General features: G+C 43.7%; 2 long non-coding RNA genes across 2 annotated transcripts; one reads left to right on the plus strand and one right to left on the minus strand.

Moving 5' to 3' along the window:
• Positions 1-18,715: 18,715 nt before the first annotated feature.
• On the minus strand, positions 18,716-26,133 carry LOC117245454. The gene is made up of 3 exons (XR_004500161.1): positions 26,064-26,133; positions 25,579-25,707; positions 18,716-18,883 (listed from the first exon to the last, which is right to left on the minus strand). It is a non-coding gene; the product is annotated as an uncharacterized LOC117245454 (long non-coding RNA).
• Positions 26,134-64,573: 38,440 nt separating this feature from the next.
• On the plus strand, positions 64,574-67,785 carry LOC109022491. Its single transcript, XR_002001409.1, has 2 exons — positions 64,574-65,113; positions 66,230-67,785. It is a non-coding gene; the product is annotated as an uncharacterized LOC109022491 (long non-coding RNA).
• Positions 67,786-72,089: the final 4,304 nt, after the last annotated feature.

Raw genomic sequence — 72,089 nt, forward strand, 5'->3', positions numbered from 1 at the left:
ACTGGACCTGTCAAGTGAGGGAAAATGCTGAAAAGATCAGCTTTCCTTCTATAATACAGCCCTGTCATATAAAACTATTGCTGTGATTATCCTAGAGGCTTGGGACCACGACACGTGGGATTTTCCTCTCTATTTTACCACTTGGATCTTCTTGTGGTTATTCTTTCCATATCTCAACAAATATAAATCCCCAGGAATGAAAAATACTAAGGGACTCATCCCTCTTGAGTTCATGAATGTTTCAGAAATAAAACAACAACCCTGGTGTACAACTTCATAATAAAAAAATATGCTTTCCTTTTGAAGGTTTCTGCATAGAACATGTTAGCAGAAGTACGTTGAGGTAGGCAGGAAACATCGCTTCTGTGATGTGAGACTTCAAAACAGAGAAATATATTCTATTTTTTGAAGTCCTGCTTTGTGTGTGCGTGTGTGTGCTTCCTCCCTCCTCCCCACTAAGCTGTTGCAGTTCAGTGCTGTCAGCTTTGTTTCATTCATGGGTCCTGGCCCAGCTCTAGAGAACAGGGCTCTTTCTGATAATGCTGGATACTTTTTAAGGAGATGTTAAAAGACCTCCATCAGGAACACAGTGGTCTAAAAGCTTGCCAAAACTCTGACTGACTTTATAAGCTCTATTAGTGGTCAGCCTCGCTAGCAGAGTTTGTAAGCATTGCCAAACTGCTCTGGCTGCAGTTTGACATGCTGTGCTGGCTGCAGCTGATGCAGGCTAAAAAGTGAGTCGTGATTACCCCCCTCCCCCCAAGCTTGTCGCTACCTTCCCATCAAAATTTACCCTGCCTCATATCTGACAGTGTGGCTTCACAGGCAATCACCCTCTTGGCCAGCTGCGCTCATACAGGCCAGGTTGAGAAATACCATGGTTAGAAATGTGACAGCTAGCCAAGGTCCTATGGCCAGGAGTGGGGCAAGGGCAGCTACTAAGCTGGCAGGCTGATGAGGCTGCAATCTGGAGCAAGCTGGGGGATCAGGTAAGGTTTGGGGACAGCAAGGAACTCATCGGTGTCCTGTTTCAGGAAGACCTGAAAGGAGAGGGCTCTCCCCTTGGAGTTTTCCAGCAGCTCCATCCAACAGAACAAGTCTTTGACCTCTGCAAGGGACCCTGCTCTGCTGTTTCCAGCACAATGGCCAAAAATACACAGCCAAAAAGCTTCACACACAAAGGCAAAATCTCTTGTTATGTCCAGGCAATTTTGGACACCAGAAAGCTTACATAAATTTCTATTAATAGCAGTAACAGATTATGTAAAAGGAATAAAAAGCAGCTAACACTAAATTTGGTGCATGGGTCAGTTTGTAGACAAAACATGTTGCTTGCTTGGTGGTAACAGTTCTAGCATAAGCACAAGATATTTAAAGAATGAACCTTAACTATCAGTGCATTTGGGTGGGATTTTTTTTCCTTTTCCCCCCCTAAACATATAGAGCTTCTACACGAATTTTAGCCCTGCTGCTTCCCAAGCAATACAGCTTGAGAGAGAAGGAGAAGCTGTGTATCACCCCACTGGCATGGCCCCAGGCAGCACATGGGTCCTGGGGCACACAGTGCAGACCCCACATCTCTATTTTGACTACAGTATGCACTAGAGTGACCAAAGTTGTCCAAAGGCCTCAAGGATATGTTTCTGCCACTGAGACATCCCTTCCATTCCCTTCTCCCTGAATGGATAGCTTTACAGAATTGGCTCTCAGTCTTAATTGTGACATTGTTTTATTGCCTAGACTGGCCATCTATCTCAACTGTTGGATCCTTAACAAGAAAAAAAAAACAAAACAAAACAAAAAAAATCAAAAAAACCCAACAACAAAAACAAACAAACAAAAAACAAACCCAAGCAATCATAAAACACAAGGAAAACCCTACATTTAGTGGAAGTTTTCTCCAATACATCTTCCACTGCCTTCCTCAATGCTGAAAAATTGAAACAGAATAAAAATCCAGCAATCTCTTGCCACTATGGCTCCCCAGAGGGGCTGATGCCTGCCATTGTCAGCAAAAGGCAAAGATATTATACAGTGAATAAAGATGATTGCTGCATGGAGAAACTCTTCCCCTGAAAGACCCACCTGGGATGTCACCTGGCAGTGAGGCATAACCTGCTTCTATAGGACTCTTCTCAGTGTAGAGCAGCAACAGGAGGTATCACTGGGACTGACATGCCCCAAGGGTACAGCACCCTACCAGCCAACTCACTCTTCCAGGATCAGCAGCCTCCCTGCTGGGCCAGTTTTGAGTGGACCACCTTTCCATGGCAGGGAGATCAGCCAGCCATTAGCCCTCCCAGTTCTTCACCAACAGAACAAGGACAACACCTTCCTGGCACATGGGAGAAAGGCATGTGATTTAAGGAGCTGAAACCATGGCAGTGCTGAGCCCTGTGGTGCCAGAAACCTCACAGATTTGTGCTTCTGGTGCTAGTGATGGTGCCCAAAGTTGGTATGGCATGTATCAGCACACATCAAGTTGTGTCTGGGATGCACTCAGAAACCAAACGTCTGTGAGCTGTGAACTGCTGTCCTCATCTCAAGATGATTCACTCAGATGCTAGAACTTAAAATGTCACTATTGTTAACTCACAGAGAACACACAAGAAAGACTGGGAAGGGATGGATTAAGAAAGTCTGCATGATTAGCATGAGTCACAGCTCATTTTAGCACCACCGGCAAATAGGCCATGCACCCAGCAACTCATTGCCTTTCAGGAATCTGAACCCCAAGGCAGACAGCCTGAACTCATCCACAAAGGGCCTAGGCTTCAATACAAAACCAAAGGAGCCAAGCAGAGCTCATGAGTGTAATTCCAAACCCACAGAAGGAGAACTCAAAGTGCCTGAAAACACTTGCACAAGACAGTTTATCTTAAGAAACACGATTTTCCAGCTGTAGCCATCTTCATGGAGGTTTAAGGAGCCTTTGTTCACAAAAGGCTTCATTTCTGCTCCCCTCCAAGTCAGATACTTTTTACAGCCCTGTTTTTGCCGAGCTGATTTCTAACTGGACCGTTCCCAGTGCAGTTACTGCAGTGTACACCCAACTCGAGTCTTCCTTGAACCAAATTTGCATCTTACATCAAAAAAAGAAGGTACAAGCTCAGTACCCTCAATAATGGATGGAAGCCGAGTTTGCTAAGCTGACAGTGTGCCAAGCATGCATGGTTTTTCTGGGGAGCAGGCAACACAATGCCTGTTACTTTTTGTTGAGTGTGGGTGAAAATGCAGGGTGGAATCTCTATCAAGTACAATAGAAACCAAGGTTTTGTGGCAACGAACAAGGAAGTTATTGCTGTAGGCCAGAGAGCAAAAATTCATACCAGGCAATGGATGTAGAGCAGAGCAAAGTGCATGGTTTGGAGAATATGAACAGAATAAAATAATTTATGTTAACTGCAGGGCATGTCTTAGAGATGGGAGCACGTGAACAGGAAAAGTTCTTCATTCTTTTTCCAATTCTAGGACTGCTGCAAGAACAATACAATTTTGCTTAACACCACAGCTATATTACCAGAGGGACTGAGAACTTGGAAACCTTAGATGCAGCACAGCCATTCTCACATTCTGAAAGAGTTACCATGACCATAGGAGACTGTCAGTAAACAAATTTGGGATGGTATCACTAGGCATGTCAAGGATGGAAGAAAATGAGGCAGGAGATGAATGCATTTATCTCTGATTATGCATCTAAGTTATCAAGGCTTCCAAAGTAAAAAGAGCCAGCTTTTCAACATCCTCACTACCTCTTTGTTCAGAAAAAGTCACAGCACTGTTGTTGGAAGTGCGGTTGCCTTTGGTTACCTTTTATTCTAACTCCATCTTCACAGCTAGAACATCTAGTCCATTCCACCTGCCCTGAAATGGTGTGCAGCATTCCTGAAACGCAACATAATGATGGGACTGAGTCTGCAGGTCCATGGAGACCTGAATCTTTCCTAGACAAGTTTATGGCAGGCTGGCACTCATCCCACTCACACATTTGCCCTTGCTCCTTCACTAGAGCTGGGGTTATCCACTTCAGTGCCAACCTGGCTTTCCACTCACAGCAGCAAACCCTGCTCCCTGAAGCAGCCCACTCTGCAACTAGAGGTGAAACTGTGGGTGTTAAGATAGGAGTTAGCTTCTATTAGGTCAATACTTCGGTTGTGGTTCCAGAAGGAGGTGGTTCTGGAGTCAACACTGTAACTCTAAAAAGATACTTCCTAATGAAAAATAAATCTCATATAATAAACTAATAAATAAATCACACATGCACAGAATCACTGGGTTGGAAGAGACCTTCAAGATCGAGTCCACCCCAGCCTTAATACCTCAACTAAACCATGGCACCAAATGGCACATCCCGTCTTTTTTTAAACACAAATCAAAGCATCTACTCAGAAATGGATTCCCCCAAAGTTTTTCCCCATCACTGAAGCATGATGTTGCATATTGCCCTCTGCTTTTTGATATGCTGGGAAGAAAGAAAATAGAGAACATTTTGAATATGTTTCCTGTAGAAAGTCATGTAAGCACTGTTGATATCTCTTGCAGATGTGCAAGTTATGTTTGGATACAGATTCCAGTGCCTCACAGCTTTCAGTCATACACACACTGACAAAGCCAGAGTCAAAATAGCTTGTTTTAGTTTCCCACAGCTCCAATGTCATTCACCCTAACACAGTTGATCAGCATTTCTCTGATTCCCAGGCATCAGCAACACTCACAGAGCTGAACACTCCATGTGACAACACAACTTAAGAAGACGGGATTTCCCAAAATCCTGCATGAAGTTTGGGGGCTGCGCAGTCTCCATGTGTACCTGTCATCAATTCCTTTATCTTTAGGACAGCATAAATGACCACCAAAAAGTTGCTGTTATCACTCCCTGCGAAGGGCTGTCTTTTTTTCTGCTATGCAGAGCATCAACATGAGATCAGGTGCAGACCAATGTCCCTTGTAAAGAAGATACCACCATCCCCCAGCATCTCTAAAGTTTGTGCACACAATAAGGAGCTGCTGTGCATTGGTAGGGGGTGGGGAAAGGCAGAAGGACATTTATTCCATGTTGTTAAGTCCTATAAAGGCATTGGTTAGGTTTATCAGCAATGGATGGATTTGGGGTAAGGATCATCAGGATAGGAGGATTTAGAGAGTCCCTTATTTCCAGTGTCCTTCCCCCTTTTTATGGTGTCCTTTTCTTTTTTTTTCCACAAGTAAATTAAAAATGTTTCTGCAGTATTGCTGACCTCTTTCACACAGGGCATCAAATCTCCAAAGAATCCCTTAAAGCCCAGTCCTTTCCCAGTGCTGTATCCTATTAGTGCACTGACCCTTTGTGCATCCAGCAGAGCTGCTAACCAAAAACGCCTTTGGAATCTGAAAGCTGTGGCACAAAGGCAGCCCTTAGGTTTGAATAGGGCAGAGTGGAGGATTTATTCCTCCTTGGAGTGAGCTCTTCATGGCATGGGGGTTACAGCAGAGCAGGCAAGGAGAGAGTGAGGGCTCTTCAGCAGACATAATTCTCTTATTATAAAGGAAACAAATTGGAGTCCATGCCAAGGATTTCCTAAAACAGAGTTCTTACCAGCTGACTTTAGTTGAATAAGCAGCCTCAGATGTAGCCAACTTCCCAAGCCTTGATCACCATGGGGGAAAAAGTCTGTTAAAGAAAAAAAATCTGGGTTTGAATATGGATCAGAGGAACAGTAGTCCAGGTGTGCCACAGAAGGGCATCCCATTCAGAATTCAGGAAAGAGAATATTTGAAAAACAAAGCATCTTTCAGGTATCAGAGCTACTGTTTTCTGGAACATTTCTTGAACTTAAAAATGGGAGCAAAGCGCCTAGGAGCTCTGTCAAGCTAACTTTTAAGTAAGTTGGCATGAACTGGTATAGAAAACCCTTCCTTCCTTCATGTCTCCAAAAGTTTTAAAAAGGAGAAGGAGATATCTACGTGTAGAGGGTAAATAGATATGATAGATTATCTGGAACAATCTCAAAATATAGCAACTGCTCTCATGAGCATAGCTAACCCTCAGGAAGAAAAGTAGAGGATGAAATAGCATCCCTCAGTAATAAATTTGCTCTTACACCCTATCACAAGTCAAAGGCCCTGAGCTGACTTATTTCTACTATTACAGGGGAAGACTGATAAGACAGAGGTACTGAACACACCCCCACATCCCTAATGCTTGTTTTTCTCTCTACACCCATCTAACCAATGAATTCTTTATGCAAGATATTTTTTTCCTAAGGAAGAAATTTGGGATTGCCATACTGTCATGAACAAAGGATCACAAAAACATAGCTGCATTTAGCACTTCACTTGAAAGTTTTTGTATCTGTAGTTTTGCCACAATTACATTTCCCCTTTGCTTCCCACCAACCATATTTTGTTCACAGATCATATAAGATAATAAGACTTTTAATTGCTCTTATCCTGCAATTCAGACACTTAAGATAGGAAATAAAGACTTAAAGATTTTATGAATACATGTATTACAATAATTTCCATCATCTGCCTTTCCCACTGTTGTCATCACCTTCCTTCAACAGGTAAGCTAGGAAACTCTGCCAAATCTTCAGCCAAGTTACCAGGAGGCTTACAATGATACATCCATCACTGCCACTGGAGTCAAAACAGAAGCCTGTTTTTCTTCCTTTCTCCACCCCAACATTTATTTATGTATTTGACTAACCTACCTGGTTGACTGACTGTTTGTGCCTCAGAAAACAGAGATTTCAGTGTCTGGTCCCTTCCCTTGGTGAAGCCCAGAGGAATCCTGGCTCACCAAATTCCTGAATCACCTTAGGACAAATACCATGAAGCTAATATTGAAAACACAGCACTCAGAAGAGCACTTCAGGTATGGAGGCCTTGAATTTTCTGTAAAATATTTTTTAGATATTAAAAAAATAATAATAATAAGATTCGTTAATATTTAATTGACTTTGGCAACAGTGTTTCATCTTCAAAATAAAACTTAAACATGAATGTTTGTTGATATTTGCAGCTATTTGCTCCTATGAGTGCAGGGAAAATGAAACAAAAATACATACCGTAGCCCCTATGTGATCTAAAAATTTACTTATTATTGAAAAGTTAACTGCTTTAAGTGGAGACAGGAAAGCTAGGTAAAATAATATTGAAGGTAATAAAGTGAAAATAATTTATGCTTTTCCTCCCTCCCTTCAAAGTATTTCTACTATCACCAAAAAGGGTAATGTAAAAAAACAGACAGAAGGAGAATCAGATATGCCACTACTATTGCAAGCTTAATATCTTCACAGATCAACACAAAAATCTTTCCTTACTGCTTACTTGTTTCTCTCAGCAGCAGACCTTCTGCCTTTACAGGAAAGGCCTGTTTGATCCACAGCTCTGTGCTCACATAAACCTTCTCTTACACAGAAGCACTGTGCTCCCTTAACTATTCTGGAGTGTTTCATGCATCAAAAAAAAAGCATTTGGACCGTAAGAGGAAGCAACATATTTTCAGTCTCCCTTTCTTTTGGACTCCTATTGCCTACATTAGTCAGCCATGCACATGCAGCATGCAACATTCATATCATTAATAAAATAGTTTGCCCACATCCTTGGAGGCAGAAAAATAAACCTGGAGCATCGATTTCAAGCTTCAGCTGGAGCAGGCACCCAACATCGACTGCACAAAATGAAAGATGAAAGTCAAAGCCTTCGGCAACATGCACGCAGCAGTGTCTCTAGCAGACAGCTCCCACCTGGTTACGTTTGTTACCCCAGAACCACAGGACATCACACATCTCTACTGCTCCGGATTGACAGCTCCAGTTCAACAAAATCAGTACCATACCCAGAGCTGACTTTGCTTACAAGCACCAGTGCTGTCACATCCCTCCCTTCCAGCCTCCCCTACTGCTAGCACACCTTCAGCAAACGATACAACTTCACAGCCACTCTGAGGGATCTAAAAAGCTGTAATCACATTCAGCTTGGAGCATAAAGAACTACACCTAACAAAATTGTCATGGAGATGTTTCACTCAGGACCAATACAAGCGGAATATAACCCTCAAAAGTAATTTTTCTTCCATTCTGTCTTCTTATTATGCAGTTAAATAATTGATGACCTAAACAAAGTAGAGAGCAAGCCCATCCCAAACTTACCTGCTCCTGCACCCTCTCTCTAGCAACTCTTCTATTGCAGCTCACCCTATTGCTTGCAGTTAGGTATTTCCTTCATTGCTAGAAAACAGGTGTATGCATTTTTGTTGTCTCAAGGTAAGCAATACACTTGTAGTTAACCTGGTCTGAACATGGAAAGCAGAAAGGCAAAGTGAGGCCTTCACCAACACCCACGTTGGCCTTAGCAGAGGGCTCCCACCTGACTGTATTTGTTACCCCAGAACCACAGGACCCTTTTTGCTTCATTTTCAGTGCAATCAGTTCATTTAGGTCAGCTGCAGAGAGGCAGAACTGACCTCAGGGTAAAACTAGAGAGCTTTGTTGTCCCTGTATCACAAGGCAGGTCATATGCACCAGTTATCTTGGGTTTTAAAAAAAAACATATATATATATATATATGTCCTATGTGTCTTGATTAAGAGCAAAGTGCCTACCTCAGAGCACCCTTTCCTTTCTAGGCTATAGAAAAATAAGGGAAGGAAAAAAGCACAAGCAGAAGCCATCGAAAGGCTGCCAGCAGAGCACCTCAGTGATCAATGCAAGTGAAAAGGATGAGGCAGTTTTCATCACTTTATGGCAGAGCTGGCTGCTGCAATCAGCAGAGCGCTCTTCGGCCCGTCACTGTGAGAGGCCTCATCTTTGACCCCCGTCTGGATAATTATCCCCTCAAACAGCTCACATCAAATGGGACTTATCAGGTGCTCCAGCTGCACTCAGTCACCATCTTGGTGTACATGTCTTGTGACTCCTTCTGAGGACAAGCAGGCAGAAGACAAAAATAGCTTCCTCATCTTATTTACACAACAATCATGAACACTGTAATAAACAAATAAGCTCTGATGAAGCTGCTTTATGAAATTACTTCAAATTTAAATATTTTATCTTCCACCAAGAAGGATAAACAGAAGTGCTAGCACTATCTTTAAAACAACAACCAAAAGAAAATCATAAATGCTCAGTTGTTTATTTCTAATGCATATGTGAATATTGACAATAATCAGAAGCAGGGGAAATATTTTTTCAAGCTTTTTTTTCCCCTTCAGTTCCTACTAAAGTCTCAATCAAACATGTTTCATTCTTTCCCTAGCTGGCAAAACATATGCTTAAGTTTTACTGACGTTAATAAAACTTAGGCAAGGACCTGCTTTATCTTTTGATTGAAATGTTACCCTCAAATCAGAGTGCATAACGAAGAGCAAAATTAAAGCTCAAAGAAGGCAAACTGTAACACAGTTGTGATCCTGAGAGTGAAGTTCACTCTTGGGGGATTTGCTCTATGGTTTGCCCAGTAAGACCAATGAGCTCAAGTTCTGCAAGAGAGGCAGTGTACGCTGGAAAACTTCAATTTGATTCTTATGCTTGATGCAACTTTATCAAGCTTCCACTTCAAGAAACTGATGAGCTTTATGGCCAAGATTTTGGAAACAAGGGATAGAACTTCTGAGCCACCTCTCTGTTCTCATGGGTACCTTGAATTCAGATGACTGACTATGCATGGCAAAGATGATTGGCTGTACTTAATTGGTTAAATCTCTTCTGGTGTTGATGTGTTTGGCACCATGACTGTGGTGAGCAAATTTCTGTAAAAGACAGGGATACTCCTGAGCTGGAGAAACCTCATGCTGCACAGACACAGTGGAAATATCACACCAGCTTGGAAGGAGTATCAATACCTGATTGTTTTCCAGAAGGTAAGCAGACATTAAAGCCATAAAACATCTGAAAGTAGCAGACGAACTTGTGGGAAGATCCTCATTTTATTTGTTGGTGTACTATGAATGTTTTAATAAGCCCTGATTTAAAGGAGATCAACCTGTTTCCCTTCCACAATGTACTCTAAAAATGCAAGTGGACTGGCAGGAGACTGTGGAGACTGTGTCCACAACAGCTTTGAGCTTTATGCCAGAGAGCAGACATGAAAGGTTTATTTTGGAGGAGCTTACATGGAAATCTTCTACAAGAATCAGGTCCTAACAAAGGGTTCAGGTTCACAAATCAGAGAACCATTCATTTCCACTTTGAGTATTTCCTAAAATCTGAAAGACTCAGAAACTGAGCATTGCATTTGCACATTTCTGTGCCAGCACAACACAACATATGCTTGACACATCTAGAAACATTATGGTGCTGCTTCCATTTCCTGCCAACCACTACAACTCTTTCTTCTCTTTCCTGATTTTAGGTTTTGTGAATTGTTTCAGTGAAGGAAGAGGAGGAATAGAAGGGAATTTCAGTACCTGGGAAAAGGAAGTGTTTAGAGGAAAGAGGCAAAGCACGTGTTCTCAGGATCAGCTGGAGGCAGAAAATACCACAGAGCGTGACACAAACTGAGAAAAGATTTTCTACTTGCTTTTCATTTGTTCCCACAACAGATGGGTGCTGGCCTGACTCAAATTCTCCATGAAGTAGCAGTCATTGCATATGCTTCCAGATCCGTGTCAGCCTAGCTGAAAGCAAACGCGCCACTAGCCAAGCACGAGTGGAAGAATCGGTGTAGTGGCTATGGCCACGATGGTTATGTACCCTCGGAGTCCCAAAAGGTCCTCTCCCACTCTCTTAAAGGCTCAAATTGCTTTCAGTTGTCTCTCCTACAAGAAGCACTGGGGTTTAGGTATATAATAGTGCTGATAAACACTTGGTATGCAGTTTTAGGAAGACCACAAATGGAGGATCCACCCTTCAAACATGTTCAGATTCGGGAGACAGTCAAACATCTGAGATTTGATCCTTATCTAGACAATTTGAACCATCTGAGCACCACCCAAGTCTGCACAAATGGACTGAAGCCCCTAGGGAAACCCTCTTCTCATGAAATTTTGAGTATTTCCAAGGCTGGCTTGGCAAGAAATTAACATGATAGCAGACTCCCCCGTGGTATTTTGGTATTTCTGATTCCAAACAGACAAAAAAGCAGAGCAAGAAAAATGATGTTGTATAGATGTACAAAAATGTTGTATTATCTGAATTTTTAGACATATAATTTTTATTTTTTTTCTGGTGAAAACCTCCCTAATACTTTTGAGCACAGGCCCTTTAATCTTGACCTATGTGATGGCTCAGCTTTACTATCTGCTTTAAAGACTAAATTCTAGGCATTGGGTTCTGGCTTGTTTTAAAAATAAGGGCATCATATCACAAAGCACCATCTCTTCCCTTCTTAGGAAGAGTTAGCCCAGAACACTGAGACCACTGCTCAGTGGGAGGTAACTCTAAGACTCTGCTATATTTTTACAAGACATCCTCTGCCTTTTACTCTATTGGCAAAATAGATCCAGCACGGGTTGGTGGAAAACCATGTACTCCCAAAGGCCAAAGAGGGACTGTCATCTATAAATCTCAGAGCCAGTTTAAACAAAGTAATAAAGAGCATAGCATTGCCTACTGAGGAAATAAAAAAAGGGTGATATTTCTCCCCAAAATATAACAAAGGTGCAGGCAACCTCAGAGATTACCACAATCCTCTTGACTGCCTGTTAGGGAAAAGCCACATTTTGGAAAAGAATGAGGGAGGGTGTGTATTTATATCCAGCAGCTACAGGAACAGAAAAATGGTATTTTACCCAGAGTCTGATCCCTGAAGAGGCCCACAGTGGCAAAAATAGGATAATTGTAAAATAATAGCTCACGGTGTTCTCACACTTTTTTTTCCATGCTGCTAAAAGCAATTCACTCAATCAGCAGTTGGCTATCATCAAAATTCCCTCCTTCATCTCTGTATTCCACTTAGGGAGTAGCAAATATAGGGCACTCAGCTCATAACTTTTGTTTTTTTCAAGCAAGGAAATTCTTATAAAAATGAAATAAGCCTCTGGTTTAATGGCCATCAACTGAGCACAATAGCTATGCTGGGAACGAGAGATCTTGAAGAAATTCCCTCCATGACTATAGGGCTGATTCTCTCATATTAAATGATCATGGCATGATTCCAGATGCAGAAGAGCCAACTCCTTCAGGATGGTTTGTTCTTGATTTTAGCTAATCCTCCCAGACTACAGAGTATTCTGTAATAAACCAATCAGCAAAGGGGCTCCCAGGGTGCAACACCCCACTTCTCAAAACTTGGATCTGTACCCAGTCATGCAAACTAGTCTAATCCTACACGAAGGCACATGTCTGCGCACCCACTGCTTATTTCCAGAAAGCCTTTACCAAGGATCTTCTGGGAAAGCAGTTATCTTCCGTCTGCACTTTCTTTTTTCAGCTGGTCTTGATAATCAGTTGGCTTCCCTGGACCCCTGTTGATCACAGTCAGTATTTCTGCACAATCTATAAGACTGCTGTAACCTGGCATGAGTCTAGACATTTCCTACTTTTTCCACAGACTCCTTGACAAAAGGTCATTCTTCCCAAAATATACTAGGGTGACCCAGCCTCAAAATAATTCAGGACCCAACCATCTCATTAAAAACAAACAAGACTAGTTAAAAATAGAAAGAAAAAGTCATTTTTTTTAAGTTTTTTTTTGTTATAAACACATCCAGAAAGCACATCTGCTAAACTGAGGTTAGAGAGATTCAGTTTGGACCCAAATAGCAAAAAACTTCCTGCAATTACAAGGACCAGGTCTAGTATAGAAGTTGTCATCTTTTCAGAGACCCTGTCAATAGGCAGTTTTGTCTTTCTGAAGCTTTATTCTGTCTCATTGAAATAACTTTACTGCTACTACGTTCTCCTGCAGTCTCCATGGGTCAGATATTCCTCCCCTCCTCTCAAACCATTCTATGACATTATTATGCACCATCAGTGTGTTGTGCTCCATCTCAAAGTCAGCTGAGGTCTTTGAGGATTAAGAAAAGGTGCAAAGTAAATGTTAGATATGTTATTATTACTTTAATTACATGTCCATCTGCTAACAGCTCCCCAGTGAAAACTTGAATTTAAAACTGGATCCTACCAACTTCCTGCTCCAAGCTGCCCATCACCTTCCAGATGTATGAGGAAATTAACTGAAGCCTGGGAAATGGGGGACAGGGGAGGAATCTTTGACCACACAGCAAATATTAATGCAAAGAAGAAAGGACTCTTTCCAGAAGTAATACCCTGGTTTTCTGTATCCCATTCTTTAAATGGGATACAGAATTTTTTCTGTATCTCATTCTTTAAAAGCCCCAACAGCTGAAACGTGTTTGAGACAAGGGATTCCTGGAGTCATTCGTCCCCCAACAGCTCCAAATACTGCCAGCACAACACACCAGAGCTGTCAACATTTTACCTTTCTTTCTCTATTCCCTCCATGACAGCCCACCAAAATAGAACTCTTTCCAAAAAGCCACTGAAAAAGACCATGCCAATGGAGCAAAAGCCCTAATTTGAGCACCAGCCAATTACCACCTGACCAAGCTGACGTGAATTTCATTTGAGCTAGCTAAGTTTACCCGTAATTTGCAAACATTCTCAATTCATAAATCAGTAATGATTCAGAAGTGATTATTGCAGCATTACATCATTTTCTAAGAACAGCATCACAATGCAGCTGCTTGCTACATCTGTATTTTATGGATACTATCCACAAGTCAAGGAAAATATTTTCTGCCAGGACCCACCAATTATTAACATGCTGAGAGAGTAAAGGTAAGCGAAACTGAGGCCTGCTTTACCCTTTACCTCTTATGAGTTACATTTCTCTCTTTTACAGCCCTGAGTGAAAGGAGCCTGGCACACCCTTTGAAACAGTTCATTTGAATTTCCATCCCCAAATCCATCCTGTCCAACTTGGCACAGTGCGAAGATTCTCTGTAGAGGTGCAATGCGAGTTGCTGCAAATCAGGACTCAGGTGCTTGGCAGGTATCTGCATCCAAAGTTCAGATAACACCTGGCTGTTTGGTCCTGCCTGTAGACAGAATGATGATCCTCTATCTATCATAAGTTTAAGAGAAGCAAAAATGCAGATGCCTAGATAAGAGGCAAAGATTTACAGATGCCACTGTGTCTTGAAACCTTGTAGGAGGCAGAGAAGCAAGCAAGTCTCATGGTGTAGTGAGGAGGCAATCAGCTAACGTAGCACTATCTCCCTTTTCGTGCTTTTGGATAATTTGGTTTTCCTATCAAACTTCTTGGTAGTCATTGTTAAATGAAACACACGAGGTTTTAAGGATTTTGCTCTAAACCATCATGTGATTTGTATGTCTTTTTGAGGTTTATCTATGTAATCCCCTTTGGCGATATTTCTTTCAGAGGTTCTAATACTTCTGGAATATCAAAATCATGCCTGCACTTACGATTATGTACAAAGCTGGCATTACACAACTGCAAGGCAGTAGCCAAGAGAAGAATGGAAACTCTGTAAGCCAAAGATGATTTTCAAAAAGTAATTCCTTTCAATCACAAGAGATCTGGTGGTATTTCATGTTGCCATTTTTCCACCTGGCCCTTCTGCTTTACGTCTACTCCCTGTGGACTGACACTCATTGTCCACTGCTTGATCCTTGTACCTCTGCCCATATATTTAGGCTGCCATTAACAACACAGAAGAGACTAGCTGGAAGAGACACACTGAGGAAAACAAAGCCAGAACATGCCCCTTCTCTGCAGCCAAGTGCACCTGCTGCCAGCACATCTGCTTTCCACCAAGCCAGCAAGTGTCAAGGTTATTTTGGGACCTGCACCTACATGAGATGGCAGCAAAGAGCACCAGGAGTTTGAAATACAGGGAGGACCACATAGTTGAAACCTGCAACTCGGGGACCAGCTAGCACCAGGACAACTAACCCCTGCAGAAAGAGAAGGTAGAAATGTAGTCAAGGACATGAGCCCCCATGAGGTATTAGTCCCTGATACACTGAGGTGGAGAAACCGGGCACAAAAAAACACCATAAGAAGTATGGGGGGGGTGACACTACAAGGTCCTCCTGTCGGTTTTGGCTGTGCCTTAACTAAGGCAAAGCTTCCAACAAGAAAACATGATTTGCAGGACTTCAGACTGTCCAAGACCAAACATGGAGCCAGGACTGCCAGGTTTTGTCCCTCTCCCCAGCAGAGAGGTTGGAGGCACCTTGAAAGTTGCCTTTTCCTTGGGAGAACAAACAAAGCTTGCCACCAGAAGCTCATTTGATGCTCCATGATGGGTGACAAGGAGAGTTCAGTATGGAACATCCATCCCCCAGGTGTGGGAGGACACCCAGGCTGAGCAGTAGACATCTGCTGCCTTCTGGCAGGCAGAAGGCCTGCTTTAAAACACCCACACTTTTCTTTTGTTACTCTTTCTATCATTTATTTGCCATGAGGGTAGGGAAGGCTGTGGTCAGGTGCAGCTTTCAGGGAGGAGCTCATCCCTGGTGGGCACTCAGCCTTTGCACAGGGAATGATTTACACCCCGTGGTGAGGAAGGGCTGCTGCTTGGATCCCTGTGGCAGCAAGCACTGTTGGGTCCCAGGCACATGCACCCTTCCACAACACTCCCAATTCTCCACCTGAGCACAGAGGTGCTTAGGGGTAGTAGATACCCCCATGCTCTCAAGTGACACAAACTCATTCACAGCCTCACAGGTACAGCTTGAGCTCTGTCTGCCAGCAAGGTTGCCACCTAGTAAAACAGAATGAAATATGGATTTGGAGGTTGGGAGGGGAAATGCAGGGAGGCATGCCAGAATTAACAAACAATACTTAACCACCACTCCAAACAGAAAAATGGGAATTCCAGGGAAAGTCTAGACTGGTTTTTAGGGATGATTTCTTCACCTAGAGGGTTTAGCAAGCACTGGAACAGGTTGCCCAGAATGACCATCCCTGATATTTAAGAGATGTGTAGATGTGGTGTTTAGGGACATGGTTTAGTGGTGGACACTGCTGGGTTAGCTTTTGGACTCAATGATCTTTGAAGTCTTTTCCAACCAAAGTGATTCTATGATTCTATGAATTGTGGTAGCTAAAGCTGCAGGGGGCTTTGCCCCCTTCTTCCTAGAAGTTTGTTTTGTCTCTTCCATGCCCAGAGAAGTGCCCATGGGTTCCAGAGCACACATGGATATCTGCACAGTGACGTAACCTTCACCTGCAAGAACACAGCCCTCCCTTGACCTTGAGAATGAGAAACCTTGCTCATTTATGGTCTAACATCCATTCCAGCAACAATGCTACTACTAGAATTATTTATTTAATGGTGAAATCAGAAGAGACTACACTTAAAGAAACAAAGTAATGCAAATCCTGAAACATGAGTACCTTAAACTTTACTAAAGTTCAAGTCTCAGGCCCTTCTGCAAAACTTCACCAGCACGTCAAGATACATGACCACCAAGAAAAGTAAAAAGAGAAGATACCTAAGGAATAAAAATGCTCCTTTAGGATCCATCACCAACAGCTTTTCACATCCCTCAAATTTCCCCAAGGGCTACAACCCCAGACAAGACCCTCTCTGCTGTGGGTGGCTGGAATGAACAGTGGAGGCAGCACCTGGCCAGGACCCAACCCTTGGATAAGAGTTGGGGCATGCTGGTCTCCAGCCACAGCCTGACTCCTCCAGGAAAAGCTCCAATTTTCCAGCAGGTGATATTTTAACAACACAAGTATTTTAAAAGCAAGTGTTCTGCACTGTCACTTACCCAGACACTAAAAACACAGGTTCCCCCACGCCTCCCAAAAATATGTCAACAACAAAATAGTCCTGTGAAACCAACAAAACTAACGCTCTCCATGAAAATATGAACTGCTTTGGATACTGTTTAAACTGTTTAGTTTATATAATTGCATAATGTTATTGGAGCGATTCTGTACGTCAAGATCAGACCACAGTACCTATCTGCTGCTGGATAGTCTGTAAAAAGCAGATTTATAGGTTACTGTTCATAAAAATAAACACTAAGAAATTACTCAAATAAGATCTGGATTCTAGATATTTAAAATTTAGATGTCAACCTAAATAAAACCTTGATCTAGCAAGAATTTATATCCAGTCTATTGTCTGAATGGTCTTTCTGTTCATCATCTGAGCAGAAGTATGGCTTTGTATTTTTTCTTTTGAGGCATAGTCTGAAAACATACAAGTCACAGTTCTATCATTGCATCTTGGACCATAACAGTATATAAAATAAAATAGTTTCCATTTGTTCACACTGAAGAAAGCATCCTTTCTTCTTTTTTGCCAGTCTTCACACTCAGATATCAAATGGCTTATATAAGCATCACAGCAGCTGATTGACTATGAATTAGGCACTATTTTCCCAAAATACCCTGGCTTTTTTGACACTTCTCATTTTCACTCAGTTGTCTATCAAAGACTTACTTGTGTGGCAAGGAACACCTTTTAATATCCATTTAGAACCAAGACAAACTGACACTCAAGGCAGGTGGATCCACTAGGCTCTACTGCAAGATGAACAGCTAACAGCATAAACCTCTACCAGCTGGCATGTACAAAAAGTAGGTATGTCACACTAACAAGTATCAGTTGAGGTCTTCATCCAGGGAAGCATGCCAGCTATTCACTTATTTATCAAAAAAAAAAAAGTGTTTTATCATAAAGAGTTATTTATTAAAAAAAAACCCACAAGCCTATGTTGTTCAAGAAGTAACTGAAAGAGAAACTTTGAGGAATGGTGCTTAATTGTCACAGAATAAGCCTGTAAAAGAAAACCAGTGAAACCCTGGGAAGTCTTGTAAGGACAGGACACAGAAAAACTACTGCACTTGACATGACAGGAAACGAGAGGACAAAATTACTAATACAGCTCCTGAACTCAGCTCTGATCAACCATCACAGGGGAGGTCAAATCATCCTGTAGCCAATAGTGTGCCAGTAATTTCAATTAAATTCCGGTGGAAAAACTTAACATCCGGGCAAAAAAAAAAGTTTCCTTCAGCTATTGTTTCCTTTCCAAAGATCACTCCTTCAGCAAAAAGCGCAGGGAAAAGGAAAGAAAGAAAGGGACTGGGTGAATAATGCTCCATGACTAATAGCCGTGGTCTGACCAGTCTGAAACAGCTTCAAGTACCCATGACCTTTCGAAGAGACACAAGTTAGATGCCAACAAAAATGCGTAACACAAACCCTCACACCCCCTTCCTTTTATCAACTGGGCGTCGGGGTGAATAAGCTGACAAAAACAACATGGAAGTAATCTGCTGAGTAATTCTTCTAATATTCCTCTGTGGGTTGGCTCTGAGAGTTTGAGGCACACAGCTACGAAGGCGCTGTGCTGACTGTATTTCAGATGACAAATTCTCATTAATCACACACAAATACTACGCATTGTTCCACAGCTTACACAAATGTTCTCCTGAAGCAGCACTCGAGTCATTAAGAAATCGCTGAGCCCTCCCATATATCTCATTACACAATTGCTCCAAGAGGACGTGACAGCTCTCACCCAACTACTCCACGCATCCCACTCCCTGGTGTCATCCTATGGGACTTCAGTCAGTGCATGCACTCCCCACAACATTTTAAAGGTCTTCAGGATAATTCTGCTTCCAGGGGTTGGCACACCACTTAACTGTTCAGGAGCTGTTTTGTGTGTCTCTTATGTCGAGCAACACAAATCTGCCCCTAGCTGCAGCATCATTAGATCAAGCTTGGCAAAAGCAGGTAATTGTAATAACAACATCCAACCTTTAACAGGGTCCAGTACTTAACATTTAGCACTTTTCATCAGCAGACTTTAAAGAAGGTCACCTAAACTGTACAGGGGGTGCAGTATCTTCTGTGTCTCTTCCCTTCAGATTGCCAGCCACGTGGGAAGTCCTTCACATCTTTCATATTGTTGTTCCATGAAGATGTATTCCACTAAAGCAAGTCCTGTGTAAATGGAAATGTAGTAATTCCAGTGAATATAATTTTTCAGTGAACAATAGACCATAATCCATCATAAAATTATAATTGTAAGGAAGGAAATTATTCTTAGGACAGAGCTTGAGTATTCTTCAACTCACAGAATATACAGCAGTCATAGTTATTATTCCAAGACTCATCTGTCTATTATACCAAGTTTCATATGTTTTTATCCCAAAATCACTTTTAATACACTGAGCTTGACTTATTAATACCTACATTAAATGATCACAATTACACAAAACACTGTCTTATTACTTGAGTAGACAAGTACGCAATTCTTGTACAAATACTGAATTTTATGGAAACGTTTCTTGAAACAAATGTCAGAAATCAATATCATGCATACTATAAATAAAAAATACTATGTTGATTGCATTTTGAATCAACAAAATCAAGCTGCCAAATTCTCAAATAACTGCGTGATCAGGAAAATAATGCGTAACATTAACTACAACTAGTTATCAAATGTAACTCAGTAAAATTTGATAAAAAGTGCTCAAAACTCCCAAGTATATAATTTGCTAGATGTAACAACTCACATTTGAATAGATTCCTAAGTATTATTTAACCAGCACTCAAGTTGAGGACATTATCTATCTTGGGGGAAAAGCAGCTTGGGCGAAAGCAAGAGCTGTGATGTGATTGCCACTCAAACCTTTGGGAAAAGTCTGGCAGTGCATCCAAAGTTCACGCCTAGCACGTGCTTATGTAAGTCAGAATCCTAAAATCTGGATGTAACAACTGCAATGTAAGGGAAATTCAGATTTCAGGTCATTCCTATCTAGAGAGAAATTTGTTTATAATTGTGAGCAAAACTCTTTACCCTAAAACCGTGGAAAGGCACTATGTGAAATTCATGCAGCTACAGAACTGATTATAAAGCAACAAAGAAGATTTTGGAGGTACAGCCTGAGGGGTGAATACCAGAAGCCAAGACCACTCCAGTCCTGGGGAAAGCTTAAGCAAGAAGCCTACCTAAAATAATAGGATGGCAGCATAACAAACTGTGGGGACCCTCTCAATTGCAAACTCGTGGACAGGAATAAGAAGCTGTGGATGAGAACAAAAGAGGGGCAATGAAATGAATGTCTTAGGCACTGACAATTCTGAAGATGAGAGGTGACAGGGAAGATTTTGAAGGGAGAAGTAAACAGAGTGGAAGTCACAAACAGGAGAGCTGACAGCCAGAAACTGTTTGGATTTTAAATGAGCTCAGTGGACAGAGAAGGGGAAAGATCATTGAACTGTTACCCATGAATGACAAGAGTGGAAGTGGAGCACTGTGGGAAAGAAGACATCCAGCATATTTGGCAGCAATAGCTTTAGGAGGGTCTTGAATGGGGACACAGTGGTGACTGATCCTTCTTAGTCTCTGACATGTATCAAAGAAGAGGGAGATGGGAATAACTGGAAAATTGTCCATCCTAGCAGGAGAGATGAAGAAGAAAGAAGCACCAGAAAATTCAGCAAAGAAAAGAGAGGAAACACCCTTGGGCATGTGCAGAATTGCTGATGAAGTGTTTACTGATGAGTGGTAAAAGAATCTCATCATGTCAGCTCAGCGAGCTGGGAAAAGCACCTCAAGACTGAAAAGGGGCAGAAGCAGTCCCTAGCACAAAGGCAGCAAAAATGAAAAAGATGCTCACTGCATTCTTCAGACAGCACTTTCAGTACAGTATGGGGAAACTGACTGAGGGGGGGATGTTGCAGAGTCCATAGGGGATACAGAACCAGTTCCTTTTCTCTTGGTCTGCAAAAGATATGTTTCCTTTCCCACCCAGCCCAAAGAACACCTTCCAAACTTAAGATTATGTCTCTAAATATATTGGCAGGACATCAGAGATCTAAGAACCAAGAAAACCTAAGAAAACTTGTGCAGTGTGGCTAAAAGCCTTTCTAAGTCCATGGGAAACATCTTTGCAAACATCAGCTAACAAAAGCTAGCAATGGCCAGAAGCACGTGCAGTGCTCCAGCTGACTCACTATGCAGTGTTTGCTCAAGTAGCTTTTTACACACATATTTCTCAGATAACATTTGCCAGCAAGTTTCATACTCCCAGTTTGTCCCCTCAGAGTAATTTCAAGGTGACGTCCAGAAGATGTATCTCAAACAGGAAGGCTGAGACCACTAGTTTCAGTTTTCACCACAGGTACTCTAACAGATTTTTCAAAGGAAGATCCAGGAGGAGCCTCCTTCAGCTGCCACCTGGTCATTAGCTACAGCATGACTACACCAACCCTTTTGGTTTTTTGAAGCACATGAAGTCTGCCCTGCTCTGGTGCTGCTGGGCCTGTGCCTATTCAGTGGAGGATGCTACTGCTACCGGGATTTGGTAATTCTGAACCTTGCTTATTTAGGACAGGACAGACGGTTTTAAGCGGCCAGTGGGACACAAAGGGGAGGGCTGGAAGGATGAAAAAAGAGCTCTGGTTTCTCTGACAAGAATGCCTAGGTGTTAGCTGCTACATGTGAGAACTTGGTTCATGTCAGTTCACTGAGAAGGTCCAACAGCATCAAACAAGATAAGGCATCTGTAACCACAGCCATACTAAAAGGTGCTTGCTGAGGCACCTGAACATGCCATACAAGCTCCACCAACCTGTTGCAGTTGAGTTTTCTTCTATTCTGACCAAGTCTGCCGACTTCTCATGGCACCCTATGCTCACCATTGGACAGGAGCCACCTCCATGGCAAGCCAGCAGACCCCACACCTGAGCACCCCACAGGGCTTGCCAGACACCGTGGCACAAGGTGCTCCATCCTCCTCCCTGTCACAGGGGAGCCACACTTTGCTGAGCTAGGGAGAGCAGACACCTTCTCCATATGTAATGAAGCCTCTCAGCCTTATATGCATTAACCCTGTAAGAGGAGCACTGGAAAATGCAAGGTGGTATTGTATTGTATTAATGTCACTTAATGGTAACTGTCAATGATCGTGATGGAATAAATATGGAAAAGGAAATTACTGTAATTGATTGACAGTCTGGAAGCTTCCACATATGATCTAATGAGAGAGACCTGTGAGAAGCTGCTGCAGTAGAGGCTATTAATGCAAATCATATGCACCATGCCTGCTCTCTGAATTATACAATGCCATGTGAATGTCTAATCCGTTTCACCGGGCTTGTCTCTATCCAGAAAGAATATTCTACTGACACGCTGATTAGTATATTAGGGGAGGTTTAGAAGTTCAGTGCTAGAGTGGGGCCATCACAGTGCTATTAATTTAGTTCAGAACAAAACAAACAGGTCTGTAAAGCCATCAAAATCACTACATAGGTCTACAAGATAAGTTTGTCACGGCTGATGGGAATTTGCAGGAATTCCTTGCGATACGTGGTAGGAATTAACAAATAGATAAGGAGAGTATCACTTTTCTAGAAAACTACTGTTGAGAATTCAAGAACTGAAGATAAGGCAAAAGGCTTAATATAACTTCATCTATTTTATATTTTTGCATCCATATTTCCAGAAAGAACACTGTGATAACAGAAAGAGTTGGGAAATTTGGAAGAGGTAATTGACATATTCATATGGCAGTAGACACACAAGCTGGCATGCAAACGTGTTGGAAGGTGGTGTCTGTCCCCCAGGTTTTTGGGCTAATGCCATTGTATTTTCCCTCTAAAAAATATACTTGCATCAAATGCCATTTAGATCAATTCTGGAAATTATTTTGATGGAGTCATCTTGGTCCCTGGAGACCGCTTGTCCTTCGTGCAAAGCAATAACACAATTATCGCTACAGTGTCTATTAGAGAAAAGAACAGGTCTGGACCACAAGAGACCTCACACAGTTTCAGATTAAGCTTGCATACAGCCTCCTATGCCCGTGCTGGTTGTCTTTGCTGTGTTTCCACCAAAGTAAAAATTATTCAGCTTTAACAAGAAATTGAGAGCAGGCACTGTGATCTGTATAGGATTCCTCACTACTTTCTAAAAATAGCCATTTTACAAGACTGCAACCTAAATAATAAAGCAAAAAATTAGCCCTGAGTCATTCACTCTAGCTAAAATGAACACTTAGAGCAACCATTTTGGAACAATATACTTCATATGAAAGGTTCTAAAAAAGAGGTGGAAAACCCATGAATCCAGTGACAAAAGTTTTAAAAAAAAAGCTGAAGAACAGCTTTATCTCAAGACAACTGCTGTTCTCTTATTATGCCAACGATGTCCTGACCCTGTGAGACACCTTGGCCTGTAATACCCACCTAACACCCAGCAGGATACAGGAAGGATTAATTTAGGACAACTGCAAGGACAAGAAGGGCACAGGACAAAGCCAGGCTTTCCAGGTAAACCAGTACTGAAGGCATTTGTCTCAACTCATGTAAGGTCAAGAAGAGCCTGATCATAACAAGTCACCTCTGAGCCACATGGAAAAGAGGACAGATGCCATGCAAGTGATCCTGAGGATCCTCTACACTCTCCAGAAGTCCATATTGGATCACTGTTTTCCACCAGTTTGTCTGCAAAGCGCAGTAACAATAAATCTCTTTCATGTGAGTGCTAAGATTCCATAGAGTTTTCACTTGTGTAGGGACATTACAAAACAGCCTCCTTACTTTCCAGGCTTTATGGCACCTGTATATGCCTAGAGACACACGCTGATGGCAGAGCCAAAGAGATCTTGAAAAAACATAGGAGGAACAAGGCAGGGTTTCCTACTTGGCAAGTCAGCACTGGGGCAGCAGGGATCCCTGTGTCACTATTCCATACTCTTGTAGGGGAAAGTTGTCCTCAGCCCTCTTGGATTCAGGCATTGTTACTTCATTAGGGCTTTTGCAGTGCCACATGACAGCAGTCTCAGCCAGATCAGCTGTGCAAGCACAGCACAAGGCAAGGGAGACCTTGACCCAAAAGACCTGCAAAGACCCCCACAGCCCCTCATTAGAGGACACTCGTTTTCAGATCAGCTCTGAGGATTTGCATTTGGGCAATACAGTTGCAAGGAGATGAAAATCTGCCTTCACCCACACAGGGAGCCCATGGGCAAGGAAAGCTCAGAGCCAAACACCAAACATTTGGGCTCAGCGGGGCCCTGGGTGCAGTGATTGCCACCTTGGACTCGGCAGCATCATGGGTGGCTTCACACCCAACCCTAATGGACTGCAAGACATGTCTTTGCAGGGAAATATCAAATCTTCTCCCTTGGGATAAATGCATTTGGCAGCCAGTGATTTAAAATCTTCACAGTGATTTCAGAGAAGAGATAATGTAAGTTTGTAAGCTCTCAAGAAATCACTACGGTTTCCTGGAAGCTACGCAGCTCCCCAGGAGGATGCAGGCACCCTGGGACCTGCAGACCCACAGCTGGGACAGAAGCATCTACACTGGCACAAAACATTTCCCTGTTTTTTTCCCTTTTCTTTACTACCTCACCTCAGAAGTTACTTTGGTAAGGGAAAGATTAAAGAAGTTTTGATCAGACTTGCCTTACTAGCAGAAAGGATTAACTGTCCATGACATTTTGATGTTTTGAATTCACACCACAGAAATGTATTAATTTTTCTTGGGAGGTTGGATTTGTCTGGGAGGGATGCATGAAGCAAAAATGGGGAGAGATTATGCAGGAAACAGAAGCCTTCTTTAGTCTTTGTGGAATTTCTTTGCCACCCAGGGGCCAATACTCAGTTTTTTTCAGAGATTGATATTTTCAATCTGTAGAAACACTCTGAGGGAGAAATTGTGTGTGCGCATCTTCAGCATCATGATTTCACTATTTTACTTGCAGAACAGTCTGATTCTCTCTGAGCTCATTCAATGCAAAAAGTTCCCTTTTGGGCCAGATAGGCCAGAATGGCAAAACCTGAGCCTGGATTTCTATTGTTCCCAAAAGTGCAGGTATGCAAGGTCTCAGACTGTTGTGCAGCAAGTAGACAGCTGTAAATTAACACCTCTGACATTGCAGCATGCTAAGCTTCCACGGGAAAACCAATCCTATACCTTAAACCACGTGGCACACCACTCCACAGAGCCTGGTAATGAAGGAGGACGGTATTAACATTCCAATCAAAACATCCAGGAGGAGGAAAAGGAGAACTGGTGCTTCCAGTGTCAACTCCAATTAGGAGGAAACAGAAGCCACAGATGAGAAATAGGAAGCATCTGTATGTGAAAGCATATTTAGCTTTGAAGCTGGTGTGGGAATATTGGCTTAGTCCTTACTTTCCCCAAGTGTTATGTCATCTCATGTGTAATGTTGACACTTACAAGGATTACTTATTAAATAATTCCTTTACAAACAACAGGGAATAATTCTGGCCTTTGATATAGACAGATTATGATCTCAGATGCTACTATAAAGATCTTATATTCGTCTTAACAGGCTAAGCATATTAAGAATCTGGGAAGAAAATACATGAATGCAAAATATGGAAAGCAAACCAAAGAACAGGAAAATCAGAAAAGCCATGCTGAGCCATAGGTTTTAGTACCTGAGAAAGGGAAATTATTAAGAGATTAAATCAGTCCACACCAGTCTTCAATTAAGTAAAAATAGTGTTCTGTGCCAATCTGGGGAAAAAGCCTTTTTCTTTTATATTAAAAAGTTCCCCATTTTGGGACTGCAAAGGAAAAGGCTTTAAGAACAGCCTGCAGATGTCTAATTAACCTGACACTGCCCTCCGGTCAGGCACAGCCAGCTCCCAATTACCTGCAGGTGCTCTATCCAGGTTGTGGATGAAGTCTGGCAGGATGCAGAGACTCCCAGGCCAGCTCTGGATGGGTGCAATGCTCCACGTAAAGTGCTATCCTGCTCCTCCTAGTCCTGGGGCACTTTAGACTGTTTCAAACAGCACAGAGCCGGAGTTAATAAGCTTTGTCGGCTCTGAACCGGCTCCCTGAGGAGCTGGCCTGGATACTGCATAACCAGGAGCACCAGAGGAGCACAGCACCGGGGCACCCATCACCACCTCAGGCTCCCAAGTGCTGTGAGCAGATCAGGGGTCCAGACCAGTGACTTCCCCGGGGCTGTTTGTCTCAGGAGAGCTCATTATTCAGGCAGAGGGATGGAAGAGCACAAGCCCACCAAGCTCAGACCCTCACACCCCAGCCAGGTTGCTGTGTCCTGCATTTTGCAGGGTGCTCAGTAATTTCCCCACCACCTGGGGCTTCCAGAGAATAAAAGCTGGCCATTACCTGTGCCCTGAGTGCTGCAAGTCAGATCGCCACTGAAAGAAAGCTTGAATTCCATGCTCAAATCAGGCCTGAAACACAGATGCATTTGCTGTGTCAGGAGAATCTTGACCCAATATCATGGTCTTTCTCCAGAAATCTTTCTGTATGGAGCCCTGAACGGGCAGAATCAAGGGATTAACAACACACCTTGGCTTCAGGGAAATTGTACTCAGGGTCACCTTGGCACCAACCTTTTCTTTTTTTTAAAAACAAAAAAACACCCCTAAAAAAACCAACCTAACCTTTCACTAGGGCATTTTTTTCAAGCTGTCCCCATCTGAGCATCTGTATGGGTGGGGGGGGAAGGGGGGAGGGGGGAATGAATCCTTTGGAAGAAAAGGTGAAATATAAAAGAAGAAACAGCACCAATTTAATTTGTTTTCTCAAACTGCAAATCCTTGTACTTGTACGTTCTTGAAGCAAATGAGCCATTAAAGCCGTGAAAATTCATTCAGGGCCTTCAGTAGCACTTCCTTCAGAGGAATGAGAATAGGAAAAGCCCTTTTCATACTGTCCCATTGTCCCAGTCAGCCCTAGGTGTTCAGCCCTGGAGCTCCAACTAGCAGCACAGTATGGGGTTATCCAGGGCAATGAGTGACAAACAATTTAAAACTTTTCCATAAATCTGAAAAACAAAGAGGCTTTTTATCTCTGCACTGAAAAGAGTAAAGGAGCAGAGCCTCCATCCCCAGAGCCCACTGCACTGGTGTGATCAGAGCAATCAAGCTGATGGTCTGACAGCAGACCTGCAGCAGGCAGCCCTGTTCTTACAGCAAAGAGTAATCACTCAAGAAATCCTTCCCAGTTGGCTGCTACAAAAGGGGACGCCCTTCCCTCTGAACCCCAGTATCCTTCCTGCTTTCAAAAGCATGCTGTTGCTTCTCCTGCTAGTTACACCACCAAGAGACACAGGTCCCTCTAACCCTAAAGGTCACAGCAACATGACTGAGGCAGAATAGGGCCCACTATTGGCCTCTCCCTGAGCATTAAGGAGCAGCTCTTGCTCTATAATAAAAGAAATCAAGCCAGAAACACTTTTTTAAGCAGTGAGTGGAATAGCAAAGCGAGAACTTTTTTCGAACCTTGAGAGTGGCACAGAAGAGAGAATAGAAACTGAAATGACTGAAAGCCTGCAGAACATTTTATAAAACAGTTATTTTTCCCCCCAACAATGGTACTCTGTCCCTGACATGAATCAAAAATGTCACAAGGCAGTTTGGTGAGGCTGCATGTGAATGCTGAGTATTGAGCTGCAGCAGCTGCAGGCAGACTTTGTGGTTAACCCTGTGAGACTTTCACTGCTACAGCTGGCTTCGATTCTGTCGCCGCATCCAAGCAGCCGCTCCTTCCCACTGCGCTGCTGTTAAAAATAATCACAGCCTTATCAGTGTCTGCATTTCATTCCACCACAAGCATCACAGGACCAGCTCAATGGTGAAGATGTCAAATTAGGAGATACATCTGTATGTACATACTACAGAGGCCTTCTGTCTTTTAAAATCTTACATTTGGGCTGTGAGGTTTAAAAAATATGCAAAGCATAAAGTGACCTGAAGTCAGACTTTTGCTGCCTCAGGAAGCATCAGTTTGGTCTCCAAAATCTTCAAGAGGAGAATAAATCATCTTTGCCTAAGGAGCACCATTTCCTATGCTACTGGGAAGCCTTCTTTCTGACACCAGTGCTAAGATATCTGTTGCCATTCCTTCACAATCCAAAGCACTAAGATGGGCTACCCACTTGCATTTTTATCCCCATGGTATCCAGCTCTACAGGAGGACATTTTTCCTAAAACTTTCAGCATAAGTGATGAAAGCTCTCTGCTTCTGCAATGCCAGCAGTTGAGACCAACACAGCAAGGCAGGAAAGATTGACAAGTGAAAACAAATATTTTATGTCTCAAGCGTCATGAAAATTTCTGCAGTTTTTCAAGCTATTGTTAGAATCCTAGATTATTTTCAGCTCACCTTATATAGATTTCTCTTCCTTACAGCATGCCTTCCCTGAAGACAAATGGTAAGGAAAACAGAGCTGACAGGAGAGTTGCCATTATCAAGAAACAGGAGCCTAATTTGTCTTAAAAGTTTCAGTTAAAAAATAAATAATATTTTTAAAAGTTACTGTTTAGCAATCTGTAACCAGCTTCAATCACCATATCTTTCCCAATAAATGAGTTTGAACAAAGGTCTTGACTAGTATCTTTGAATACATTCAAAATTGCTCTAGTGACTCTGAAGTAAGGCCCTCATGGAAAAAAACAAAATATAGCTTTAGTTGATTTTAAAGTCTAATCAAAGCAACTCAGCCTAGTGCAGTAAGTTGCATGCACTTCTATGCACAAGTCTTTGCATTGTGATTAGTGTCATTTTAGTTACAGACTATTGCAAAGGCATCGTATTGTACCAGAGGACTCCTGCATGAGATTGCTGTAGGAAAAAAAAAAAAAACAAAACTGAAAATCTTGCATTTCATCGTGGATTTACATGTGCACAGGGATTTACTTACTGGGTCAACCTTTATGCACTTGAATCTGCATAAGCCCACAGCCAGGGTAACTAAGTGGAAGATGTTGACTACCACAGAAGTGTTTTAAAACAAAGGCCTTATGATCCCCAACCTGAGATATTTGCAGGAAGTTCTGCTGGGGTCCTACTTTCCAACTGTGTGAATTCTTCCTTATAGAGCAGGCTTGGCCTTCCATAAGAGGAAGGGGACAATCCTAATAAATACTGGGTGGCTTTTCACCACTGTATGCATCATAATCCCCTCCCAGCTCTGTCAACCTGCTGACACCTCCCCTCCCACTAAACCCTCCTAAAGCACATCCCTGTTCCCTGCAATCCAGCTGTTCAGCAATAACTCTTTACAGTACAATTATGCAACAGATATCTTTTAGAGCAAGGCACTAGAAGAGACACATCAACTTAAAGCAGAAGGCCTCAGATACAGCCTCCCAAAAAACACCAAGGCATGTGAACATGCATTAGAAACAGCAGCCATCCCCACTTTCTTATCAGAGTTTCTTACAACAGTCAAGAAAAACCAAAAAGGCAAATTCCAATACAATCAAATGGCTTGTAAGCACACCCTGTACGTGCAGGATGGCAAGGCAGACAGGAGAGATGGAGGGATCCATCACCTTCTGCTCCACCTGACAGCATCTTAGCCTGGAGCATACCTAAGGGCTACAGCACAAACTGCCCACAAGGAAAACAGCAACATGAAAAGTTTCATTGCTTCATTAGGTCACAATTTGTGCTAATCCCCCAAATTCTTCGGGCAAATGTAAGCACCTAGAAAACAGCCTGCCTTTGAAGAGGAGAAGTCATGGCTGGATATATACCGCCTGTCATCCTTTTCCTTTACTTAATCACTACCCCATCCCTCAGCCCCATTTTCTTTACACTAGGAAAGATAATTACAGCCCCCCTTCCCTAATACTAATGCAAGCCCCTGATAGCAAGCAACATTGTTTTAATAAGCCATGTCCATTTTTAATCACACAGTTGGAATACCAATAAAAAAAGAGAGAGAAGAAGAACAGGAGTAAAGAGGACTCAGGACAAAAGCAATCAGAACTTGAAATCAATGCCATTGTAAAATGTGGGATCTGCCCTTGCCAAAAAACACCTGTGATGTCCACCAGGGGGTCCCAACCTGGAGGCAACAAGTAAAATCAAGAAGAGAGGGATGGGCAGGAGAAGTTGAAGTGACAGGGCAGAGCTCCCCAGCTCAATGTCTCCCCAAAACCCTCATCCCTCCATCGCCTGCCAGGCACTGGACTATGCTTTCAGCTCAAGTTGTGAGTACTACCAGAGGGTCTGTGATAGATGTAAGAAACCCCTTATTTTTTCCTTCCTGATTTTGACTTGCTTCACAATCCAGGAGTGAGGTTTTGTGCGGCAGGGGCCCCTGTCTTTCACAGGAAAGGCATAGTAGAGAGCCTGACTTTCTGTGGGCTGGAAGCCTCCCACAGCATGTGCTGAAGAGGAGGAAGGTTGTTTACCCTTTTATCCTGGCCAAAATCTGCTTTGATTAATAACATCCAGCAGAATAAGCATTCTTCCGTAACTGCAGACAGGCCTCTCCTTTAGCAGGAGATGCCACCCACCACTGCCTGGCCCAGGGGACAGAGGTGACCAGAACCATCTGCCCAGCACCTTGGGTGCACCCCAGAAGCAAAGAAAGCATCCTGGATTGCCCAATAGTTTTGTGGCTATTCTTGAAATTATCTGTGCACCCAGAAGTTATCAGGAAGCAAGGGAAGGATCCCAAGAGTGAAAAGCAATTGGGTAACACCTGAGCAGTACTGTTGAAATAAATTACCAGCATTCCCCTCAGTCTCCCCTTTCCTTAGGCACTGGCTCAGAAGCTTCTGCCTATTTCTAAGTTTTTCCAGCTCTGATTTATCCTGTGAAATCAATGAGGCCACTCATACAAGTCAAGGCTAAGAACTCCCAGGTCCACAACAGTCAGCTGTGAGGCATCACTAGGGGAATTCAAGACAAGCATTATCTTTGCAGAAGTGTGTGTGCTCTAGGTTCACACCCTCCATAAGGACAAGAGGTGCATATTGCATTAACTGACCATCAAATTACCTTAGTAGATGCTGAGAGATATACATGTTCTGTATAAAATTCTACAATTTAGTTCTCACCATGGCATGCACATTAGAGATATTTCAAACATACTATTAAATAAAAACTTACAAATGTTTAATGTAAGTACAACTATTTATCAAATTGTACAGTCTCTGATTTTAAAATCTAATTTCTGCTGTAACATAATATTTTACAAGAGCCCAAGCCTCATAACGCTTCTCACAAAATCTATCTTGGACAACTGAACACTGCCCAAAATGAAAGCTACATCTCAGTGAAGAGAGGGTTATCCTGTGACAAAGCTGTGCCAAATCTCTGAAGAGATAAGATTCTGCTTTTTGAAAAATTATTTTGACACACAAGATTTTAGTCACTGCAACCTTTTAACCCTGTTTGACCCTGTAGATGATGAACAATCCATTTTTTTTTTACAAATATGTTCTGAAATTTCCCATATTTAGCACACTCTGCACAAAAACAAGTTATTTGACTCAGAAACAGTCTAGAGCAATTATGTTCCAAAGGTTTTGTGCTACAAGTTACGGGAAATATACATTAGCCAATTACATGTAAAGACTATGCCTGAGAAGCAAGGTCAACTTCAAGTTGTAAAAGGGGAAAAAAAGAAGAAAAAGTAAGTTGTTCAAACTCACACAATTGCAAAGTTCTGCTTAAGTTTCTTTATGTTAACAGGAATTATCCAAATCCATTGATGCAGCTCAGCAGTATCTGCAGAGATACCAATATCAGTAAAGATGCACCTTGGACCTACTGCAATTTTTCTACACACTTTTGGAGGAAAAGTAGCATGGCCTACATTCAGAGCTCAACTGATGAGCAGTGTTTCTCCTTGGCTATTAGTAAAAACGCCAGACTTGGAAGTCTAAATGTGAATATCCATCAATGCATACTCATTTTTATGTCCTGTAGGTACCAAGTGCCTGGCATCATAAAGTTATGGTTGGTAGCCAGGCCTCTTGGACATCATTGCAAGATGGGTGAGGAGCAATTAAGAATGGTCAGAAACCCACTGAAATTAAGTTTTGTTATTGAATTAAAACAACAAAAGAAAAATTAATGGATCTCCGTTACAGTGGATTTGAGATTCCACAGGAAATATTTTCTTGAGACTTGCTGTATTATTTATCTTTCACTACAGTTTACCAAATTACAGAGACAGTATGACCAAGAAAAATACCTGCATACAATGAAAATCAACAAGAAAAATCTTCTTTGCTTAAATGGTGCTTGAAAGGCAGGAGAGGGCAAGTAATCCTTTTGTTTCTCATTACCTCAGACCATAAAAAGCATACATTTGCTTTCTGCCAGTAGTCACACCTCCTTGGACCCTCTTACAATCATGAAGGGAAACCCCAGATCTGTACATCTCTGCTCTGTTTCCTAAAGCATCACCCGCATCAGCGACTGTAAAGAAAAGCAAAGGGGAAAAAAAAGGCTTATTTCTTTGCAGAGTTCTCACCCCACAGGCCCAGCTGCTCCCCTGGCACAAGCTCTGCCAGTTCATCCTCAGTCCTTCCCCATGGCTGGTACCTCACCCACCTAGAAAGGCCTTCCCCCATTCTCAGCTTCTGACAGCCAAGGGGCCTCAGTAGTCCGGGTGCTCCTGGAGGACCACAGCTGGTCCTGCAGCTCCAGCACACTCCCTCAGCTGGGAGACCTTAAGCACAGTATTTTTTATTGGAATTACCTGATAACTGAATGAACAAGAAAGCCAGGGTGAAATCTCAAATATTTTGCCACATCCTTCCTACCTCCTGGCCACTCTTGAGAGTTTTTTTTCTCATTAGAGCAAGCACGTCCTGCCATCCATCCTCCAAGCTGTCCTGCCCTGCTCAGGGCTGACTGAAAGGCAGATGTGGGCAATGCCCAGCCTGAACTCCTACTCCTGCACATTTACAAGCTGCTCAGCCTTTCCCCAAAGACCACCGCGTTTATGGTGGCAGCCCAACCACCCCGTGTCCCTCTCTAACAACCACCGCACATCCCATTCATTGTCCCACTTCCATTGTCCCGGTTCTCCTTCTGCAGAACAGCCACAACTGCACTTTTCATCCCTGAAATGCACCGCACAAATGGGGAGCACAAGTCAAACAAAAGCTACAGCCGCTCTGTTTACTAGGGAGAAAGATCAATGGGCTTCAATGAAAGGACAGGAAGCTGATGTTCTCACTGTAACTTGTTGGTAAAACAGTGAATAGTGCCATCGAGACTGACAAAGGCTCTTTTCTTCTTCCTCTTACTTTTTTTTTTTTTAAATGAAGAATCCAATGGAGAGTGTTATCGTGTAGTTATCAACAGGCCATGAAATGGGGAACATCAGCAAGTGTATTCAACTCCTTTGTTTGATCTTTGAGAGCCTTAAACAGAAGCCTCAACGTGCACACAGGAAAAAAAAATAACCCACGACAGAAAAAAACCCAAGAAAAATCACACAAGCAAAAAAACCAAACTGCTAAGATTTTTATAGACCCCCAAAAAACCCACCGAACCAAACCACTAAAGGAAACACAGATCTGAGGCGTTTGCAACATTTGCTCAGTGTCTTTCCCGTGGCCAGTGTGTATAGAGAGTGCCAATGGACTAGCAAGGAAGAGCACGGCTGACCTAAGGAAACAGCCAACTTTCCTCATATCCCTCCAGGGCCACTGCTGCAGCAAGCCAGCCCTAGATCTATAGCAGCTCTACACCCGGTGTTCACATAGCCCTTCTTTCAGGTACATCTCGAGCACTCCTGGATGCTCAAGGTTTAGTCACTAGCCACATCTCAGCATTTACTGGACACCACTAGATCCAGTGTGTGGTTGTCCTTCTTCAGATAAGGCGCCCCCCATTTCTTACCAAGGTTTCTCCAGCAGAGTGTAACATTCTGCAGCTACTCATAGAAGTATTCTTAAACCTCTGGATGTTTTCTGGATGCGAGTTAAATATGACTGCTATCTAAAAGCAGGCTGCTGAGAGAAGGGCAAATATGTGTGCAAATATCATATTTCTCAGCACCTCTGAACTGTCATACAGCCTAGATGTATGCTTTCTGCTTGTGCATCAAAAACAATACACCTGAATACTTAGGTACATCCTACACATTGTGCCCATGACACGCATCACATGTGTGCATAAATCTGCAGTGCTGGTGAACACTTAAAATGTTATCCACACAACTAATGCCAAGTGTTTTGGAAATATTTTTTGGTCTTCCAGGACTCCCTCACCTTATCCTAAATATAAAATTTCAGACTCCAAATTCAAAGCAAAGTTTTGCACAGGGGAAATTGTGATTTTCCTTGAAGGCTCAAAGGAAAATTTAGGATTTATATGAAAGACATGAGGTTAGTTATTAGCAATGTTGTTCTTCAAAGGACTATAGAAACTGAGAGGACTGATGTCATGGGAAAAGTCAAGTAATTGGTGAAAATGTTTTCAAAAGTTAACCTTTCCTTTTACTCCTTTTACTTCCCACTGGTTTTGTGCCAGAAGTAGGATCCCTTGGACTTACTGCTTGCAGTGAACCTGTTTCTCTACCTAAAGGTTCTCATTCCCATTTTATAGATCGATCTAAAGCTGTCTATCCAGCACCCTGAACACAGCAGCTCATCAGCCAGAGCTGTCCTCCTCTCTGAGCACTCATTGTCTACTGCAAAGCCATCGAGAGCCTTCCAGTTCACACTAACCCCAAGGGGTCCTTAATAGCCAGGTCTACCAGCATCCCTAGGGCATGGTCACTCTTGTTCACACCATGGGAGCACTACTTGATATCCTGAAGTTGGATTAAACCAGAAGCATGTGGATCATGTACTGTATGACCTTAACATGAAAATGATGGGACAAGTGCTGTCCTGGCAAGTGCCCCCCACCAGGCTACCCTCTGATGTTGCTTGCAACTCACTTGTCTTTCACAAGACGTACACAGAGGAAGGGATGCAAAGGGAGGTGCCCACATTCACCTTTGCCCACCTCTGTTTCCTGCGTCAGACCAAAATGGAGCTAAAAGAAAAGGGAAACCATGCTGCTGCTCCTTCAGAATTTGCAGGATGTATCCATGCAAATAAGAAGCCAGAACTTGGGCCTCTTTCTATTCCTTTTTCTAATGAAAATTGACAGGCCAGTGGCTCCAGTATCGTGACTTGCATCAGGGATAGTGTGTGCAGAGACTCACTCTAAATAAAATACAATAATTTTATTTTACTTGATAAAAGCATTGCTTGTGCTAGCCTTAAATTTCATATTCTCTACATTCCTTAGTGTCATCCCAGTTACACATCACTTCAAATAATGACACAAATCAAAATATTATCTTCCACATATAGTTAAGATGCATTTTGTATCCATACAGAGATAGCATCAAAAATAGCTATCCCTTACCATCTCTGAATATGAATGTTCCTTCCAGAATAGGAGTTTACTTGACAGGGTCTTCAGCAACAGTTATTACACCTTAAGTGTATATCCTGCCTTAATCCAACAGAACTTTCAGCTTTCTATTGGAGGCATAGCAGTTGAATTGATCTTTTATATAGGGGGACAAATTTAATTTTCCGGCTCCAATTTGGAAAAGAATGCCTATTCAAGACAGCACTTAAGCCTCACAGAAGTCCACAGGACCTAAACACATGTTTACAATTAACCATGTGCTTAAGTGGTGGTCCAAACTGGGTGAATAAATGTGAAGTCAGTAGGTCTGCTTGCATAAGAAAGAATTATCAGTCTGGAAGAGAATTACAGAATTTGGCTATAAGAGGCTGGAGGATTAGCAACAAATGTGTCATTCCTGTAAGTAATTTACTTAAAGCAAAGCCATGGCAGGACTCTTTAAAGTATGCACTCAGATTAATTTGAGGGACAGACTTAAAACTTAATTACCAACCAGGGACAACTGTAAATTTGTAATAATATATGAGAATCACCAACTGATTTTCAAATGAAATCTACAGAACTGAACATCCTGCTCAGATTTAATGAGTTCCAGCCCATTCCATAGCTAGGTTGTGACTTCACACAGAAAACTGACTAAGTAGCAGTGCAGGCCAAAGTAGTAATTATGGCTCCAAAAAAATAAAACCAAAGAGCACATGTAAGAGTCTCCTAGCCCTTCCAAAATTATTTTTGCAGTAGCAGTTTATGAGAAAAATATGAGAAGCCATCAAGACATCTTATGGGGTTTAAGTTCCCAGGTCTCATTTACTGATAAAGGGTCGTGTAGACTGTCAGACAGTACTGACAGTACTTTGATTAGTCTTAAGATACTTAACAGTGAGGATAAATGCCTTTATTGACCATATTTAAAGAAACATATGATTTCCAGGCAAGCTTATCACCTACATCACTTTCTCAGTATTTCTGACACATGAATAGCTGGTGCATCCATTTGATGAAGCTGGCACACTCCTACATTACATAGCAGAGGATAAAGAATTATCCCCAGATGTCACTCCAGTTCTGTAAAATCAATCAGATTTTTAACAATTAAGAACACCTAGACCAAATAATCATTATTGACAGGGGTTTGATTTGTTTGGTTCTAAATCATTATTCCTATTGTAGTCCTAATGCATTACAGTCATAGCTGGCTATGGAATATGAAGACCCCACCCAAACTAGACTGCATCCACTTTTGCAGTACCAGCAGCTAAAATCAACAAGAAGAACTTGAAGAGCACACAAATGACTGTAGCCCTCTATGGTAATGCAGGGCTTCAGCAGCTCCAGCTCAGCTCACTCCAGGGCAGCTGCATCCCACTGCCCCCATGCCAGAAGCCTGCAAGTCCCCCACAGGACCCCAGGGCAGCAGTGAGAGTAATTGTACCAGGGTATTTGCCTCCTCTTTCTCTTCAAGAGCTGTAGAAACAACAGGCCAGGCATCTGTGCCAGCTTTTCCCTTTGCAGCAGATGACACTGGTCTGCTTGTGCTCACAGAGTTGTGTGTGAGTGCTCTAAGGCTTTGCAGGTAATACCCCAGCTCTGGAAGTTACCAATTAATTCACTGCAGCTGCTCTGCCCTCTTCACTTACTAGCAGCTAAGTCTGGTAAATGGGTGGGTTGTTGGGCTAAGGAGTACAGGACTCTGAGGTGTGAGGAGGGATATGGTATTTCCTCAATTTTTCCTCTACTCGGCTCAAGGTACAACTCTCCAGAGAGTCAACACATAAAAAAATAAATGTTCCTTCAGAAGCATGCCAAGTGCCTATATACATAAAGAACAGCATACACATGAGCAGGGATGACATTACTGTCACTGAAGTGATTTACATGTTCCAGAGCCCTGGTAGGGCTGCTGCTGCTACATTCAGCATGTCCATGTGCCTCTGGCTTCCCTGGACAGCCTCCAGCACAGCATCATTCCTGGGACCCTCTGGAACACACTGCTCTCTGCCTGCAGACCCTATCCTGGAAAGGGGCCTTCCCAGCTGTCCTGGGCTCACAGGACAAGACCTCCAGTTATATGGAAAGGTTTTTCTCCCCAGAATTTCAGTCTCACATACAGGAGGATTATTACAGCTGGTCTCAGCAATAGAAGAAAACTGAAGCAATTAGTAATCTGGGCTTTCAGCAGATCAAGAAATTCATCTATCTAAACAGCAACAATATATACAATAAACAACCTGTTTATGTACTGCCATTTCTTCATGATACTGAGATGCTTCTGAGGTATTGAAGACCTTTTCTCCACTCCACAGGCCCAATCCTCCTGTTAAATCACTCAGCATCATGTCCACCTCCATTTCCTTTCCTGAAACAACTTCTAAGGAGCCTTTTGAGAAACATTTCAGCTTCTGTTTCAGCTGACCCACATGATCATCATTAATGGGTGATCAAAGTCTGAGGCACATCATCTGTTGCTTAATTACTAGCAGCACAGTCTAGGAAAACAGGTCAGTACATCCCTTTGCCCCAGCATGCTCTGCCCAGTGTACGATCATGGAGATGTCATGTCCATCACTGTGGGCTTTGGAACAGGTACAGAAATTTCTCTGGCTGCTTACTACAGAGTTTAGATCAGCACAGAGTCAAAAAGCAAAGACAGAAAACAAAGAAGGCCTGTGCTTAACCCTGGCTTTGTAATCTGACATGGATACGCCCAGTTCAGTATCAACCTCTCCAGACAACTCCCCAGTTTGCCACACTGCATTCAGGACAAAGCAGAAGTCTGCAAAGAAAGCTCTACATATAGCCTCCCATTTCTGGGAGTCTTTGCTGTGCCAGGAGTGGACAGAGAGCATTGTAAACCCCTCAGCTGAAGAGCTGATCCCCACATCAGGGTCAGTTTGCTCACTGGGCATGGGATGCAAGCATGGAGCAGGATGTGAGTGTGGAGCAAGGCTCTGCCCTGTGCCAGTCCAAACTGCAGGCTGCAACAAGCGACAGGCAGCCATCACAGAGGAGCATACGCTCCAAAGCCTCTGGCTGCCTTTGGATACACCAGATGTAGCTGGTCAGCAGGCTGATCAGCAGTATTTGGCACATGGTCTCCCAAAGCTGGAGAGAAACCGCAGAGCAGTGCTGGGAATATATGAGTTGTCAGCACCACAGCAGGAGAGAAAGAGACAGGGATGAATGGAGGCCTCTGAGCTGGTTAAGTCCATGTCTGCAAGCACAACTCCTGCCAGAGAACAGACCAATATGGGCAAGGAGAATGGGGCATGAGGGGTTGGGCAGCTCAGCCAAGGACATGCAGGGAGTCGGCACAGCTGGCCCAGGAATAACATGATGGAAGGCATATAAGTATCCTGGGTTTGAGCCCTCTCTCCTTGTCCCCACGAAAACCAGCCCCTGTGGCCATAGCATGCCCTTCCTCAGTTTATTTTCTCTGATCTTCATTGTAAGACAGGGCCCTGGCTTCCAAAATGCAGTATCTCTGCTCAGCAGACCCCATGCCCTCATTGCCTGCTGCCTCACAAAACTCCATGTGCCAGAACACCATGCTCGGCATGTCCTGCTGCCACAGAAGTTGCTGCTGTCAGTGCTGTCTGTCACTCAGCACAAGCAGCAATCACTGGTAGGCTTGTGGCAAGCAAGGGAAGGGAAAACAAAACAGGCTGAAGTGGCAGAGCAAGCCCCTCTGGGAAGATGACTCCTTCTTTCACTGGGATGTGACATGCAGCACTGGCTGCAGCATGTTTTGGAAGTAGCAAAGGCCGTGCCAACATCAGAGGGCCACTCATCACCCCAGAGTGTATTCTTGCAACAAATATTCTCATTATTCTTCCATTTTCCCCCATTTTTTCTTCATTTTTTGATATAACAGATAGCCGACTTCATGACACATGGCATAAAGTGAACCAAGTCACCCCTGCCATGACCTGACACCTCCTAGAGCTCCCCTGTCTGAGATGCTGTCACATCTTCTGAACAGGAATTCAGCCCATGGACAGTCCCACTTTCCACTCTTGTGTTATGTAACTCTTCTGTACCCAGAATCTATCTGTAGGTTCTGCTGCAGGTGCACAGGACCAAGCTGTTTTGTTTGGCATCAGCTGAGGAGGGGCAGGCTTGAGATCCAGATTGTCTCCTCTGCCTCCCCTGTAGCATCATTTTGGATGCATCAGTTCTTCTCCAGAAGACAGATGAAGCACTAACACACACTGGACAATATGGTACCTGCAGATCATCCATTAATGCTGGAGCAGGGAAATTCCTTGTCAGGAGATGCTGTGGGCACCAGGGGTTGGTAGGGGTTCAAGAGGCAACCAGGGAAATCCATAGCCAAGACATGCATGGCAAGCTAAGAGTTATGGTTATATTTGTCCTTGGTGAGGCAGTCCTTGAGTCACAAATTGCTGGCCACTGAACTGAAGCTGTGCACAAGTGACACAATCTGCTGGCCAAGTACTCCAGCTGCATCCGTGTGAGCTGTGCAGAGACTGGACACTGAGCTAGGTGGACTGCCTCTCTCAGTAAGGATGAAGGGACCAGGGCCAGCATTTTTCCAGCCTCTTCTTGTTCCAGACAGGTGTCTTATCCCCTGGGGGCCCTGGGAAGAAGGGCAACTTTGTAGTGTTGCCAGGGGCCCAGTCCTGCCAGCACAAGGCAGGGGAGAGCGTGCCCCTGCACACGTGTTCCTGCTGCACTGTGCCACCGTCTCCCCAGGACAGCCAGGGATGCAGCTCCCGGAGCCCACTGCCTGCTGGCAGGAGGATAATGTGGGTGTGTTACACTAATGACTGGCTGGGGCAATTTATCAAAGCTCTTTTGAGGCAGCTCATGTCCCATGAAGACAAAAGAGAGACTCAAAACCTTAGATCACCAAATTTAGGCCCTGGCCTAAATTTTGAAATAAATAAATAGATGAGAAATAAAGTTTCATCCAAGTAAGAAAAACAAGGGAATGACACAACTCTGCGCATGCACACAGGTGTGTGATCCAGGCAACCCTGCTTTGCTTCAAACCACCACCTCTCACAGGGCATCTTGCTGCCCATCAGGGTTAGGCACATTTGGGGACTTTAGGATTTGCATCAGCCATTGGGGTGTTTTATGAAGCAGAATCAGACGAATTTAAGATGCAGACCTGAGCTATTGACATGGTCATTGCCATGACTCGGGGGGCTGGCAGGCTGAGCAGAGAGGCCAGGGATGGAAAGGACCATAGAGAATATACCTGCCAGACAGCTTTCTTTTGAGTCACTGCTGAACACATTTAACACACTTGGAAGGAGCCCATGTGGCACATAGAAGCTGTTAGAGACATATAGAGCGGTTTTCCAACCTGGTAGCAGGCACAATTCCAGTGCTTTTATATAAATTTATTTAGTTAGTTAGGCTGCTTATTTACTTCTCTGTCCCACTTCTGAATAGGATCTTCTTCCAGCTAGCCATGTGCAATAACCCTGAAAGTCAGGAAATGGTGTGTTCCCACACTGCAGACTGACCATGACATCACACCAACCGATAGAAAGCACTCTCTGCCCTGCCAGCACACACAGACCAGCCCACTCAGGCTCATCTGGGCAACAAGGACCTTCCCAGGTCACACGCTCACTGCAGCTCTGACCAAGGAGACCTGGCAGTGTTTTGTACAGATGTGCATTTCTATGCTGTGGACAAAAGCAATCGCAGGCTGGATGGCCACAGCATCACCAGCAAAGGCTCCTGCTTCCACTCCTGCCCCCAAGAGAAAAGACACAGAGAGGTGAATCTCATTCATCAGTCAACTTGGCTGAAAAATCCCCTGTCCTCCCTGGCGGGGGAGCAGGGGCAAAGACAGCACTAGACAAGAGGAAAGAGGTATATATTTACCTCTTGGGAAAGAGGTATATATTTACCTCTTGGGAAAGAGGTATATATGGGTGATGGAAATAGCCTGGAGAGCCTTTCACTGGTGAGGTTATTGTTCTGAACCTGGACCTTATCAAGCACAGTCACCACACAGCACTTATTCATGGCCACGAGTTGGTTGTTAGGCTTTTTAGGTAGCAGCTGTTTGCACTATTAAAAATACCACTGGCAACCCAAGCCATCTTAGCAGAGACACTGAGGATTTAATTGGAAAGGACACCATAAATTTTCTCCTTTTGTCAGTCTAGATGATCTGCCTCGACCAGGCCTAAGGCATATTGATGGAAGAGCTGCTGCCTCCCTACCCTGCATCTAGCGAGTTGAGTCGCTGGAGTGATGAAAGCAATGCATCAGTGATCAGTCTCAGGGAAGTATTTGTTTAAATGGTACAGGATTCCCAGAAAATGATTAGCTAACATCTGCTGAACTGCTGGCAGCTTGATTTATCTCCCTGTTTAGAAAACTGTATATTTAGGGAAAAAAATAAATAAATTAGAGCCACTATGTCAAAATATTGGAACTGAGGGCTTTGAGCAGCAAATTCTTGCTAGTGCTTTTTTATAATTATGCTGGCCATTTTTTTGTACAGCTCCTTCCCTAGAAAACCTGGAAGACTAGTCCTCTCAGGAGCCTTGCTGTGGTAACAGTGAGAGTTCATATATTTTTTCACTAGAGATTCAAGTGAAGTAGGCTTCAGACTCACATCACCTTATCTTTTGCAGTGTCTCCTACTCAGATGTCTATTTGGTCTTCCAGCTCTGGGGCAAGCCTTCACCTTTGGAAAATAAACTGAAAATAGAGAACTGGGGAGTTAGTTTCGGAAGTTTTCCTAATTTTTGCCTCCCCTTATTTTCTCACTTACCAGACAGAAACTTTCATGTTAATACCAAAATGGCAAAATGCCTCTGAGTTGTGATCAAGTCTCTGTACTAAGTGGCTCAAGTTTCATTTAAGAGAGTAAAGTTTTGAATTAATAAAATTTTCATATTTTATTGCCATAACAAGAGAGGCTGGATCTAAAAGACACTCAGTGCTTGCTGCTGTTTGACTTCAGCAGTCAAAATATAACCATAAATATCACATTTATAACAGACATTTTGCTCTACTAGAAGCTATTCATCTTTACCCAGAATTTTAGAGAAAGAGTCATCCTGCAGTTTTGTCCCACTTAGCTATACTTTCAGTACTTTTTCCCACATAAATATATCACAATGAAGCACATGTATCTAGTCTGTCTATATCAGACCATGTATATATTTAGTACCTATATTCACACAGTATACATAAATATTGGTTTGTTTAGAAATGTAACATATAAATACACTACATTGCATTGCTGTTTCAGTCGTGAGTACACAGAACTGCAGCTGTAGAAATAAGGGGAGTAAAAGTCAATATTATGATATGTCATCACTTATTTTTTTTCCTGTTTATCCAATAACTCACAGTGTCAGAAAGGTTATAAGGCATCCTCAGCTGTTAGTGCGATTTCACAAAGCTCCTGCTGAACACACAGACTTTACTTACACTTGTTCTTGCCTTGAATTCTCAGAAATGTAGCAGTAAAGGATGTGAACAAGATAGCTGGGAATTTTCTCTCTACGAAAGTAGCCCATAGCACCCAGAACCCTGCCTGGAACCAGAGCTTGCCTTAGAAATTAGTAGAATCAATGCAGGACCAACATATCCTCACCTGGTACCCCCTGTTTTCTGGAAAAGCTTCACCAGCCACCTCAGCCCCCAGCCCTGCTCACCCACCTCTTCCACCAGCACTGTCACCTCAGGACACCCTCCTGCTGCAAAGCACCTCCCGAGGCACCAGCACTACCACAAGCCTTCCTTTTCAAGCCCAAAACTTGGGCAGGTACAGAGAAGTTGAATTTTTACCACACATGGCACGGCAAGGGTCACTCTGGGCATCAAGTGCAGATCAGGGCCAGGATGGAAAGCTTCCCCCTCTGGTAAATTTGCACACATAGCCTAAAGGCACAGCCTGCATCCCATATGTTTATAGCTGCTCGGCATAGTGACAGTGGAAAGAACGTCTGTGGATATTGCTTCTGACTTAGACAGATCACTCCAGCTAGAGAGGCTGTTTCTGGACTGCATTTCCCTGTGTGTGACGTGGAGAAGCTGAGCCTGATTCCCATGAGAGAAGCTACCCTGTGTTCCCGTGCTACAGGGGCAAGCCCCAGTGTAATGTTTAGAGAACATCTGTCCCGGACACTGAGTTGAAGCTAATCTCAGTCCAGTCTTATTGGTATGTTCTACCTTGGGGCAATTAATGGGTACAACACACCCTAAGGGAAGAAAACAGCAAAGGCCTTAGTCTTACTGTAAACTAAACCAGACACTAGAGCCAACACTGTTCTTGTGAAGGAGGAACACACCCTTGTGGATGATATAACCATTGAGACAAACACTTTTAGGAAAATAACAACTTTGTGCCAATTCTATTTTTCTGGGTCCTTTCGGGCTTTTTTTCCTTCAGTCATGTCTTGCCTTTCCAAATGCTGAGGACTGAGCTGAGCAACCCAGAGGTGTTTAACATACAGCACTGAGCTCTGCATTCCAGACTAAGGTGAGGAAATGGGTTGGCTATTATGCAGCAAGCACAGAGACAAAGCAAAAGTCACACTAATGAAGACAGGAAGGATGACAAACTCAGACTCAGGAAAGTGAATAAAAAGCAGCAGGCTGAAACTCAGCAGCAATTTTATTCTTGTTTATTCTGAAACTGAAATTGGGATTAAAAACATGTTTACACTGAATGACACACCCCCTGCAGCCCAGCAGTGCTCATGTGGAGAACAGATAGCAGGGCAGGGTTAGTCACCAGCAAAATCAGAAGCTGCAATGGATGGTAGAGTCTCACAGACCCTGCTCAAAGCAAACCCCCTCAAAAAAGGGCAGAGGCATCACATCCCAGATTAGGAGCACTCTCTGAGGCTTATCAATAAAATGTAAGAACAGGAAAAAATTGGGACATCCATTTGGGTGTTCAGCTTTTCATTCTGGCCAGAAATATCATAGGGCAGTGACCAGCAATCCCGGCCATAAAATATGAGCCAAAAGGAAACTTTTTTTCCTTTCTACTTTTTTCTCAGCTGAGACACCTACATGGAGAAATCACTTATCTCCCAAGCTCCCTCTGCTCCAGCAAGCAAGAGCTGGCAATTCTTCTGTAGGCATTAAGGTCCTGATCTTGCTCCCAGCAAAGTCAAAGGCAAAATTCTCATTGTATAAAGGATCACAACTAATTTCCTGCAAGCTCAGTGAAGTTGTTCCAGTCAGTTCCCAAAACAAGCCAATGCATTTTTAAAACCACAGTTGGGGGTCTACTGTATTACAACGTGACCCCAGAGAGGGTAGAAATTGCTGCGAGGTGAGTGCTCACATCTATTGTTTTAGGCTGCTGAGTCAGGCAGACAAGGCTGCTTTGTTTCGTATCTGAAAGGACTTTTTTATTTGTTTCAGGACCACACAGGCTAGAAATGGCTTTGAGATGTTGGTTTGTGGGTGGAAGGAGGAGTGGGAGGTTTCCTCCTTCAACACAAATTGTGAGGAAAATCAGAGAACATGACAAGTAGCTTTCCAGTGCCTCAGGACAGTGGAAGGCCATCAGGGCCCTTGCCAGGGCTCCCCATGGGCACCAAGGCTGGAAACCAGAGCTCCAGGGTGACAGGTGCAGCTGGCAAACTGTCCCTAGGGCAGCTGGGTTGCGGGAGTGACCTTCTGGAGAAGGTGGGAACCAGATCAGAGGGCACTGCACAGGAAAATGCTGGGGACAGCCAAGTTTGGAGAGGAAGCCGGGGCTGCAGTAGGCGTCGTGCAATTCCTCTGAGCCACTAATAAATGCCAAAGAGGAAGGGAGCTGAGCCAGGATGCTGATTAAGGGCCCCCCTGCTCCCTGGAGGGCGGAAGAGGGAGTCTAATGATGCACCCTTGGTCTGTGAAGGTCCTGGTGGCTGGTGAGGTCAAAGCCAGAGTGTGCCACTGGCACAGACCACTCCATGCTTTCTCCAAGTCCCCTTGGCACATGGACCACCAGCAATTCCTACTGAAGCAGGGAATGGTGAGTTTTCTGCAGCCACAACTGCAAATGTTGAGGGAGCTGTTGCCAGAGTGCGTTTGACCAGCCCTGAATTAGCCCCCTCTTAAACACACACAGAAATAAAATAAGCCTATCACTTTCCTATCAGCAATTTATGGAACATTAGAGTCTGAATTGGCAAAAGTCCCGCTTTGCTGAGAGCAAGATCCAGCGCTCGCGCAGCACTTTGTGTACAATTACTTTTAATTCGGCTTGGTTACCAGTGAACTATAATATCTGCGAGAATTTTTAAATTGATCATTTTGTCAGTTTTTCTCCTTACACTTGGTCTGCCTTAGACACTTGTCACCAATTTTATTTAATTAGCACCACAATTGTATTAACACTACTTTTTTTTTTTTTTTAATTTAATTATGCTCCTGCAGTACCCCAGCTTGTTTTGTGCAATTAGCGCTCTACTTTCATACAAATTAATCTCCCTGGAGAACAGCACCAAAAATAGAGAAAAGAAGAGACCTCATTTAATGAAAATAACAACATCAACTGACTATATATGTATATAGCCCTCATATGTTGCCAAACACGCAATTTGAGATTTGTGCCTCCCATACACATGAAATGATCAAGCAGTTTTCTCTGCAGTGAATTGAGTAATTTAATTTTGTCAAGAGCTTTCTGTCCTGGTCATAGCACAGAGAGTTAACTCCGTCTTCTGCTCTATCAGGCAATTTAATCTAAAGAGGACAAGAGGAAGACTGGTTCCTGTGTCTGGTAAACATTTGCTTTATCAGGGAATGTACGAGTGCCTCTAACAGCCCTTTCTCACTTCAACTGCAGCCACAGAGAATCTGAGCTGAATATAGGGTATTTAAAGCCACCGATTGCTCAGTCTCTGTGATGGTCTTTCCATGCTGAGGCTTTTTTAGTGTTTTCACTGCCCTCCACATAAATGGACATAAACCTGAATCCCTAATTTGTGTTCCATCTTATACAGGGAACAGCAGACAGCTAATTTCTGATGAGCAGAAGAAGCCAAACAGACCAGCTTCATTCATTATCCATCTTTGTGCCATGGTACCAGAAGTGAGCAAGAAACATGGTCAGGAGACAGTGTTTTTCCCAGCTATTTGGTTCAAACTTTTTTACAAACTCTTATGTTAATTTTCCATTTCCTGCACTTGAAAGTGTTTCATCAAGCAGAAAAGCTTGTGGAGAGCCTGTGTGAGAGAAGAGTACAGGGCCAAAGGGGTGTTCACACACACACACAGTCAAGTGGGTGGAATGGGATGGCATGGGAAATAATTTATCTGGAGTACCACAGCAGAGTATGTGGGGACAGTCTGCAACACCAGTGTAATGAGAAATGGTAAGCATGATGGCAGGTGACAAGCCAGGTAGCACCCATCCAGTACAACTCAAAAGCTATTTCTGAGTTCTATGAAAAAATCAGAGAAATTTGACCTAGGGTGGACACTTGAGACCATCACCAAAATCACTAGTAGTAAAACTAAGATATGATGCATTTTTGCATGTTTTCACCAGCTGGGTTTCATAGGAGCTGATGCCCTTGCCACTGCCCTCAAAGACAGAGCACAGCAGCAAACTCTTCCAGCCCCCCCAAATCTGGCAGGGTGGCAGAGTCACGTCATCTTCAGGCATCCCTCTTAAAGATACCTATTCCTGGCGCCCCAGCTTATGGCATGATGAACTGAGGGCCCATAGAACAATCCAAGCAGGCTTGGCTGAAAGCTTTGTGGTGAAAAAGAGAGGGAGAAATTTGTGCCTGAGTCATGTTCCCTCACACTCCTTTCAGCCCTGAAGCCATGGTGCTTTTCTGCCAGCCTTCAGAGGGATGTGTTTGAGGAATCCCATACTGAGTAGTTGTAAGAGGCCTCTCCTGCAAATGTTATCTGAAGCCACAGAGGAGCTGGAAATAACTGCAGAGAAGGGGAGTTTAGGCAGCTCAGATATTATCCCAAATCCTTTTTGTCTTCTGGAATGGTACTAGAAATTTTGCACAAAGATGCATATACCATTTGATCAGAAATATTATAAAAATACCCTTGCTATTATGTCTTCTTTTGCTTGCTCAAACTGTGATGGAGAACAGATACATTGAGAAAAAAAGACACAAATGGAAAGCTGGTAAAAAAAAGTGGGGATGAGTCAATCAGCTACATAGAACTGAGAAGAGATCAAAGAGTGTATCAATGATTAACAGGAGTATATCAGGGGGTTTGGGTTTTCAAAGCTTACTCTCAGCCAGCTTAAAGTGAAATGTGATGTGCTACAACCTTCTGTTGTGTTTTAGAGCAAAAGATAGTCCTGCTTAACATACATCAGAAAACTACGGGTTCCGTATTTCTTTCCACATTTGCCCTCTTGAAACTTTACACTTTAGACAGTCAAACAGGCCATTTTGAGCATCTGATAAGCCTGCCCTAGCCAAGTCAAATTAGCCATCAAAGAAATGAAAGCCCAGGATTTCTTCTGTTTTGTGAGATAACTGGACATTAAAACAGTGTCAGAGTGACACTTCATTCCATTGCCACTAGCCTGGTTTTGTTGGCTTGACATTTTTTTTGTTGTAGGTATATAAGACAGAACAAAATAGTTTATTTGGTGTCAGAGGACCTTAAAAAGATAGGGAGAATTAGAGTCTTGTGGAAAAGCAACCAGAAGTTCAGCATAAGTCCCCCTCACTATCCCATGATAGTCACTGGAGGAGACAGAAGCTGTGAAGAGCTTGGAAAGAGCAAACTTTGAGATATACCAGCACTGTTCATGTGTGGATGAGCTGTGGGCTCTCCAGCACAGTCCTTACATGGGAGTGCCTTGTGCCTGTGGTGGAGGCAGAGGGGCTGTTGGCTGCCCACCTTGGGCAGAGACCTGCATTTCTGAGCTGCTCCAATGGGCTGCAGAAGCAGGACATGTGTTCATGTGGGAAATCAGGAATACTTTAAATCCACTTTTTCCTTTGTGTTCCTAGCAGGCTATGCTGCAATTTGACCTTAAATCAGTCTGCAGTCCTTCTGTCTCTGTGATATCCATGATATCTGACATTGGCAGCTTCTCCTGTTTTATAGTGCTCTCCCAGCCTGCCACAGGTTTGCTAGCATGTGTGTGTTAAGAAGGCTTGTGCAGGGCTTTTCTGCTCCTGGCCAAGGTACAAAGAACCCATTCTGTGGGGTCGGTATGAAACGATTCCTGTGTTTCCTACTGCAGCAGTGTTGCCTTTCTGAACCTCATTACCTGGTATGTTTGAGTGGTCCAGTGAAGGGCAGAATGCGTGACACTGGTAGAGCCAGCATTCCTAGGAAAACCTGGCACCTTCAGAGGTTCCCTGGGCAATGACTCTCCACCTTCCCCTATTTACACCCTCAGGGCAGAGCTCACAAGGATGACTGTACCAATGCTGCACTCCCTCGGGATACTTGGTGGAGGAGAGGTGGGATTTCATCCTTCTTCTCTGCTCGCCAAGCTGAGGAGGAGCACATTACCCCTGCATTCCAGGCCGCTTGCTTCCCAGGCCTTCCTGAGGGCACCACGAGCGCAGAAGGCTCTGGCTAAGCGTCGCAGTTAAGCTGAAATTATTCCCAGAGGACAATCCGTAAGGGCCTCATCTATCCTGGCCATCTGCCTTGGTCCCGGCCAGCACCGCTCTCAGCAGCAGCAGCAGCACAGACACAGCAGTGACAGGCCACCATCCACACCTCGGGGCTTCGTCCGGCCGGGTTCAGAATCCCGTGTTGGGGATCCCGGTGTTTGCTACGCGTTATCACAGCCCCTTCTTCCCCGACCCTGGCAGGTGTTTGTGCTTCTGATTGCTGGGGAGGCTGTTTTGGATCAAAACTCTGTGGCCAGGAGGCTTCTGCCACCCTCACAGGGCTGGCATTCCCTGGCTCGGGCACACGCCTGGGCAATAGCTCCAGCTGTAGCGTTCTCCTTAGCACATGAAAGCCCCACTGGCTGAAAACCCCTTGTTAGCACTTGCTGCACAGAGCGGTTGATCACTTCAGCAGCAGAACAAGTTACTCTGGAAATTAATGACACGCTCGTTCAGCTTTGCCCGTTCTATTTGTTAACTAGTTCCTTCTGCAAATAATAAATACGGAGGGGGGGAAGCAAAAAAAAACCAACCCTATTCTCCAGAACAACCACTGTGAGGAGACAGGATTAGAATGACATCAAGTGGCTTTCAGCGTGACTTTGTGCAGTGTCAGGGTAGACATTCATACTGCAACACAATTATTCAGTCAATCCCACTCCCTGTGAAGTCAATGGATACTGTGCCAGGGACTTCAAAGGAGGAAGGATCATGCCCTCCTGTGCACTTTAGGGCTTTAACAGAGGTTGCTAAAAGCAGGTTTTAAACAAAGTAATCCCATTTACTTTTGAGAGAAGCATGCAGAAACACTAGACTTGCTAGCTGCTAAGGGAATTCCATTTTTTCCCGCTTAATTGTGCTCCTAACCAAAACAAGAAAGAAAACTAAGATCTTTTTTCTAATCTTCTGCAAAATGAAAATTCAAAAAACCACAAAGCTCAGTTTGGATCAATGAAAACCTTGTTTTCCAGTAACATCAAAACATACTTTTTGGTTTGGATATCTGCTTCGTGAGAGATTATGCTTTGTCACAGAGCATGAAAAATGAGAATTTCAGTGATATTTTAGTTAAATGGGACACCAGAGCGGTCCAGTCTGTCAAGGTCTGCAAGAAATGTCTGGACCACATTGCAAACTTTTCATTCTGATGTGTTTTATTTGTAACTGAAATCCAGAATTAATCGATTTTTCATTCCCTGATAGAGAAAAAAGAAAAATAACCTTTTGAGTAATTCTAACAATCATCTACAAACTCACAACTTGCCTTAAGGGAATGTTTATAAAGAATTAATAAATGACCAACAGATACTACAGGTTTGCTAGAGACATGAATATTAGATATTATAAATGCTTATATGCACACAGGTGTTACAGAAATTGAGAGAAGCCCACTGACCTCCTGTCCTCTATCATAATTGATTAACCATATATGAACCCATCTGTTTATCCTCTACTGACCATGGGTCCAGCTCACTCTATTGATAAAACCTGCCCCTCACATAAAGAATGGCCATTTGTGTCAGAATTACTTTGCACCAGCACCCAGCATGATATTTCAGATGTGAAGGCCAGCCTCCACAAAGGCTTTCATAGGATCACTGAAAGATACGGATTGGAAGGGACCTTAAAATTCATCTATTTCCAACACCCCATGGCCATGGGGGCCATCCACGGTAATGTGCCCTGTGTGAGATGCCAAGCGCAGTACCAGGATATGTCTATAGCCCTGCTCACATCGGGCTGGGCATGGCACTGGAGGAGATGACAAATGCAAAAGGGATGGGAGCAGTGGAGAGATTTATACACCACCAGGTCAGGAGGCTGGTAGTTCTCACATTGTCCAACTTAATGTACTGTTTAAAGGCCACTGCTTGAGCTTCATCTGTGAGATGCAGAGCTCTGATGAGAACCTGGGACATAGAAATTTATGTACTTCCAATACAAAGAGCCAGCTCTTCTCAGTCCCCCTTTCAGATACTTCTCTCACAAAAATGGAAACAAAAGATGATTGCAAAGCCTGGGAAGCTGTCAGGGCTCTGCTGTTCGGAACAGCCATTTCCTACCCAGCAAGAAAAAGAGAGCCAGAGAGGGAGGGCGGCAGAGATAACACACAGTGCAATTTACTGCCCCAAATCAACCTCCTCGACCAAAGGCACAACTGTAATCATTGGTGTGAAAATGCACTCCCTGCTAACATGTGAGTGTGATTTACAGCGTGGTTTCATTCCCAGCAAAAGGGCTTTTGGCAGTCGGGAACACTGGGCACATCAGCTCCGGGCTGCAGCACGTGGGGCTGTGTGCAGGTTGGAGGGGCATCTCATAGAAAGAGCGGTGCTCTTTCCTGACACTGCACAGCCACAACATTTTAAAAATGCATCCCACTGAAACACAAATGTAATTATGATAGTGGCAATGATGGACAGTGCGCTGAAATAGTTTTAATTTTTGAGATGTCTCAATGAATGCTTCTGATTTACAGAAATCTTAAGAAGCTTATTGTATTAGTTCTGTTTCCTCACAGTTAAGCAAAATCAGCTTTAAATCACTCTTCTCAAGAGAGGAAAATGGAAAGCATAGGTGGTATATGTTAGAGAAGTTCAGATTTTACCAAAATCAGTTTAAATTAACACTTAAATTTTACCACAAATATCTGCTAGCTTCTTTTAAATGGGACATATATCAGTTTAAATTGAGCTCTCATAGAGGCTTCCTTCAATTATCACAGAACAAGTTAGTCAAATAGACTGCCATCTATTCTAACAATTGCTAATGTTATTGTTACTTCCCAACAGAGCAAGACATGCCAGGCTCAGAGTTCGATCTGCTGCTGAAGATGTGAGATGTCTAATGTCATCTTTCAAATTTAAGTACCAAAGGCATAAAGGTGGGTGTCCTGAGAAGAGATTGCAGCACATGCAAAGGTTAAAAAAGATCTAATTCTACCAGACCTTAGCTTTCCTAACCCAGTCTGGCTGTTTTGATGATTTCACTGGAATTCCTTTGTGCTGATTTTCAGGTGCTCTTCTGCTGACCTGTGATCCCTCTCCATGTTCTGTGCATCTATTGCTGGCACTGGCATCAAACTAAGTAGAGATGGGATGGATTGAGGTTCCCCTGCCCCAAGAACTTTAAAGCCCTCTTCACCAGCTTGGCAAGCCTGTGGCCAAAGTTGCCTTTCCCCTTCCCTGACAGATGGACCCTATCAGTCCTCCATAGCTCCCTGGTCTAAGAGGCTAACCCCTGGCATATTCTTGTGAGAATTTGTTGATTCACCAGTTTCAACTGGCCCTTTCAAACTCTTTCCCTTTGGCTGGGAGGATCAATGAAAAAACTACCTATGCTTCAGAGTCCTTTATGTCACAGTACCATGAACTGTCAGAGCTCTTCATGACATTTCATAGGCAGGTGTCTATACTTTTGCAAAAGCAACATGGCTCAAGTCAGTAAAAATAAAGCCAGTACTCATAGCTTCATTTAACAGAGTGAGGAAAAATTTGCACAGAATAAAACAGGAAGAAAAGGGCAAGGTGGAGTTCCAGATCCTAATTCTCACTAGTCCGTACATACGTCTCCATACATTGCCATACAAAGTTCTGTTGTATCCAAATCAGCCCCTACTCTGGCTAGTTGTCTAGCTCTTATTTTCCTACAAAATCATTCTCAATTTTTTTACAAAAGGGGAAACTTTTTTGATTCAGAAAGACAAAGAAAGGGAAAAAGAGCCTTGCCTAAATTCCAAGGTTGCGCTTCAAAGAATGGATGGCATGCCTCCAGTCCTAGTGGACACAAATCTTATAAAAAATATCTATACAAGCTATTTCCAAATTTTAATTACTGGATGCTACTGTTATCATTAGTATGGAAATTATTTTACTCCCACAGGTAAGTAACAGCAGTGGCACTGAAGTGCAACATTAAGAGGCATCAAGCTGAATTTGCCAGGAGTGTGCAAGGAGTAGAGCCGCAACTCCATACCATACCAGATTCTGGTCCATGGCTCCCTATTCAGCTTGTTGCCTTTTTCTAGCTGTTTCCTGCACAAATAGTCATGTGTAATTTACCCGGAAAGTACTTTTATTCTATCGATCCATTTATCATTTGTCTTTCTTCATGAAAATATAAGGTAATTGGGTAATTCACAATCACTATTAGAAACAGGTAATCATACTGAATGGGAGAAATAATGGTTTACTTGATGTTAATAAATCATCTGCTACTTCCTCAAATATGTCATAGGAAAAGCTTCAGAGATGCCTAGAGGGTCAAATTCCCTCATCAGTGGCAAAGACCATGAAGAAAACTACTTACATTTGAAAGTCTGGGATGTAGAGGAGGAAATGGTAAGGTTGGGTCACCATCCAGGGTCAGCTGTACTTAAAATGTGGGAGAGCTCAGGTAGATGCATGCCATGTTGGTTCTCTAGGCATCTGGCTGGAGAGGGAGGGGGAAGACACCTGTATGGCATGACTGGGCTCCATGAAGATCCTGGTGCTTTCCTGCATCATTGGGAAACACCACAAGAATCAAAGAGCCAAACACCAAAGTGAGCACGTGCTGACTAGAAGTTAACTGTGGCCATCAGAGATGAGTGGTTGTGTGGACATGTCCGTTTCAAATTAATGAGGCATTTATTAGCTTCTATAGTTCTTTAAAGAAAAGGTTGCAGAAAATGATGGAATTGCCTAAAAACCACCAAAAAATCAAAACAATGTTTTTTTCTTCTGAATGAGACAAGTAAACCAGGCAGGAATAGACAGACAGCTGCTCATGAACAAGAAGCTTCACTGAAGGTCTCAATGGACTCAAGAAAGAAGTGCTGACAAGAGCCCACTGGCGTATAAAATGCGCGCTACTCAAGACACCCAGATTGTTCTTCTTTTGCAGAACATTTAGCTCTTCTAAGGAGCCTTCAAAGAAGAAAGCAGAAAAAAAAATGGACAAAAACCCCCTGCTGGCACAGTTCCTTAAAAAATATCCCTTGCACGATGCCAGCCAGCTATGGTGGGCATGGCTGCAATTGGACACCATCTTAGCTGTGCTGATCTCCCATGCAGACAGGGAAACCAAATCCTCCTGGTGCTGCTCATGGAAGGAACAGGGCCTCTTCTTCCTGCTCACCAGTAAATTGATGCCTGCTGTTGGGAAGGCAATGGGTGACTTACTAGAGGGTGAAGCAGTCGTTTACTCAATCCCGCAGTGCTGCATAGGAGAGCAATGCTGGTGTGTTTATATAAATGAAAGCTGCACTGCCTTGGATTGCTGCCGAAAATGAGGAAGATATTTCCACTCAAACTTTTAGACTAGCTTTCTTTTAATGTTTTAATTCTGTTTGATGACTTAGTCCAGCCTGCAATTTCATGTTCCTGGAGGTACTGTAAAAGTATAAAATAAAAAGACAGGCCCTATCTCAAGGAGTTTACAGTCTAAACACAAGTCAAAACGAGAACAGATGAACAGACTAAGTAGGGAGCACGGCTGAGATTAACCAGGGATAAGATACAATAGAGGAAGAAGTGGGGATAAAAGACTCAGGCCGATGAAACACATACATAAGTTGGAGGAAGATAAGAAGGTCCTCCAAAGGACATGCTGAAGGAGATTAAAGAGGTAGGAGGAGAGGCAGGAAATGATAGCACCATGGAAGCCAAAGAAGAAGTTTTCCAGAGGAGCAGCACTGACTGTCTCGACTGGGGCACATTTTTCGGTGAAAGTTCAGGGGTATCTTTTGCTGCAAGCCATCAACGGGAAAGGGATTGTTGGTGTTGGGGTTTGGTTTTATTTTACTTTAACAGGGATAGGGCTTGATAGATTCCCTAGAGCATACTCTCTTTAAAATCCTTTTGGGATTAAATAACTCCAGACACATTTCCCCGAGGGTTGGATCCCCTTTCAGTTTGGCAGGCTGGATAGGCAGCTGCAACCTCTCCCTGCAGAGGGAGAGGATGTTAACTATCTCCCTGCCACAGATTCCATGGCATGCCTGATTTCCCTTAGCCTGGGATCAACCTGAATTTTACTTCTAGGCCATCTTTGTAATGCAGAACAGCAGAGGGGTGTGCCATCACCTTGTGAGAAGACAAGGATCCAGAGGACTTTGGCATATCCAGATAGAAGGCAGGGGATCAAATGGCCAATGGACCCTGATTTCCAAATGCCAAGATGAATGCTGCAACCATGGCTGCTCCATAGAGAGTCAGGAAGGGAAAAAGTGCAAGCAAAAGAAGTGTGTAGATGAGCATTTCCTTCTGTAATACACACATATTCAGGACATATAAACTGTACTAAACCTCTGGAAAAATGAGGCCTGTTTTCCTGAGATGTGGAAGAGAACAGAGGAATCTTCTCTCCTGCCCTGACAAGACAAAGCAATCATGAGAATGTAAAGCCATACCATCTAATCACAATTTACCCCAAATTGCAACTATCCTGTTTGGGATGCTCTGCTGCATGGCACAGATGCAGTCTGTGGATTTCACTATATATCTCACCATGAGTCAGTCTGGAGGAAGTGCATTGAAAGCTGAACTTCCCCAGTTCAGAGATCATCAGATTTATTCCTCTATTAAAAAAGAAACCTTCTACTTGCTTCAGTGATGAGAAATCCAGTCTAACCCAAGTTAAAATCTCCTCTGTATTGTTTTAGCCTTTCTGTTAGCAGCTTTTACATCTCTTTTCAAGAAGCTCCATTCTTACAACATGCCCACTTACTCAGTTTTGCTATTAAGTCTGTAGCTAACAATGAACCTGTCCAGTACCTGCAAGGAGAAGGGAAACTTGACAAACCAGCAGTAGTGATACATTTCATTCTGCAGAGATGTGATGGGCAGTGGAGCAAGAAATCACCTACCAAAACAGCAAGGGAAAATTGGAAAATGAGCCTTGTGCTCCCTCGACATGATACCTTGAGGGGAGTAGCTGGGATAATAATTTACGCAAGTCACTAAACTTCATTAGTTGAAAAATAAGTAAACATTGGTAGAATTTGACCAGACCCTGCTCTTTACTGGTTTCATTTGGAGAGCTCACAGTACTGGAAAATAAAGGAGAAGAAGGCATGTTTTTCTGATCTGAACTGGAATGTCCCCACATGGGGACTCACGTCTTTTTCCATGCTCAAGCCAAGCTCCCATGCAGTGTGTGTGGGAACTCAGACTATCTCTGCTTCCCCTTCACCGCCAAGATGGGGGTAACCATCTGTAAATTTACAAAAAAACTTAAATGAAGGGAATAAATGTTTCAGCAATACCAGCCATGCTGCATGAGGCATCACGTGCGCATGGCCCAGCACATCAGTCGTTTGACTGATGTTCCCCTTATGGAATTGGAATGCATGGAAAGTCAGCATGGGCCTCACACATCCGAAGCCATGGGGCTGTAGCTTCCTCCTGGTCTAGCCATTCTGACCAAAAAGGGCCAGGATTCCTTTCCAGGGGGAAGGCTTTCACCAGCCCAGCTGACTCTGTCTGATGTGCATTTTTGGAGTCAGCACACTGAGCCAAGAGGGGGAAAAGCTCTGCATGGGAGAAAGGATGGGCTGCACAGGGTGGTGCAGGTGCACTGTGCAGCCTCCATGGCACCCAAAAAGGACAGATGCCCACAGCTCAAGACATCTGGTTCGATGTGTCACAATGTGAGTGCTCAAGGCCACAGTGCAGCCTTACTGCTACAGGATATGCTCAGCCCTGCTCCATGTTACTGAATCCTTGCAAATAGCACAGTCTTGATGGAAATGGCAGATATATCTGTTTATCCTCTGTGGGCACAGAGTAAATCTAATTAAACCTGGAGGCTTCCAAAATGCCATTAAGGCAAATTGGTGAAACATGTTAAATTACACTCCCCCCATTTTCCTGTGGTTTTGGCCTCCCCATCTGATGGACAGGATTTTAGAGCACATAAACTGATGGAAAGTTCCTCAGTCTCCAAGGAAAGATGGGAGAACGAGTGGTCTGTTCACATTTTCCCATAAGTATCACAGTAGCAGTCTGTGAGGAAAGAGTTTATTTTAGGAAGAGCTATTTTGAAAACTAAAGTGTCACATCCTGGCTGGCTCTTCTCATGGTGTTACTATAATCATCCAGTTATGACAAGCTTAATACAGAAAAAGCAACCTTTTTTTATTTCTTTCTTTATTTAGGGAAAAGAAACAATGTAGCTAGCATATTTTTGGACAAAGGCTGTCATTTTATTTCTTTTTTGGTACTCTCTTTACTTTTCCCTGTCATCTAAACCTATTTATAAAGTACCAGACACTAGATCTAGGAACTGTCTGTCCTTTTTGATGCAGAAGTCCATGCTGGCAGCTCTGCCTAGCCCTGCACACTTGAGAGGATTTTCTGAATCTAACACAGCAAGCGCTTTTTGGGCTGGCACGTGCTCTCCTGAATTCCACTGCGTTCACCCAGCTGGGGCTGGGGCTAGGAAGCCACAGCTGATGAGAGCTCAACATCTCCACTGCACAAGTTAGCATTTTTCAATGTTGAATGGATGCATCCAAAGATCAAAATCACTCTCCAGGTACCTGTCTCCCTCCCCAGGGCGGTGCAACTAGGTGGGCAGATATCTCACTGTGGAGTCTGAGCTGGAAGATCCAAGTTTCAACTTAGCAGGCACGGGAGCTGGGACGTGACCAGGCTGGTTGGCTCTGCCAGTGCTGCACGCAGCATGGGCAGGTCTTACACCTCCCTCCTGTGCTGTGCCCTAGCTGAAGGCCAGAGCAGCTCAGAGCAGGACTAAAAGACTGGGTGTTTTAATGAAATAAAATTATTTTCGCAGCTGGAGTTGAAGCACAGTGGCTCATTCTGACTTAAGCTGCGTTTTCTATGGAGCAGACAGACAAACGAGGCAAACACACGTCTTTTCTTGCACTTAAGTAGCCCCTGCTTTGAATTCAAAGAGCATAAGTAGGAAATTGATATACTTTCTAATTTATTGGAGAGAAGATAACTCTCAGAAAACCAAGGAGACTGCTCTCAATTTATGGGAAGCGGGCACTTTTAAACACTGAATGAGAGAATGTTGAAAGAGTCCTGCCTATAGAGCTTCATGCATTTAATATTCAGAAGACTCACAGGAGATGCTAAAGTGCCCTCAGCTCAGAAAATTAATAAAATATTATCTCATGAGTGAACTTCAAAAGCTTTGGCAGTTCCATTCATTCCACTTCAGATAAGCAGCCAAAATATTGCAATATCCTGCTAACCTGATGCGAAACATCCAGCTTTCCTTGGCCAGTAACATTAAGCTGGAAATGTGTGAACAATCTTTATTATTAAATATTTAGCCATTTCATCTGCTCTGTATGTCTCCCTATGCACGGATCCAGTAATTCCTGTTTCTAAAGGTGGATCTAGGCCCAGATACTCAGTGGGGGTTTGATGCAACAGCAGGGGTCTGAAGACACAGGATTTAAAGATTGCTTTTGGCAAAACCTGCAGCTCTGTATTTAAGGGGTGGCCTATCCAGACATCTCTCTCTCTTGGGCTGGAGGACCACAAGGGACTGGTGGATAAAATTACCAATTCTGTAAAAGACATAGCAAGAGGACACCATCTAAGCAGAGGACACTTTGGAGAGAGCCTATACTTTGGTGGCTTTGTGTTCCCAGAAGCAGCTTGGGCAGCCTTGAAGCTGGGCTCTCATTTTATTCTCCCTTCACAGTTTTAGGATGGATTTTTTTGGCTTGTTTTCCTCAGACTCCTCTTGCCATAATAAATTATGAGTGATGCTAGAATGTAAGCTATTGGTACAGGCTGAACCTTTTGATTTTGAGCCATCATGTGGCCTTGCCCTCAGGCCAATACAAGCCAACAAGTTGGATTAATATCCACAGCACTGAGGCCTGGTGCTTGCTGAAGACCAAGGTGAAAGGAATAACACTGAGATCATAAATTCATCTGATGCCTGTGGGTGTCAACATATACTAAACTTTCTCTCTTACCTGCCACAGTAGCAACTCACGCAATGAGCAGTGGCACGACACATCTCAACAGCCTACATGAAGGGTGTGTATCAAGAGTAGTGTGGCCAGCAGGACCAGGACAGCGATTGTCCCCCTGTATTTGGCACTGAGGCTACATCTCAAATCCTGTGTTCAGTTTTGGGCCACTCCAGGAAAGCCACTTAGATGCCAGAGTGCGTCCAGAGGATGGGAATGGAGATGATGAAGGGTCAGGAGCACAAGTCTGATGAGGAATGGCTGAAGAATCTGGGGTTGCTTAATCTGGAGAAAAGGAAACTCAGGTATGACCTTATCACTCTCTACAACTGCCTGAAAGGAGGGTGTAGCCAGGGGTTCAGCCTCTTCTCCCAGGCAACCTGTGACAGAACAAGAGGGCATGGACTCACACTGTGACAGGGGAGGTTCAGGCTGGACATCAGGAGGAATTCCTTCATGAAAAGGGTTGCTAGGGAAGGGACTGTCCAGGGAGGTGGTGGAGTCACCATCCCTGGAGGTCTTCAAGAAAACAACAGGGACTTAGTGGTCTGGTTGGCAGGGTGGTGATCAAAGTCTGGTCTTGATGACCTCAAAGGTCTTTTGCAATAAAGGATTCTGTGATCCTGTGATCACCATTGAATGACTGTTACTCTGGTAGCATAATCCCAGACAGAGAGAACCTGTGTTCCTTACCTCCTACACATCCTGGATGCCACTTCCCAGCAAACATAAGCGACGGCTATTTCTCTCCAATTTTTGCTGGAAAAGAATAGAGTCTTAAGCAGTGGTGAACACATTTACAGAAATTCCCCTGTCCATGACTGGATGCTGCTTGGAAACACAGAGAGATCCATTTCTATGCCACCAGTTCAACAAGAGGCAATAACAGCTGAGAACCAGCATAATCACAGGGCTGTTTGGTTATCCTCATGGCATCAGTTGTCTCTGTTAGCACAGATATTCACTTCACCCCAGCCCAGACTGACACTCCCATCAGTGTAGTCTACAGACAGAACAAAAATTAAATCCCTCCAGGATCTGACTCTCATCTCTACTGCCAGTCCCTCCACATGAGGAAGGGAGCCCAGAGGAAGCTTTATTAGTCTGTCGATGAACTTAAAATGATAGTGCTTGCAGGACTGTCAATCCAGCACAAGTAATGAGTTAAATATATATATATATATTTATTTATATTTAATTGCCAATTCATCAGTAATTCCTGACAGATGGAATCCTTGCATTTCAGGTCAACTTGACATCACCACCACTCAAAGGTCCAAGTGAGCATTGCCAAATTTAATGAGCTGCAGTAACAATGTCTCCACACTCTTGGACTAATTACTAGCTTCTGAAAAGAAAAAAGGAAAGGGGGAAAAAGAAGAAGAAGAAAATCCTCTAAACAGATGAAACTTTAATTAACAGCATTTTGAGACATTGCTTATTATGGAGCAAATGCCACTTGAAAGTGAAAATTGCCTCTAGGTAGATAATAGATCTAATGAAAGGTACAGTAGTCAATTTAGTACTAACTTGCTTCATATCTACGGCTTTAAGTCTTGAGAATAACCAGACTTCATGGCAACAGTCAGTGCACTCCGTGCCTTGTGATGCAAAGGCTCCAAGTCTCTGTTTTCACCAACCATGGACCATCCAGACAGGTTTGGCATGAGGGCAGTCTGCTGCAGGTAGATCCCATCTATCAAATCCAACCAGAGCGCACGGTCACTTCAGCTGGTGGCCAATGAGGCGCAGGCCTGGCAACTTGAGTGGTGTATCTTGAATTTCCAATGCAAGATTCTTACATTAAAAAAAAAATACTGTTTTCAATAAAAGTAGTGGCTACAGCTTTGGACTTCCAGGTTGAATGTGCATGTTTCACAGATGCCAGTGCAAAAGTTTCATGTAAAATTTGTGAAATTAATAATAGAATTCAGCCTCAAATGAAGCAAATGCAAAACTAATTTCTTCAAATCAACTTGAACAACTTCTGTTCCTCTCTCTCATACACACACACATACGCATACACACACGCTCTCATTCACTTATCTAAACAGACATGGAAAAAAACTTAAAAATCCCAGCCTTCAAACCAGTCAAAATATTTTTCCTGTGAACTGAGCAGGAAGAAAAGGAAGAGGTTTGTTGCTATTTCTATTTTCAAATGCTGAGCATTGCTCAGATCTGCCGTGATGAGGGGCCATGTCAAATTGGCTAGATCAGGTAACAGCAGGCTGGAAAAACCTTTCCTTATTCCGTAGAGACCTTCATGAATCTATTCATACCTTGCCCACTTCACTCGCCACAGTAACCAGCTTTATAAACCCCACTGATGGGAACTGCAACCACAGCAGCTCAGAGCAGGCTGTCACCTCCCTGCAATAAATTCCGATGATCCGGGAAGTGTAAATCACACCGTTTTGTGCTGGGAGAGCTCAGCTGATATAACAATATTTGCGTGCGTTTAGGTGCATTTCCCAGACAGGGACCTACAGAGTGGAATTCAGTGCTTGCTGCCATCCTGTGCAATCTTGCAGGATACAACCAGCCAACCGCTGCCTCCCAGGCAGGAGGCAGGGGATGATAAAACTTGGCATTGTCTGGCTGTACAGAATGCACGCTTGCTGCAAATTGAGCTTGAATATTGCTGGGAGGCGGGGAAGGGGGAAAGAGGGGGGAGGAGAGGCATCAGATTTGTTTAGGCATAAGGACATATCTCAATTTACTCCTTGGTTTTCTTCCCACTCCTACCCTGGTAGGCCCATTATTTCCCACTTCAGAATTAGCACGTTTGCCAGCAGAACATAAAGGCAATGACTAAGGAAAGCTGCAGCCTCTGCCCTTAGAGCATTTTCTGCCCGCAGGAAGGGACCTTAGTTGAAGCCATTTGGAAACAAAACAGCAAGTGCTCTGCTGACAGCGTGTGGAAACGCGGGGGGCTCTGTGAATCCGTGTTTCCCAGGATGCTGCCAGGGCACAGGCTGGCAGGGTGAGTGAATTCCACATCCCCAGACCCTGCTCTGCCATGCTCTCCTGCTCACTTTCAACACTGCCTCTCCTAGCACTGCTCTTACTGCCTTAGGGTAGCTCTAGTCATGCATCACAACCTCTTACCTCATTGTTTTCCTTGCACAGAACTCTGTCCTTCCAAAGCAGCATGTATTATGTCCCAGCAAGCACCAAATCAGCAAAATTTCTGTGCTTTGGTAAAGACCCAAGACCACACCTACAAACAGGCTAGTCAGAATACAGAAATGTAATAGCCTAATGGAGAGTTCACTTTCACCTCTCCCACCTCCTCCCTCCAACCAAAACTTTTTGGAAGAAGAGGCAACAGCTAAGAAAAGAGGCTGGTGGCTACATTTAGCTGGAACAGGATTTGAGATTTTGAGGGAAAACCCCTGGCTGCGAAGTACTTGGCTGATGCAATCTGAGGAAGAAATAGGCTTCTGCCTATCAGAAGAGGGATCCTGACATCAGTGGGTAAGCAGCAGCCCAGTTACTGAGAGGAGGAGGATCACAGGACCCACAGACAAGATGTACAGTAGGAAAATACACCACAAGGCCTGCCTGTGTTGCAGAGGGTGCCTTGTTGGTGGCTTCCATGCTGCTGAGCTGCACTCAGCTCACAGGGTACTGTGCCCTCATGGACATCCTCTGCCTCAGCCTCCAAGCCTCAACCTCCTCTTGAGTAGGTCCTCCTCCTTCACCTACGATTTTCCATGTGACAATATAATGATGACAGCCACCATTCAGTAATGTGTGTCTTGACTCCAAGCTCAGCCCATACTTCTTGCCCATGCCAAGCTAGCCCAGATTTGACACATGAACCCAAGGTTTCCTTCACTGCTGGGCTGGTGGCTTTTGTGAGTGTTCATGCCAGTGCTCTTGCATACATGGGAGCCGGCTCCTTTTCCAGCCATGACAGTCTCTTCCAACACCCTCTACTTTAATTTTGCCCATGAGTGACCACCAGAATGGAATCCTGCATGGCAGCCAGTGGGGTCCAAGCAGCTGGCAGGTTTCCAGGCCTGTGATTGCCATCCTTTGTTACTGGAAACACCCTGGTAATGCACTGCATTAATCTGACAACCACCTAACTTCAAGTCTGCTAGCTTTTTCAAGGCTTTTTTTTCTTTTAAAAAAATACACCAACTGCAAACACCTTTCCCAAGGCAGCACTCCTTGCTCTGATCACAGCTGAAGATTCTGCACAAGCAGTGGTTTTGAGTGGAGAGCAGGGCATGGGGCTGGTATCTCCTACAGCTGTTCAAGCAGTTGTATCTACACTGGGCACTACCTTTCCCTGACCAAGAGCTGGTGGGAAGTAGGGGGACCTGGATGGGGAGATCTGTCAGGTGTCCTGGCAGTCCCTCAAAACACCTGTGCAAAATCTCCACTACGGAGGCACCTTCTCTGCAAAGAGAGGAGGTCAAAACTCACCTGAGAGGAGCACTGAGCCAAGAAGGCAGATTATGTGTCTTAGCAGGTATAAGCAGAGGCACTGGCAAATAACCAGGCAGACTTTAAGCCCAGGGATAATTAAGAGTCCTGTACTGTAGAAATACCCTAACTTGCAACTTTCCTGTACTTTTTTCTTCCCTGGCTACACTCAGACACAAACTTTTCACAGCACAAAAAAACAGCACAGCCTTCTCTTATTCTCACTCTTGATCCTTTAAAGCAGAAATAAAATTCAAGTTAGTTTCCCTCACCAAAGAGTGAATTAGAGAGATCTCCAGTACAAAGTGTTTCTCCCAATCCTCTGGTACCTGTGAGGCACAGTCCTGCCACCGGGGTTACGAGGCTTAGCAGCTGTTTGCAGAGTTTTCCCCTGGACCATGGTTCATATTTCAAGCACTTCTCAGAGACCATGGGTCTGAGACATGGTTTTGAGTCTTGTCTAGTTAGCTTTTAAGTCTGACTTGCTATGAAGAAGGGTGACAGAAAAGATGGAACAGATGACCTCAACAAAGGAGGTGCCTGCTCCTTGGTTTACTTCAAATCCTTGAAAGCCTGTTACTGAATGTAAAAAAAAAAAAAATTACTAAAACCCCCAAAAAACACAGTAAGAAAAAGCAGCTAATGTATCCAATTTTTCTGGCCAAAAATTAAGGCACTGGAAGGCAGGCTTTTTAATGGCTATCATTCCTCCTGTGTTATTTGAAGATCCCCTTGTAAACGGGAATCCTGGGTCTGTTTTGCCATCTGTTCCCTCCACTCCTGCCTAGGAATCCTGAAAGGGTATTTATTGTATATGCAGGTTCAGTGAGGCCCACTTACTATAAACAAATACTGCATGAAATATGGTGGGGCCAGCTTTTTCTACAGTGCCTGTATTTATGAGGAAACAGTATAAAAACAAATATGTAATCTGGAAATAAACCTGTTAAATGAATAAAAAGTCCTATGGAGCAAAACATAGTGATTAGCAGAGCCATTGAGGGAAAGACCTTGTTAAGGGAACACATCTGCTGTCATCCACTTTGCTTTTCCCCCCTGATAAAAATCCATTTAGAAGCAGCCATCAGAAAATCATGGGGGAAGGGATGGCAAGAAGGAGATGATCCAACCTAAAAGCTACAAAGCCAACCATGGCACTTTTGCTGGTTCTTGAAATGCCTCTTGAGTCCTGCACCCCGCTGTCCACCAAATATAATCTATGTTATTTACAGCATGTACTTGGTACAGATTACAGTCACTCAGATGAAGGGGGAGAAAAAAGGGAACTAGAAGTAATAATAAAATGGAAAAAAAAAAAAAAAAGGCAGGAAATCAATTGAAGGCCAGCATGGTGTGCTGCACAAAGATTCAAATAAGGAACTTGCAGTGCAACATGTTTGTGCACACATGCATAGAAAATCATATTTTGCTTTTGATCAATTGCACAGAGCAAAAATACGGGTTATGCAGAAGAGCAGCACAAAATAAACCTGCTATGGAAATGTAACTCAATCATGACCTCTGATTGCCAGCTTCTCCCATGTGCAGCATCGCTGACTCAGAGGCAGGAAGTGCTATTCTAGCTACCTGTTCCTACTCACTCTGTATTTACAGACCTCAAGTAAAATCACAACCTGCTCCGCACCCACTTCACCCCACCCTCATAGCCAAAGCCAGCTACAGATTGGCACGGAGTTGAACTTGTTGTCACGCTCCCTCCTCATGGTTTACATTTGCTCCGAGATGTTCTGGGTATTTCCTATCTCAGTTTCTGCTTTCCACTGTGGGTTGCCTCCCCATGGAACAAGTTATTATTACTCCAGTCTCTACCAACAACGCAAACAAAGCAGGTACAAGCTGACGCAACTCTGGAAAGTGCTGTACCAAACACTGATGCAACCCCCCGGAGAGATGCGATTACTCCCCCGGAGTGCGTGGGATGAGGATGCCCTGCTTGCTCTCATCTTGACTCCTGCTTTCGCCTTTGCCTGCCAGCACAAAACCTGGCACAGCTCTGTAACTCACGCCTTCCAGTCTGCGGCTTGGAAGAGCTCTGGTTGTGCCCCGTCACCAAATGTTCCCAGGTAAAAGCATTACTGACAAGCTGCTTTTCCTTCGTCACGCGTGGGGCTTCACGGTCAAACTGAAGTGTATTGCCTTGCTCTTGTTTTTAGCATCAGGGTTGTTTTGCCTCTCACCCATCAATCAAAGTAAAGCAATAAAACCTTCACCCTTGTAGCAAGAAGGACAACGCCCGAGCACTGACTGAAGGGACAAGAAGCAGATGATGGACCTGTGGCTTCCCTTCCCCATCCAAAGCATGGAATGAGGTGTCACGTAACATAATTTGAGTACTAATTGGCAAAACATGCATAATAATTTGCTTGAATGTGCACTGTGATGCTGATGTATTGTTTGCAAATTATTAACCAGCATTGACTTGCTGTCTTCAGTGTATGTGAGCTGTGCCTAAAAGCTTAATGCATTTATATCACTACAGTAACTACTACTGCTCACTGACACACTTTAGTATTTTTATTGCTTTTTCATAGCTGACATGATTCTGATGGTATGTAATTAAATATTTTACAAAGATAGGGTCTGATCTGAGAACCTTTATGCACATGAATAACCTCATTATATTCAGTGCCTCTACACATATACCCAAAGCAGTCAAGGCTGGGTTCCTACTGCTACAAAAATAATTTTTTCCCCTTCTGTATTCCTTTTCTAGGATTTTGATGGAATTAATAATGGGGGGGGGAATACCATTAAAACACCTTTCCCTTAAAACACATTTATTTTGTGCATTGAAACCTTCACCTAGTATTTAAAGTAACTACAAGAACACTGTTGTGGCAGTTATGCTTGGGCAGGGATAGAAAGCAGTAAGAGTTTTTGTTTTATCAGAGACTGAAAGACATAATGCTTTTTGGCTAGCTCATATCTCAGTGTGGTTTCTTGAGACTGATTAAGAGTTTGAAAGGGAGATTTTTTTTCAAGAATTCATGTGCTATAAAATGTGGTAGATTTCAGGTACAAGAGGCTTTGCACAAATGTTTTTTCTCTTTATATTATCTACAAAACATGTCACAATCATATGCTTCCTTCAAATTGATACACATGTGAAATGCTCATGCACCAGTATCTTACAGCCTGGGAATGTCCTGTTCCCCACTGACATATTTTCATGTTTACAGGGATGTTTTGTTTGGCTCCAGCAAGAAGCAAATCTGACCCAAAGCTAGACCTGGAGCTGAAGACCCTACTTTGCCATAAAACCAGCTTTTCAAGTTTGGATTCAGATCCTCAGCCTACAGGCAGACTTGTCCCAGCTGCACTGTCATCCTGGCACCTGGTGCAACACATTGCTACTCTTGCAGAATAGCCAAAACAGTCAGGCAGGAGGAAAAAGGCGAAGGTGGATCTCAGAATTTGAAGGCTTGGATTCATTTAAGAGACATAAATTAAATATTGCAGCCATAAGCAAAGCACAAGCAAAAAGAGAGTGCATCTGGACCTCTGTGAATCCCATGTAAAACGCAACCCTTAACACAACTTGGCAATACCTCTGCAGCTGAATTAAGGTATTTTTCTGGTTTTCCCACAGCAGGGAATGCAGGAGGTTCTGAACTCAGCCAGCAAGATTCTCTGGTCATTTTATGCACGCACCCTTACTTTACTACCTTGTGGACCCCTGAAAAAGCCTCTCTCCCATGTTTGAGCAGAAAGGAAACCAAGTACAAGTTTCTGAAAACAAACAGGCCCTTTAAATTAAGGTCTACAAAATTATTAGCCTTGTATGAAAGCCAATATCTTGCATAGTTACACCTATGTGTAACTATGTAATATATTGGCTAGTCACCCAATCTGTGTCTGGGAAGGATTAACCCTGACCACAGCCCAGCCCAGCCAGGACAAGGACAGCCAATCTAGCTTTTGGGGAGCTCTGCTGGAAAAGCAACTTTGAGCATCACTGAACTGCAAGCCATGCCAGGAGGTGAAACCTTTTTGGCACACAAACTGTGGGAGACCTTTGGTGTCTGGGCAGGAGTATAAAGACCTTTACTGGTCCTGTTCCCACAGCAGGGGTCACACCACAGGTGAATCTCATCACCAGTCCAACCTAAACTCCACTCATGGCAGCAATCACAAATGTGTTTTGAGACTCAAACAGAAAGTAAAAGAACAAAGCATTGCTTATAAATTATCTGATGCAGCAGTTCCAGCCTGCCAGCTGTAAGGTAAGGAAGTATTACCCTGCCCATCGGTTAAGCCCAGGAAGGGGATGCTCCTTTTAAAACTCATCACCCTAGAACATCTCCTCCTCCACCATCAACTGTTCTCCCAGGATTGGTTTAGAAAAACCAAGTCTACCACTCCCCTTCCAGCTTGCCCATCTCTATATTTTGGTCGGTGTGGGAAAACAAGGCTGTCAGACCTGCACCTCCTCTCCTTCCCTCCCTTCTGGATAGAGTGCAGGTTTGGTTTTCAAGTCTGCTTCTCTTGGACTAACGTGCTCTGCCAAGTTGCTGTCAGGGACAAAATCAAGAGTACTGAAATGGCAGGAAAAAGCTGATCCCACACGATACATGGGGGAAAGGCAACACACATCAAGGCCTCTGGAAAACAGACTCCTTTCTGGCTTTCCAGCTATGTGCACATTTATGAGGTTTGAATAAAATTCAGCTGAAGCATGCAGGCCAATGACTGCTTGCCCAAAATGAACTCAATTGCTGGACTTTTGTCCAGCAACTCTCAGGAAGAGTCACCTGATCCCTCTCTGCACTGCCTAGGTTAAGCCCTCTCAGCACCTGAAATGCCTCAAGTAGCATTAACCCTTCTGATGGCACTGCAATGCTGGATGAACTTTTCAAAAACATTTTAAAGCATGATAGAAACACACAGATCAAGACAATCCAGTGACCCCAGCACATGGATGGGTTGCAGCCCTTTGACTAGTCAGGAATAGCACTTAAGAGAAGCGGAAGCAGGCAGTTAATGAGACACAAGGTTTGTTTGCCCATGTGCACCTATGAACATGAACATATGGATTTCTTTATGTCTTGACCCCAGAGAAGGGGCATCAGACTTGAAAGCTGCCACCTGGTTTCTGTGATTATTTCTCCATTTAGGGATTAAACAACATCCAAATCCCTGTGCGTGTATTTTTCTGTGGCAAACAGGGAGCACAGACAGTTGCAAAGTAAGGAGTGGGGTATGAGAAAGAGGATTTCTAGAGACCCAGGGGAAAAGAAATAAAGGGATGAGTTTGGGCCTGCCAAACAGCTGGTTAAACTTCAGAGCTCAGTTTAAGACTGTTCTGAGGCTTGTCTACCCACAGCAGAAAAAGCACTTTCTCCTCTGCCTGCCTTTGTTTTTGCACAGTTCCCCCAACACCACAGGCCTTAAGCTGCTCCAGGCAGCAAGATCAAGACTTGTCTCTTCACCTGAGTGAAAATGTGTTTATAAACACAGGCTTTGGAGAGAGGTACAGGCGCCCGGTGGGACAAGTGCTCAAATGCTTTCAATATGTTACCATTCCTTTTCTTCAGCTGTTGCTGGCTACTCCCATCCCCCTGGGCCTGTACACACTGCTAACCCATTGCGGTGCAACCTGCGGTGGGGTTGTTGAGCCCATCTCGGCACGGCGCCAACCCACCACTGCCTTCACCTTGGCTGGGATCTTGAGAAGAGGCGGCAATACCTATTAATCATAAACCCTGTTGATTAAATCCATCTAGCTATTTCACTCAGCTACAAGCAGGGGCAAGGGCTGTCCTGCTAGCAGCTTTGTCCTGCTGTGCAGCTGCCTGGCCAGGCACACGAAGCCAAGGAAAGAACTGGGTCCTCATCTATGTTTGATTTGCTACTGGTCATGGGATTTCCACCTGCATGTCACCACAGTATAACACTGCCAAGTGTGAGATTTTTCAGGATGACAGGAGAAGCTAAAAACTTCCACCAAGGCCTGAACAAGCCTGTTAAAACCCTCACTGAACATAGGCAGGGGTGAGTAAGGAAGGGACCCTGTTCCTGTACTGCAGACACCCTGCTTCACGCCCTGGGAAGAGGGTATGTCAGGATCTCAAGCACAAGTCCAGAGCTGTTTAGAAAATGAAAACCAAAGCTCCCTTGAACATCTTTGTTTCTATTCTTAACCACAATTTCATTTGCATTGATGTTTCCTGACCAATTTTCTCCTCAAAATAATTGATGGGGAAAAGATCAAGAGATGTAATTAAAAGAGAAACAAACAGAAAACAAAGGGAAGAGGGTAAATGGGCATGTGACTTTGGGTCAGGGAAGGAAGAGGAGCAGGTGGTGGAACTGATGAGGGAGATTTAATGAACTGCAATTGACTTCAAATAACAAAGGAGGAGGAACCTAATCCTACCATTGGTTCTGTACACATATAGACTTATCATAACAAATGGTAATCAATCCATCAGACTTAAATTAAAGATAAGGTGGGCAGGAAGGAAGGGATGGAATTTATTCTCTCCTTCCCATCCCTCCCCCCACAAAACTAAATCTGTTTGCATGTGTCCATGTCTTTGTTGTCAGAATTAGTGTCTGTTATCTCTCCATTCTCAATGAAAGCAGCCACCTTCCCATTCTTCACTATGCCACTGTGGACAAGCCCCTTTAGAACCTTCCCCAGGAATTCAGGCTCCTGGTTACCCTGATTCTGCAATGTATTTCACTTGACACTGATCAAGGCTCAGCAGCATCAGAAATATGCTTCTAGGACTCTGCGTGTAAACGCTTGCTGAGCTTTAATCAAATGCACATCACAGAAAGTCCTGCGTGACAGAAAACAGAACCACCAGTCCTCAGACCTGCCAAGAAGAGCCTCATCTGCAATACAAGCATTTTTCCTCTTTTGTATCATTTTGGCCCTCTCTTTCTCATTCTAGTACAAGCTGCAGAAATATTCTGGGGTTTATAGGTTATCTCCTTGTTTCAAGCTGAAGGCAAGTTCACTAGGCTTTCTAAATATATACCCAGGTTTTATGAATCCTCATTAAGTTTTCTGGGATAAAGTTCCTATTTTAAGGTCTGGATCATCCAGAGAGCTGCATAGTTGGACAACCCTTTCCCACACATTCATGCAAACATGTCTTTGCACATGGGGTTTTTTGCAGGATTTGCCCTGCATTTGGCCTGGCAGGAAGTTTCTCCTAAATAAAATGCTTTTAATGTTGTGTCTCCATGGTCAGCAACTGGCACTTGTTTATCCTTGAGCCATAGCAGCAAATGCATGAGCAATTCATGAAGATCACCATTGATACATGTTTAAAAGGGTGAAAGTCTGTAATTTACAGAGTAATATCAGAAGCTAGGAAAAATAATTTTCTGTTCCTGTCATAACCTTCCTATGTAATTTCCTAGCATGTATCCTACTTCAGTATATTCCAGTTATTCCAGAAGGACACTGCCAGTTGAGCTGGGAGGTGGCAGGGAGGAGGTGCTCAGACATGCAGAGTGAGATTTATATTAAGCTGCAGTTTGGGACAAGGGCTGGATGCCCAGGAAAGTCTGGAGCTGGTGGAAGGAAGATGTGGAGCACTTCATTTCCAAAGGCATTTCCACCACAGCTACTATTTGAACAAAGCTTTCGTCAACTCAAAAAATTCAAGGAAAGGACAGAGCAGGTACAGATGGACAAGCACTCAATGTTGAGCCCTGACACATCAAATCAGGAAAGGGGGAAGAGGCAAGAAAACATAAATTTGTGAAACAAATAGCCACCAAAGTTAAATTCTTCTCCCAATTTACAGCTCTGCAAGAGGAGCAGGAGGGACACAACCCAAGCAACACTTTAACTGCGATCTTTCCCATTTCCCTACTGACTCACGTCCTCTTAACCCACACATTGATGCCCTGACATTCTAGCTTCACAGCACCTCAGGAGCCCCCAACAGAAGCACCACTGGTGTTTCCAAAGCAGACAGGAGCATCCCTCACCCACTTCATGGCAGCAAGCATTCAGCCCTCTCAGTGGGGACCTCCCAGCCTGAGCAGTCCCCCGTGCTGAGCTATTCCTATCCGGCCATCAGGAGAGGGACTCGGCCTGTCGGGTGGGAGTCGTGGGAATTTGGGATACTGAAGGCACACACCAAGGAAGCACAAACATTCAGCACAACACCACAGTTATGTCTGGACGATCCTTTGTGGGGTTGTCCATCGTTGTTTTTGTTATCTCAGACCTGGGGACAGGGAACACCAGTGACAGAGAACACTGCCATCTTCACAGAATCAGTTGGAAGGGACCCATAAGGATCATTGAGCCAAACTCCCATCCCCAAGGGTCACACCATGTGCCTGAGAACATTGTCCAAATGCTCCTTTAACTCTATGAGGCATCTTGTCTTTGTGTTGGGAATAACCAGAGTGCGTTGCTGCCAAGCAGCAGGATCATCTGCCATCTTGTTTTTGTTTTGGTGGCCACAGGGGACTGAGTTGAACACCTTTTATGTGTAAATCACCTTCTCTTTTTGTGTACTTCTGTTACTAATGCTATTGCTGTGTGTTTCTTATTCTGCTGTTGCTTGCTTTCAGTAAATTCTTACCTCAACCTATAGTCTGCCTTTGTCCCTCCCTCAGCGGAGAGAGGCAGGAGGAAAGGGGCAGTGACTTATTTGGGGTTTACTTCCCAGCTGTTTTTTTTAAACCACCACACGTGTCCTAAATGACACTGCACCTGGAGCATGGATTTGGGTGTGTTTGGGGCTTTTCAGGTACCATGTGTGCTGTCAGAGAGCTGACATGTTATGGCACACCCCATAACCCCCTTCAGCAGGGCATGACTGCCAGAGGGCTGCCTGCCCTGCACTGCAGCCTGCCACGTTCTGATCTCATCTTGCCTCCACCAAAGGGGATGGATCACCTCAGCCCACTGAAGTGTCACCACAGAGCATCCCAAGAAGTATCACTTACCACCACAGGCTCTTAAGAAGACAGACATTTTCCAACAAGAGCATAGCCCAGCATCACTCCCCTGCTCCCACAGGAATAAACACCAGGGTTCCTGGGAGAGCCATCAGACATGTCCCC

The sequence above is a fragment of the Parus major genome, chromosome 2 (genome assembly GCF_001522545.3).
Source record: "Parus major isolate Abel chromosome 2, Parus_major1.1, whole genome shotgun sequence".
In the NCBI taxonomy this organism is placed as follows: Eukaryota; Metazoa; Chordata; class Aves; order Passeriformes; family Paridae; genus Parus; species Parus major.